This window comes from Eurosta solidaginis, chromosome 3 (assembly GCF_040869045.1).
Source record: "Eurosta solidaginis isolate ZX-2024a chromosome 3, ASM4086904v1, whole genome shotgun sequence".
NCBI classification, from domain to species: Eukaryota; Metazoa; Arthropoda; class Insecta; order Diptera; family Tephritidae; genus Eurosta; species Eurosta solidaginis.
The window spans coordinates 94,056,801-94,128,889 of record NC_090321.1 but is presented as its reverse complement, the minus strand read 5'-3'; positions in this window follow the sequence as shown (position 1 = coordinate 94,128,889).

Here is a 72,089-nt window from a genome sequence, read left to right as displayed (position 1 = left end):
AGATCCATAAAATAAAAAAATAAATAAGTCACTGATAGTAAAACTAAATACGGGCACAGGTCTGAAAATTATAACTTGCCACCATGTGCGAAACATGCTGTTCTACAACAAAATATCACAACGGGTTTGGCATACGTGGAAGCTTTACTTGGAGTAAACCAAAAAATGTACGGGACCATATTGAACATTATTGTGCCCGTTCTTTATAGTGGCGCCCAATCGGGCGAATGATCATTTAAGGTGAGCAAAAGTTTCAAAGGCGAAGTTCGAAAACCTATTAAGCCCTCCCATAAATATTCCAAAATGTATTATTAGAGTGCTCATTCAATACCTAATCTTTTTTATAGTCCAATGCTAGATTATGTAATTTCAAATCTAAATAACCTTGTGAACATAATTATTTATTAATGGATATAAATATTTAAATAGGGTTACACTGAAATGACAGTGTAAGTGAGTGGCCATGCCCATTGAACGGGCCGAATCACTGTTAATACAACAACAGCAACAATGGATATATTTTTTGTTACTTTTTATATGGCGTATCACTTCACAGTTGGTACGGTATCTTGTCTCCAATCCGAGTCTAAGCAAGGACTATCTATAGAGCTAATAGTTTACCCCAATGTTGTTATTTGGATGGTTGGAGAGGTCTTGCCTGTGATTTTCTGTTTTGACTATTTATTTACTTCTTTCTCGATAAAAAGGTCTGGTTCTGGTTGCTGCTTAGTCGCTTCTTCTGCGTTGCAGTCTTACTCTGGTTTGTAACCACCTCATCAGCCTGGAATGACATCGCAAGCGTTCGTCCATTATTTGATACATATGACTGAAGATTGTTTATTCTTCGCCAACTCTGAGGAACCCATCTATCGTTGGCTTCACGATAGATTCACTATTTTGAAATTAGCTGGCATGGGGCAACGGGTAAACCTACGCATTCTTTCTCGGCAAAAATCTGCTTTGCAGTCCCCTGACCAGCAAGTTTGTCTGCAATACAATTTACCTCATTGTCCTTACGTACCGGGACCCATGTGAATCATGAATTCCAACCCTATGTAAAATCACACCCTGATTCCGAAAATAAAGGTTATTTTTAATTCTATGGTAATGTTTTTGATATATTTACAAATAACCGTTTTTTTCAAAAAAAAAAAAAATAAAAAAAAAATTGAGTCCACTTAATCAGGTATATCTCAAGATCGAATTGAGCAATTCGAAAACGATTCGAAGCTTTTAAAAGGCAATAAAATTTGCTATAAACTGTGCATACAATACTTTTTACTAGGCCATGCAGATTCAAAGATAACGAACGATCATTACGGATTTTTTTTTTTTTTTTTTTTTGTTAAAATATAAAAAAAAGTTGTACTCTGCGAGGAAGGATCTCGAAAATTTTTATTTTGTTGCAGATTTTTCTCTCTCTAAGCTCTGTTTTATTACAAAAAAAAAAATTACTTTCCATTCAACAAAATCGATGAACTAGTACAAAAGTTATAAGCATTCAAATAAATATATCCATATAGTAAAACTTAAGTACCCTACAAATAATAGCACATGTATATATATGATTCTGTCTTAACTCTGTGATCTTATTTTATAATTGAAAAAGTTATGTGTCTTGTTTTGACGTTTATTTAGATTAGGATCGGTTTCTCTTATGAGAAACCAACAGTCCGACATCCTAGAATCCTTGATACCAACTTTCAATCATTTTCATTTGCTGGTGAATCCTTTCGCTATGCTCGTCACTTTCGTCGCCAAGATATTGCGGGAAAAAATTTAAATGGTAGTGTAGAAAATGAATTTTTAAAGACATATTTACTCCTGAAAGAAAATAAAAAAGTGAATTACATAAATACATAAGTGACACATTAGTATATAATTTTCTTATACTGTTTTCACACAGGCGGCTTATTGAATAATAAAGGCAGTTTTCTACATTAAGACGCTTATTGAGCTCAATCTTCCCTACAAAATTCGAATCTATAATTATTTTGTTAGGGACTAATCGAATGCCTAATGAAGTCAAAAGCACAATGCAACTCTGTTGGGAGTGTTAAGTTTCTTAGTTTATGGGGTGTTCAGTGCTTAAAAATGTCATTTATCAAAGTAAATGTCATTGTCTGTCATATAGCATTGTCATTTTATTCGCTTGACATTTCATCCTTCATACTAATCGAACAGGTACTTCTGTGTGAAAGCAAAAAATTTACGATTTCATTGGAAGGTGAAATGAGATCATTAAGTTTCTGTGTGAAAACAGTATTAGGCTGGATTTATCTTTCAATTCAGAACAAATTTTTTGTTTACATTTTTCTCGTTCTTGTTTGTTCGGAACTGGACGATGAATTCAGATTTAGGGCTATATATTCTCATGTAAATTAAAAAATTTCCATAAAAATGTTTTGAATATCGGGCAGATAGGTTTTAAAGTTAACTAAGGAAACGGTCTTAAATATGTTTTTTTATTTACCCATTTCCGCATAGTTTTTGATTAAGTCGTGCACTATCATCTCGTAGTTAGGACTTTTGTGTTTGCCTAAAAAAGAAGTAACGACCTTTTCAAAAGAATCTCCCAATGCTGCCTCCACTGGTGGGTGACAATAGTTCTTTGAAATGATCATTGGTCAACATTTTCCTTATGTGCGGTCCCACAAATATCCCTTCCTTTATTTTTGTTTCTGAAATTTCTGGAAAGATTGCCTTCAAATGATGATGTCCGAAGCCTTGAAACATTTTTTAATAAGGCCGAGCTTGATGTGGAGCGGAGGTAGAATTATTTTTTTCTTCTTTATAAGTGGGGAGTATTTTATGTTATCCACTCCAACTTGAAACTCGATTCGTTCTGGCGAATCCTTTATGATGTAGTGGTCTTGACGAGCTCGGCTATTCAATTTACATAGAAAGCAACAGTATTAGAAAGCGCTCGCGCATGTTTTCGAAACTAACAGCACTTTATCGCCGATTGCGATGGATATTTTGTCGTTGTGCTTAGTTGGGTTCAATGGGGACCTTACGGTAGACCAAAGCTCCTCCCATCTCGCCCGTTTGTGTTTATTCGCAAGCTGTCTGATGCCTTGGTGAATATCCCTTATTTATTTGACTTATCTTGTTTGGTTGATTTTCCGACAGGGTGGATAAATGATGTATATTGGAACGATTTTCCGTCATCCCTTGTCAAATTTGGTTTTGAGACAAACCGGTTTCGGCGTTGTGCCATCATCAGTGTCGATTTTCGTTCTGATCTGTTGTTGTCATTTGTCCTGTATTTATAGTTCGTAGGTATATGAGCAGGTATTGTCAAATTGATGCTTGTGTATATTTAGTTATGTGTATGTGCTGTGTGTTCGTTCAGAACCGAGGGTGGTTTACTAATCGATTTGTGTGGCTGACTGGGGTAGGTAGAAATCTGTGATTTTAGTCGTTTGACCTTCTTTGTCGGTTTTTTGTTTTGGTGTGTTAATTGTTTTGTGTTTATTTGTTGTTGTGCGTTTGTCTGTTGTACCTGTGTGATTAAGTTGTTTCCTGTAAACAAGTTTTAAAGGCTCGAATATTGTGTCAGAAATGGTGTTTATCTGTTCGTTTATTATTCTACCGTCGAATGTTTTCTGTTTGTAGATTTCCATGTTTTCGAGTACGTTGAGACGTCGGCCCTTTTCTTGTATGTGAAGAACCCTAACTGTTTTATTGATGTTTGCTGGGGAACATTCATTCTCGACCATGTGATTCGCGAAGTTAGACTCGGGTATAATGTTTGGATTCCGTATTTTTTTGTTGTAATCTCTAATATGTTCTCTGAACCTCGTTCTTATTTGCCGTCCTGTTTGTCCTATGTAACTATGCTGGCATCCGCAGGTAAGCTTGTATACGCCGTGGCTGCTAAACGGATCCTCTGAGTTAATGTTAGTTCTTAGTTTTCGCCCTAGATTGTTCGATGTTTTGAATGCTGTGTTAATGTTGTATTTTTTAAAGAAATTTGCCAATTTATATGTTGCTTTTCCAGTATATGTCATAGTCGTCCAGCTATTATTTTCTTTTTCATTATTTCTTTTTGGTTCTCCATTTGTCCTTCTGAGCTTATCTACTAGTGCTTTTTTATATCCGTTGTTTGCAGCGATATTATATATGACCTCAAGTTCTCTCTTATATGCCTCTTGTGTAAGAGGTGTTCTTTCAAGTCTATGTACCAAGTGCCTTAATGCTGCATTTTTATGATGTTGAGGGTGATTTGAGGTATTGTGTATTATTGTGTCGGTAGCCGTTGACTTTCTATATATGTCATAGTTAAATCTTTTGGCTTCTTTATCAATATTTATCGTGAGGTCTAGATAGTTGATTCCTCCGTCTTTTTCGGTTTCCATTGTAAATTTTATATTGCCGTGCTGTTTGTTGAGGTACTCCAGTACGAGCTGTTCGTTATTAGTAGTTAAAACGCATATTATGTCATCCACGTATCTAGCATAAAATGACACGCCTAATTTAGACTTCAGCTCCTGTATGTACTTTTCTTCCAGATTTTGCATGAACGCTTCCATAAGAATTGCTGATGTGGGGCTTCCCATTCCAAGACCGTTTGTTTGTCTATATATTTTATTGTTGAATTTAAAATAGTTTTGACGTAAAGTGGTTCTTAGCGTATTTGTGATTTGCATACTTTTTACTTTGTTTTTTGTGTTTTGAACTATTGTTGAGCTAACTATGTCCAAAGTCTCCGATAGTGGTATAGATGGGTATAGATCTTTTATGTCAAAAGATACCAATTTGCTGTTTCTTGTTAGCTCTACGGTCTCGAGTCTCTCTATTAGTTCTGTTGTGTTAGCTATTGCATATTCGTTCCTTAGCTCCAGAGTGTCTATCAATATCGTTTTTAAATACTTGGACAGTTTGTAACATGGTGCCGATTTAAAATTAATGATGGGCCTCATTGGCGTGTCCGGCTTGTGGATTTTTGGTAGCGCAACCAGTGGAGGAGCCGAAGGGTTCATTTGGACCAATCTATGTGCCATGTTAGAATCTACTATATTTGTTGCATTTTTTATAGCAACTTTGATTTGTTTTTGGTATTCATCTGTGGGATCCTCTCTCATTCTACGACATTTCATTTCCTCTATGAGATCCTCGGTTTTGGATATATATTTCTCTTTTTCGATTAGCACAGTGGTGTTTCCTTTGTCCGCTTTCGTTGTGACAATATTGTTTTTCCTTAGTTTATGCCGTAGATTCTTTATTGTTTTCTCCTCTGTATTCGGTTTTTGTCCTTCCTGTGCTTTCGCCTCCTTTCTTATGATTTCCCTGCACATGTGTCTTGCGTGCTCCTGTTCTTCCTGTGGTATCAATGATATTGCGATCTCCGCATCTACTATCGCTTGCTCCGTTTTTCTTACTGTATTCTGGTCCATGATATTGTGCTTCAGGCCCTTTTCGAGAAGTTGTGCCTCTTCCTTGGTAATGGCCACTGTTGTGAGGTTAACGAACTTGTCATGAAACTGGTGAGTGTTTTGGTTTTGGTTACCCTCTCGTCGTCCTGCCAGCTTATCCAATTTTCGGTTCAGCGACCTGTATTTTTGTTGTAGTTCCTGATCGACCTCTGTCTTAATGCGGTCGAAGCATTCCATTAATACAGTCGTAGGTAGTTGTTCTGCCAATCTTAAATGGATAGATAATAACTCGGCATTTATCTCATCCTTCTTCGAGTATAAGCTTTCCAACTCATATTTTAAAAAATCCTTTTCCGCTTTTCTAACTGTTTTCCTGCTAGATTTGGTATTTGCCTTTATTGTTATTTTTGCGAATTTCGGAGTAACATTCAATTCCAGGCATTGTTTGTTGAACCAAATGCTCGCCTTTGCTTTATATATTTTCAGTAGGCGTCGCTTGTAAATTGTTAGTAGTCCGTTCGCGTTCAAGTTAAAAGCCTGACAAGCAATAACTGACTTATCTTGTTTGGTTGATTTTCCGACAGGGTGGATAAATGATGTATATTGGAACGATTTTCCGTCATCCCTTGTCAAATTTGGTTTTGAGACAAACCGGTTTCGGCGTTGTGCCATCATCAGTGTCGATTTTCGTTCTGATCTGTTGTTGTCATTTGTCCTGTATTTATAGTTCGTAGGTATATGAGCAGGTATTGTCAAATTGATGCTTGTGTATATTTAGTTATGTGTATGTGCTGTGTGTTCGTTCAGAACCGAGGGTGGTTTACTAATCGATTTGTGTGGCTGACTGGGGTAGGTAGAAATCTGTGATTTTAGTCGTTTGACCTTCTTTGTCGGTTTTTTGTTTTGGTGTGTTAATTGTTTTGTGTTTATTTGTTGTTGTGCGTTTGTCTGTTGTACCTGTGTGATTAAGTTGTTTCCTGTAAACAAGTTTTAAAGGCTCGAATATTGTGTCAGAAATGGTGTTTATCTGTTCGTTTATTATTCTACCGTCGAATGTTTTCTGTTTGTAGATTTCCATGTTTTCGAGTACGTTGAGACGTCGGCCCTTTTCTTGTATGTGAAGAACCCTAACTGTTTTATTGATGTTTGCTGGGGAACATTCATTCTCGACCATGTGATTCGCGAAGTTAGACTCGGGTATAATGTTTGGATTCCGTATTTTTTTGTTGTAATCTCTAATATGTTCTCTGAACCTCGTTCTTATTTGCCGTCCTGTTTGTCCTATGTAACTATGCTGGCATCCGCAGGTAAGCTTGTATACGCCGTGGCTGCCAAAACCAAATTTGACAAGGGATGACGGAAAATCGTTCCAATATACACCTTATTTATTTATTTATTTATGGGGCCAACAGAGTCGTGCTATCTTATAAGCCCACTTTCTCTCACTAGAGTTGCGGCATCCGCTGGATTCTTCCGGCGGGAATAAAACGAGTCGACGCGGATTCGATGACCTTGCGGAATGCATGCTCACCTTGATGGGAAGCAGTTGGGATTGGGAGGGCAGTGAAGCGATTGTCTGTGAAAATTTTGTAATCTTCCCATTCACCCCTTTCCCTTTTTGAAGTTGATGAAAGCGTATAATTTATATATAATGATAATATATATGAAAGAAGTATAATTTTAACAAGTATGAAATTCATTATTTTGCCAAGAGAGGTAAAATGAAAAGAATAAGAAAGTTAGTTCAAAAACAAGTAAGGAAGGCTAAGTTCGAGTGTAACCGAACATTACATACTCAGTTGAGAGCTATGGAGACAAAATAAGGGAAAATCACCATGTAGGAAAATGAACCCAGGTTAACCCTGGAATGTGTTTGTACGACATGTGTATCAAATGGAAGGTGTTAAAGAGTATTTAAAGAGGGAGTGGGCCATAGTTCCATAGGTGGACGCCAATTAGGGATATCGCCATAAAGGTGGACCAGGGCTGACTCTAGAATTTTTTTGTACGATATGAGTATCAAATGAAAGGTGTTAATGAGTATTTTGAAAGGGAGTGGGGTTTAGTTCTATAGGTGGACGCCTTTTCAAGATATTGCCATAAAGGTGGATCAGGGGTGACTCTAGAATTTGTTTGTACGATATGGGTATCAAATGAAAGGTGTTAATGTGTATTTTAAAATAGAGTGGGCCTTATTTCTATAGGTGGACGCCTTTTCGAGATATCGCCATAAAGGTGGGCCAGGGGTGACTCTAGAATGCGTTTGTACAATATGGGTATCAAACGAAAGGTGTTAATGAGTATTTTAAAATGGAGTGGGCCTTAGTTCTATGGGTGGACGCCTTTTCGAGATATCGCCATTAAGGTGGACCAGGGGTGACCCTAGAATTTGTTTGTACGATATTGGTATCAAATGAAAGGTGTTAATGAGTATTTTAACAAGGAGTGGGCCTTAGTTCTATAGGTGGACGCCTTTTCGAGATATCTCCATAAAGGTGGACCAGGGGTGACTCTAGAATTTGTTTGTACGATATGGGTATCAAATGAAAGGTGTTAATGAGTATTTTAAAAAGGCGTGAGCCTTAGTTCTATAGGTGGACGCCTTTTCGAGATATCTACATAAAGGTGGACCAGGGGTGACTCTAGAATGCGTTTGTACAATATGGGTATCAAACGAAAGGTGTTAATGAGTATTTTAAAAGGGAGTGGGCCTTAGTTCTATAGGTGGACGCCTTTTCGAGATATCTCCATAAAGGTGGACCAGGGGTGACTCTAGAATTTGTTTGTACGATATGGGTATCAAATGAAAGGTGTTAATGAGTATTTTAAAAGGGCGTGGGCCTTAGTTCTATAGGTGGACGCCTTTTCGAGATATCTCCATAAAGGTGGACCAGGGGTGACTCTAGAATTTGTTTGTACGATAAGGGTATCAAATGAAAGGCGTTAATGAGTATTTTAAAAGGGCGTGGGCCTTAGTTCTATAGGTGAACGCCTTTTCGAGATATCTCCATAAAGGTGGACCAGGGGTGACTCTAGAATGCGTTTGTAAAATATGGGTATCAAACGAAAGGTGTTAATGAGTATGTTAAAAGGAAGTGGGCCTTAGTTCTATGGGTGGACGCCTTTTCGAGATATCTCCATAAAGGTGGACCAGGGGTGACTCTAGAATTTGTTTGTACGAAATGGGTATCAAAGAAAAGGTGTTAATGAGTATTTTAAAATGGAGTGGGCTTTATTTCTATAGGTGGACGCCTTTTCGAGATATCGCCATAAAGGTGACCCTTGAATTTGTTTGTATGATATGGGTGTCAAATGGAAGGTGTTAATGAGTATTTTAAAAGGGAGTGGGCCTTAGTTCTATAGGTGAACACCTTTTCGAGATATCGCCATAAAGGTGCACCAGGGGTGACTTTTTTTTTTTTTTTTTTTTGTGGGGAGGCTGAAAAAGGCCTAATGCACCATAATTGCTGCCGTCGCAGCAACCGTATGTCCGTAGACTAAAAAAAAACAGCCCCGCTCTGGAACCGTCGCCAACCCCGGCACCACTTTCGCATTACTTCAGGGTGGCGTTCCATATTTCTCATTTTTTAAGAGCCTACTGTTGTCCATGTGTCCAGGTTCCCGCTATTTGCTCTGAGTGTCCATTTAATCGCTACTGCTTCGCATGCGCATTTCTCTGCGCTCCCTCTCAGTATCCATCAGGCGTGTCATTACTATAAATGCCATTTTGCTCACTGCAGTCCAGCACTCTTTCCTGTTGCACATATGTGATACTAAATTTCTCGTGGTAGGTTCCCCCCCAAAGACTCCATGCAAGGTGAGTCTTTCTTCGGGGATACGGGGGCAGTGGAACTTGACGTGTTCTGCGTTTTCTAACTCCGTGGTACACATTGGGCAATGAGGATCTTCCTCTATCCTACGCTTCGATAAATACTCTTTGAAACCGCCATGTCCACTCATTATCTGCGTGAGATGGTAGTTCAGTTCGCCGTGCTTCCGCTCATTCCATTGAGCTACGTTCCAAACTAGTGTGAAAGTCCAACGCCCTTTACTCGAGGCCTCCCACCGTTCTTGCCACTTAGCTATTGTTTGTGTCCTTGCTCTTTTCTTGTCTTCTTCAGATGGTCGCTCGATATTAGTGTTATACAGATCGGCCATTTCGCTTGCCAGTAAGTCCACTGGGATTTTCCGGGTTAGAACCAAGATCGCGTCGTCGGACACCGTCCGATAAGCACTTGCTATTCTTAACGGTGACTCTAGAATTTGTTTTTATTATATGGGTATCAAATGGAAGGTGTTAATGAGCATTTTAAAAGGGAGTGGGCCTTAGTTGTATAGGTGGATGCCTTTTCGATATATCTCCATAAAGGTGGACCAGGGGTGACTCTAGAATTTGTTTGTACGATATGGTATCAAATGAAATGTATAAATGAGTATTTTAAAAAGGAGTGGGCCTTATTTATATAGGTGGACGCCTTTTCGAGAAATCGTCATTAAGGTGGACCAGGGGTGACTCTAGAATTTGTTTGTACGATATGGGTATCAAATGAAAGGTGTTAAAGGGTTTTTTAAAAGGGCGTGGGCCATAGTTCTATAGGTGGACACCTTTTCGAGATATCGCCATAAAGGTGGACCAGGGGTGACTCTAGAATTTGTTCGTATGATATGGGTATAAAATGGAAGGTGTTAATGAGTATTTTAAAAGGGAGTGGGCCTTAGTTCTATAGGTGGATGCCTTTTCGACATATATCCATAAAGGTGGACCAGGGGTGACTCCAGAATTTGTTTGTACGATATGGGTATCAAATGAAAAGTATAAATGAGTATTTTGAAAAGAAGTGGGCCTTATTTCTATAGGTGTGCGCTTTTTCGAGATATCGCCATAAAGGTGGAACAGGTGTGACTCTAGAATGCGTTTGTACAATGTGGGTATCAAACGAAAGGTGTTAATGGGTATTTTAAAAGGGAGTGGGCCTTATATCTATAAGTGGACGCCTTTTCGAGATATCGTTATAAAGGAAGACCAGGGTTGACTCTATAATGCGTTTGTACAATATGGGTATCAAAAGAAAGATGATAATGAGTATTTTAAAAGGGAGTGGGCCTTAATTCTATAGGTGGACGCCTTTTCGAGATATCGCCATAAAGGTGGACCAGGGGTGACTCTAGAATGTGTTTGTACGATATGGGTATCAAATTAAAGGAATAAAGGGTTTTAAAAGGGAGTTGTGGTAGTTGTATATGTGAAGGCGTTGTCGAGATATCTACCAAAATGTGGACCAGGGTGACCCAGAACATCATCTGTCGGGTACCGCTAATTTATTTATATATATAATACCACGGTTAGTATTCCTGCCAAGATTCCAAGGGCTTTTGATTTTGTCCCGCAGAAATTTTTCATTTTCTTCTATTTAATATGGTAACACCTACCACCACACCCATTTTACAAAGTTTTTTTTTAAAGTTATATTTTACGTCAATAAACCAATCCAATTACCATGTTTCATCCCTTTTTTCGTATTTCGTATAGAATTATGGCATTTTTTTTCATTTTTCGTAATTTTATATATCGAAAAAGTGGGTCATAGTCGAATTTCGGCCATTTTTTATACCAACACAAAGTGAGTTCAGATAAGTATGTGATCTGAGTTTAGTAAAGATATAAGGATTTTTGCTCAAGTATCGTGCTAACGGCCGAGCGGAAGGACAGACGGTTGACTGTGTATAAAAACTGGGCGTGGCTTCAACCGATTTCGCCCTTTTTCACAGAAAACGTCCTAGAATCTAAGCCCCTACCAAATTTCACAAGGATAGGTAAATTTTTGTTCGACTTATGGCACTAAAAGTATCCTATACAAATTAAATGAAAAAGGGCGGAGCCACGCCCTTTTGAAATTTTCTTTTATTTTTGTATGTTGTTGCACCATATCATTACTGGAATTGAATGTTGACATAATTTACTTATATACTGAAATATATAAAAAAATTTGTTAAAATTTGACTTAAAAAAGAAATTTTTTTTAAAGTGGGCGTGGTCGTTCTCCGATTTTACTAATTTTTATTAAGCATACATATAGTAATAGTAGTAACGTGCCTGTCAAATTCCATTATGATATCTTCAACGACGGCCAAATTACAGCTTTCAAAACTTTTAAATTACCTTCTTTTAACAGTGGGCGGTGCCACGCCCCTTGTCCAAAATTTTACTAAATTTCTATTCTGCGTCATAAGTTAAACTCACCTACCAAGTTTCATTGCTTTATCCGTCTTCGGTAATGAATTATCGCACTTTTTCGGTTTTTCGAAATTTTCGCTGTCGAAAAATTGGGCGTGGTATAGTCCGATATTGTTCATTTTACATAGCGATCTGAGATGAGCGCCCAGGAACCTACATAGTATTTCATCAAGATACCTCAAAACTTACTCAAGTTATCGTGTTAACGGACGGACGGACATGGCTCAATCAAATTTTTTTTCGATACTGATGATTTTGATATATGGAAGTCTATATCTATCTCGATTCCTTTATACCGGTACAAACAACCGTTATCCAATCACAGTTAATATACTCTGTGAGCTCTGTTCAACTGAGTATAATTACTCCAATGCCCGCAAGGGTTGTAAATATATTTTGTTCTATTCTAAAAACAGGTAAAGCCTTTACGGGGTATTTCGTCCTTTTGTGAAAACTGTTGCCTGCTCGCAACGCAAAAACGTTACATTTTTTGTAGATAAACAAATTTACACATTTTACAAACATCAGCTGACTTTTGTTTACAAATACGCCATCTTGCATCACTGGTTGTGGCGCTGTTACTGTCACGCATAAGCTTGTGTTAAACTACATATATGAAAAATGTCATTTTGTCACGGCCTTGAGTGGCAAGTTGATTTCCTCCACTTCATTGGTGTAATGAATTTCATATGTCGCCTAAATAGATAATTTCAGAAATTAGTCAGATATGCATTAAAAGGCAGCAAATTCCTAATTTTTACAACGCACCTTTTTTTCCGGTTTCCGAAAAAATCAATTCGACTCGACATATGGTGCACACAGTATTTGATGCCCATGGTTTTTCATTGTTTTTAGGATCAATTCCAAAATACTTATAGTATGTAACTTTCAAAGGATTTGAAAACACACGTCGCATCCTTTTATCGATAAATTGACCGCAGATGAAACAGAACATATCTGGATCATTTGTACACTCAAACTCTCGCGCCCTTTTATTCATATTATATTTGAAAGTAAATGACGGGTTATAAACTGCAATTATAAACTGAACGGTTGTAACGAAGCTTTTTCCGTCCCGGCGCTTCTTCAATAAGTGCTAGGGGTATACTCGCCGTGTCCAAGGTTCGCTTACAATAGATTTGCAAATTTGGGACACCGTGTAAATCGTTTTCATATAAATTCACTTTATTTCACTAATTCTATATATATATGTACACTATAATTAAAATGAAAAATTTTACGTAATCAAAATAAGAAATATTTGTTGTTTTCGTTTCACTCTATGCTTGCTCTATACTGCGTGGTGGGCCAACGGTACTCGTGTCCCGTTATGACGCCTCGATGGTCTTTGCTTGTGTGTGTGTAAATGTGTTTTGTGACGCCCTGCGTCGGCGTGCGTGTCCAGTTAGGAAGGTCCCGTTAGGACGCCCGGCTGGTCGTTGCCTGAGTGCGTGTAAAACGTGTTTCGGTGACGCCTTGCGTTGGCGTGTATGTACGCAACCCTAGCGTGTTGACGTCGTGTATTTGCGTGACTGCTGTGGTCAACGTAGTATGTGTGCGTAGTGCTGTTGTGGCCAGCGTGGTGCGGTAACCCACGTAATGTGCGTAGCGCTGTTGTGGCTCGCGTCGTATGTTGGCGCTTGCGGTCAGCGTAGTGGGTTGGCGCAATGCTGTGGCCAACGTCGTATGTTTGCGTAGTGATGTGGTCCACGTAATATGTTAGCGTGGTGCGGTCGCGGTCAGCGTAGTGGCTGGCGTAATGCTGTGGCGTACGTAGTGTGTGTGCGATTGTGGCCGGGGTAGTGGATTGGCGTAATGCTTTGGCCAACGTAGTATGTTTGCGATTGTGACCAGCGTGGTAGTTTGGCTGGCGAATGTCACCTGCTCGCGGGGCGCGTCACTGTGGTGGTGCCGTTGCTCACGAGGTCTCAAGCGGTGTTTGGTGGTATAACCGACACATTCACCACTTGAGGCCACGACTCACTCCTGTGAAGCGGCCTGTCCGCATGGTAGAACCGACAACTTCAAGGGACGCTCCACAAGTAGCTCTGGTCACGACCACAGCTCCGTGCTTCGGCACGAGGGTAACTCTGGTACAGTTGACGTAGAAGGTTTGCTTAACTTTGCTGTGTCAACGCAGTATATTATCGCGGCGCTGTCGTGGTCAGCGTAGTAGATCGGCGCAGTACTGAAGCCAACGTAGTGTATTAGCTATGGTGCTGTTGCGGCCAGCGTAGTAGATTGGCGTAATGGTATGGCCAGCGTATATATTAGCTATGATGCTGTTGCGGCTAGCGTTGTATGTTTGCGTAGTGTTGCTGCGGCCAACGTATATGCTTGCGTAGCGCTGTTTGTGGCGCTGTTACTGTCGGCGCAGGCGGGCGGACGCTGCCTGTTAGCGGGTGCGCGTTACTGTGGTAGTGCCGTTGCTGGCGAAGTCTCAAGCGGTGTTTGGTGGTATAACCGACACATTCACCACTTGAGGCCACGACTTACTCCTGTGAAACGGCCTGTCGGCATGGTAGAACCGACAACTTCAAGGGACGCTCCACAAGTAGCTCTGGTCACGGCCACAACTCCGTGCTAACTAACTTCTGTCCTGCTGTGTTGCTCCTTTTATTGCATTGTTTGGTATTGCTGGCTCAAATGGTTGCGTTGCCATGGTTGCTGTTCGATGTTGCGAACGCTCGTTGCGTTGCTGAGATTTGTTAGTTTGTTGTGTTGGCATTAAAGTGTTGTGCTTGCCCGTTGTGTTGCTGAGACTTGTTGGTTGGTCTGCTGCTATAGCCTTTTGTGACTGGCTGTTGTGTCAATGCTGTTTTGAACTTGTTGGTTGGTCTGTTGCTATAGCCTTTTGTGACTGGCTGTTGTGTTAGTGCTGTATCGAATATGATGTGGGGTCGCTTTGTGTGGGCCAAATTAATGGTGTTATATTTGAGTCTGCTACCTATATATATCGTTCCTGCCAGCATTCCGTGTCGGTGACGTGGTGGGTGACTGCTGCGTTTGCCAGACCGAGCAGGTACCAGTGGTTAGCTGTGTTGTGGGGTGCTAGGACCGCACTCTTGCCAAACAGGTCGACGTTCCCGACCCATCGGCGTATGCGTTGGTAGCCTTCCTCCGTGTTACTCTTCTGGGTCAGCTGCCAGATCACGAACGGGCTGAGAGTCTTATTTTGTTGCTCATGTTGCTCTTACAGTCCCTTTGTCCAAGCGTCAATGACGGTGTCGGTCAACCATTTCGATTCAGGGTTGTGAGTGGTTGGCTGATCGTGGCGAAGTCGAGTACGAAACGTCGGTACCAGGATGCTATACCGAGATATTGGCGTACCTCTTTCACGTTCGTTGGTGGCTTCAAGTCTTTGATGGCTGTGACTTTCTCGGGGTCGGTGTGAATTCCCTTGTCGCTTACTAGGTGTCCTAGGTATCGGATTTGCTTCTTGAAGAATTCGCATATCTCCGGATTTATTCTGAGGTTGGCGCGCTGTAGTCGTAGCATTACCTCTCTCAGATTGCGATTGTGCTCCTCCACAGTGGATCCTATGACGATTATGTCATCGAGGTATGCGAAGGCGTGGGGTTCCATTTCAGGCCCAATAACCTGATCTAGTGCTCTTTGAAACGTTGCCACTGGAATAATCCGCGTCCCGGTACTGTGAAAGCTGTGTAGGGCCGGCTCTTGGGCTCCAGTGGTATTTGCCAGTAGCCGTTCTTCAAGTCCAAGCTGCTGATGTACTTCGCTCGTCGTAGTTTGTCCAGGATGTGTTGTATTCTGGGTAAGGGGTATGCGTCGGGTACGGATCGGGCGTTGAGCTGCCGATAGTCCACGCATAACCTCCACTTCCCGTTTTTTCTTCTTGGCCAGTACGATCGGTGCGCTGTGTGGGCTACAGGATGGCTCGATGCATCCTTTCTGGAGCAATTCGTCAACTTCGCTGTTGATGATTGTCTGGATGGCTGGGTTGCGTGGGAAGTAACGTTGCTTGATGGGGCGTTCGTCCGTCAGGACAATCTTGTGCTCGGCTATTGTCGTCACTCCACTCATGCTCTCGAATTTTCGGAGTTCCTTTGCCAGAAAACCGCGCACTCGTTCCGCTTCTTCTTGTATGTCGTCGTCGTTGTTTTGCATAATGCCGTCGTGCTTGAAGTTACTACTGCTCGGTGCTGTTACACTCTGAATGGTTCCAGATGGGGCTCCAGGGGTGTCGTACCCGGCGTTATCCTTTCTCGCTCGTGTTATACTCTGATTAGTTCCCGGGCCCCGCTTTGTGTAGGCCAAATTAATGGTGTTATATTTGGTCCTCACACGGTATCCGGCGAGCCTTGCAGATATTATGAAGGAACAAGATGCATGTACTATTATTTATACTTAGATCAAGTAAATATTCAAGCCTACGTAGACAAAAAGGTTCCCTAGTTCTACAAAGAAAACACTTGCTGCTTTAAAAATATGCTCTTGCTTGAAATGTACCTGGGTTTGAGAAAACGACACTAACAGTTTTTTATCAGACCAATTCTAAATATTCTCGCGGAATTTTGTTCTCGCGGATTTTTTTATTCCCGCGGAAAAATTCCTCCAATTCTGTTCTCCTAGGGAGAACAATAATTGGGGAATAGGAATTTCGAAGTCAGCTGTTTTGTCAATTGAAATTTCGTTGCACATTTCTTATTTTGTTTAAAAAATTGAAAAGTTTAATTATTGTTGCAAATTTGTTGGAAATTAAGAAATAAAATATAAACATTGCACAGTATTTATTGCATTTCATGTGGTATTCACTGAAATGAGTAATGAATTGGTGCCACAGCAACATCAACAGCGGAACATAAGAAGAAGACGGCCGCATAACACAAATCTGCCGGAGTTGCCTGCTTTCATTCAGCAAAGCAATTTTCTAGCGGCCAAGTTGAGTTGAATTCGTCCTTCATCATATGCCAAAATCTATTTAAGCCTTATTAAAAAATCCTTGCGCAATTTCTGGATGGCTGCATCAAATTTGTATACCAAGAGCTCTACCGTTGCTTATGATATACTTTTCGACTTAAAATAAAGAATATTCTGGTTGTAGTTGTTGTTGTATTAACAGTGAGAATATTGTGGTAGAATATAAATACATCTTTTAGCACAAATATGTACAAATAAGTGTTCTTTCTTAAAATAACCAATTTCCTTTAACTATTTTGATGCATTCCCTTTAATTTAACAAGTGAAAAAACTCCTATGAAATGGCAGAGAAATCTCCCTCTCCCTCACATTCATAATACCTACTTTTCTCCCATAACCGGTTTCCGCCTTTTCGAATATTGTTCAGAATAGGAGGAAAGGGAGAAGTGAAAAAACTCACAAGGAATTTTTATTTAGAATACGAGGAATGGGAGAAGGGAGAAAACTCGCACGGAATTTTCGTTTAGAATTGGGCTGTATATCTAATAACCCTTCGAAAATCTACCTGCTAACTAACTGATATAATACGAATACTAACACATACATATGTACCAGTAGGGTATTTAAGTATTAAATGGATATATTTACTTGAATGCTTATAAATTTTGTATTAGCTCATCGATTTTGTTGAATGAAAGCTTATTTTTTTTGTAATAAAACAGAGCTTAGAGAGAAAAAAAAATCTGCAAAAAAACTGAAAAGTTTTCGAGATCCTTCCTCGCAAAGTACAAATTTTTTTATATCTTTACAAAAAAAATTTAGAATATCCGTAATGATTATTCGTTATCTGCAGGGCCTTACCTTTTAAAAGCTTCAAACCGTTTTGAAATTGCTCAATTCTCATTGCTCAATTTTTTTTTTTTTTTTTGTTTTGAAACAACGGTTATTCGTAAATATCTCAAAAACGTTACCATAGAATTAAAAATAACCTTTATTTTCGGAATCAGGGGGTGATTTTACGTAGGAATTTTATAATGGCGTCTCTGGTGCATTTTGGCTGTAAACGATTGAAATTAAATGAGTAAGAGCCAAGTGATTTGATAGCCGCCTGACTATCGCTTAACTTAAGGCTCCTTTTCCGATAAGTGGTTTCCCATAAAACCCGCTTTCCATTATTGCTGATACTACAGCCTGGAAGACCTTGAAATAGAGTTGGAGCCTGATCTGATTCCATCCAATCATCCCTGTTCATGCGTGGTTCCAGGGGGGAGGACTGAGGGAAATCTCTAATCTAAATCTAATTTTTAATTTTTCTTGCTTAGTCTACTATTTTACGTTATCACTATATATATTTAAAAAAAAAAACCTCTTACAATGCTACTTGCATATCTGTATCCTCTGTAAGCAATAGCTTGGTCATCAGCATATGCCACTATTTCCCCCCTCCCCAACATGTTTCACTTAATAGCGAGTTTACCATAACGTTCCAAAAAGCGGAAAAATAACACCACCCTGAGGTGTGCTCTTTATGTTGTATCATACTTACCCAATGATGAATATAGTTTCCTTCCCTTGAGTAATTTACCAATCAGTGGTACTAGAAAGTTAGCACAAGCCGTTGCTAACCGCGGCTCACCTCCTTCAGTGTCTAGAAATTCCACAGGACAATAATCCTATTCGGCCAAGGTATTAGCAACGATTCTGTAAACCTGTAAGCAGGGGCTGAAACTGTTATTCCTTTTATAATATAATTCCTTGCAAAACTATTAATTTTGGACTTTAAATATATTTGCATCAATATAAAAATTCTTTTCGGATTTTTATTTTTTGAGTCCGATAGAACTAGTTAAACTCGGACTTTTAAAAATAAAAGTCTCGAAATAAAAGTTCAATCAAGACTTTTATTTTTTAAGGCCGAAATAAAAGTCCCGCTTGATAACAAAGAAACGGCTTATCCGAAATAAATTTTTTTTTTTTTAATTCAGATAAGCCGTTTCTTTGGTATCAAGCGGGACTTTTATTTCGGCCTTAAAAAATAAAATTCTTGATTTAACTTTTATTTCGGGACTTTTATTTTTAAAAGTCCGAGTTTAACTGGCGGCCACCGTGGTGTGATGGTAGCGTGCTCCGCCTACCACACCGTATGCCCTGGGTTCGCACCCCGGAAAAAGCAATTGGCAAGCGCTCCGGGTGTATTTCTGCCATGAAAAGCTCTCAGTGAAAACTCATCTGCCTTGCAGATGCCGTTCGGAGTCGGCATAAAACATGTAGGTCCCGTCCGGCCAATTTGTAGGGAAAATCAAGAGGAGCACGACGCAAATGGAAGAGAAGCTCGGCCTTAGATCTCTTCGTAGGTTATCGCGCCTTACATTTATTTATTTAGTTTAACTAGTTCTATCGGACTCAAAAAAATTAAAAATACATATTTTACTTTTATATGTGGACTTTTATGGAAAAAGTTCGAAAAATAAAAAGGATGCATGATTCGACATGATATTCCTATAGGGATACCTGGAAACTCAAACATTTTCACCAGGACTTTTCCGACTCCGAAAAAAAAAATATTATTTTCCGTCCCTGCCTGTAAGCCTTTGGCTCGCAATGAGGGACTTTCTCAGCCGCAGGAATGAAAAAACCTTGGTACTTTTGCACGCGCACGGAATACAATAGGGAGCCAAACAAGCGGCATAAATTTGACGCAGCTAATTTATTTTTATCTCCGAAGAGTTAGTAAGCTGTGCATGGACAATCCCTTTTAGTCCAGCAGCCTAAAAAGGAAAAAATCTTTTAACAACTCTTTTACCTCCCCCTCCGTGATGGGTATGTTTATAGCCAGGTTTGCTACAGGTGTGTTGTGCAGGTTTCGCGAAAAATGTGTATCCAGGATAAGCTCACGAGTTTCTCCTTCGGTGGTGGTCCATGTACCGCAGGTCTTCGCAAATATGTAGCTCGTAGATGTTTGTGTCTTTGTAAGCAAGCAGCATACTCTGCTGTGTCATCGGCACTTTCGTCTTCAGTACAGAAGTTTCTCCGCGAAGTTTTTTCGCTTGCTTCAGGGGTTTTTTAGGCACTCAGTTTATTGTGATTCATTATCTGTGCAATTGGCTCGAATTGTTCTCTACAGGATTCACGAAATCAGTCCAAGCCATCTGACCACCAGTGAGGTTTACTCTTACTGCGTGGTTTCTGGCACTAAATAAGCCTGTTATAGGGCATGCTGCAGCTCTTCCGTTGATGGCGGGTTTTTTGAGGTTAGTTTCGGTAGCTCTATAGTGTATGACGTTAGTGCGATTTTTATACCCAGCGTGTACTTGTACACAATTTTATTATAACTTTGACTGGCTAACGGTTGTAATAGCATAAAGGAATCGAGATAAATATGAACTTTCTGCCCCCAAAATTATCTGGATCGTCCGTCCGTTAACACGATAAGTTGAGCAAAATTTGAGATAACTTATGAAATTTTATATATAGACTTATCTTAACCCAGAACTTCCGTCTTTCATCTTACTTGCTTTAGGATTTTAACCAAAAATATTTGATATTGTAGGCAAACATAATTCCCTCAGCCCACGGCGACCGTTTAGCCAGTTAGTGTGTGTACTTTTGCTGGCTCAAAAACTCCTAAGTCAAATGAAAATATTAAAATAAACCTTGGTACCTAACAAGTGCCTACTAATAATGAAAAGTTCACCTACATAGTTCAAGGGAAAACGCTGCAAAATTATTCGGTTACATTCTGCGTAAATTGGCAAAAAATTGGTTTGTAAATGACGTGAATATTTGAAAAAGGTAAGAAGTTCTTTCATAAATTCATAAAAATAAGGAGCAAGGGGTGCATCAGCTTTTCCGTTTGTATCCAACATCCTTCATGAATATTTCCTTTATGGGCTATTTGTGTTGGCTATGGAGAGGAAAGTGTGAAATGAAGTAGCAAATATTAAAAAACTTAGGAAACAGCAACGATGTCCGGATCGAAGGTGTGTACGAGTTGATAGAGTGTTTGCATTAACATTTGCTTTATCCATGTTGCGTTGACGGTCGTCACCTGTAATTGGCATTAAAATTGTAATTTCTAAGACCTGTTTAAAAAGTTCGCGTTAATTAAAATTATTTTACGAAAACTGTGCGAAGAACGAAAAAAATTTAAATTAATGCTGAAAATTGAGAAATTTAAATTAAAAATCTTATTCTTATGTAGTATGTACTAAAGCGAAATTAAACTTATTTCGAGGTATGTATGTTTGAATGCCAAATCTGAATAAAAAGTTTGTGAATTGATTTAAACAGATGCACAAGAAGTGTAATCTATTCAAGTACGCAACAAAAAGACACTGGAAGAATAAATTTTTATGATTTTTTTTACTTATAGTATCCAAATGACAAATATGCCTAATTCTGTTATCGAACTCAAATTGAATAAAAGTAAATTGAGAAACATTGCTTAAACCGATTATTGGTTTTAATTTTAGGTGCATATTACTAAACGTAATAAGTTCAACGAATTGTAGTAAGTATGCAATAAATGCTGTTTTGGAACAACGCTTGGCATGGATGGGCCTATTTTCTAAAAAAATTTACTTTTTAAGGAGCGTAAAATAAATATTAATCTACCTTTCCAGATGTTGTTCGTAGTCGGGATTAAATATGCGAGTCTCGCCAATATCTGGAAAAATTAAAAACTAGCACACCATAAATTGAAAAAAAAGATTGGCCCAAATTTCCTGAGAGGTATATCGTGCGAACTTATTTTTATTATTTTGGAGTAAAGAGAAGAAAATTTAATGTTGATTATTCGTTTAGTATATAACATATTTGTTTTCCTCCGTTATTTCATATTGGAGCTTAGGATTTCTCGAACTTGTTCGAGACGAGATTTCTCGCGAGTCTCGTCTTCTCGCGAGATTCTCAAATCTCGAAATACTCGTAAGGCTCGCGAGATTCTCGACATTCAGTTTATTTGCCGAATTGACAGTATTATATATTATAATTTTTTCTCGAACACACGAATCGAGAATTTCGGGACTCGAGAGCTCGAACCTTGCGAGAAACGAGAAGATGTTCGACACTCGAGAACTCGAGTTATCGTTTCAATCTCGGGTATCGTTATTCTCGCAAGCATTTCCGAGACAAGTTATAAGCAGAATTCATTTATTTATCAATTAAAAAATAAAATGCAACACATATGGGTTATAAATTTTAGATTATGAATATGTGTGTAATTTGTATTAAGTTTTAGTCAATATATTTTTTGTAGCTGGGCACCGCCAATTCAAATCCTGTGCTCGACCCAAATGAATTAGGCAGTTGGTTACGTACTATAAGCTTAGCCTCTGCACCGTGTATATGCTGCATTTTTTCACTGGGAATGTGTTCTTTTGCTATTTTTTTGTAAGGCACTGCTCGATTTGTGGCTAGTGATAATAAAAATATGTATGTTTGTACATATTATAATCAAGAGTTCCAACAACACCCTTTCTAGAAAACTTACCTATCTCGGCTAAAATCGCTTGAAATTTTGTGAATACTTTGAATATGCCGTATAATTCCTGTTGTGCTACTTCCTTTACAGGCAATGGCTGCATTGCATAGACAGCAATTGGCCACAGTATTCATTTTTGTTGCATACTGCCATAACCAGCTTCTTTCTGGAAGCATTGAAATATTATTAAATATTAATATTAAAACACTAAATATTGTACGCGCTTTTTAAAAAATGGCATGTATGAATTATGCCTCTGAGTTGGAAAATAAAAATGTTATAAAAAAATTTTACACGTACGAGTTGATTGAAATGTCATCGCCAACGCAATAAAGTGGAAAAAAATTCCAAGTAAAGAAAAAAAGAGTACATATAATACTATTACAGCGGCTAAATTCTATGTCGAGAAGCTCTCGAGCTTACGAGAATTTCGAGATTCCAGAATCTCGGAGACTCGAGAATCTCGTGATCTTTACGAGTATTTCGAGATTCGAGAATCTCGCGAGAAGCCGAGATATCGATTTCTCGAGTCTCGAAATTTTCGATTGTGTTCGAGAAGAAATCGTAAGCTCTATTTCATATGACCGATACAAGTAGCCGTAAAACTGAATTTTCTAGTAACGGAAGAAGCATACGTCCATTTTGTGAATACATTTTCCCCTCAAAGTGCATCATTTCGTCACCCGGTGCGCCAAAAAATCTTTCCCTCAGCAGTTTTTTTGCATTCATTAGTATATACTTCTTTCATTACTAATATTTATCCTAAGAACGATATTTTTATACCCAGCGTGTACACAAGGATGCTATAACTTTCATTGGATAAGAGTAGTACGTAATGGCATAAAGGAATCCTTATATCAAAATTATCAGGATCGAAAAAGATTTGGATTGAGTCATATCCGTCCGTCCGTTAGTTCAAGTTAGCAAGAGTTGAGATATTTGATATACGGCTTATTTCGACGCAGAAAAGATAGGTATAGAAAATGGAAGTGATCGAACGACAACTACTCTTTCGATATCGAAAGTTTTCAAAAATTCAAACAATGCGATAATTAATTACCAAAGACCGACAAGTGATAAAGCTTTGAACGAGGCTTGACCTTATGACTAAAAGTTTAAGTTTCTTAACATTTTGGAAAATGAGCGTGGATCCGTCCACATTTAGAAGAAGAAAATTTAAAAAGCTTTCAGCCGTAAATCAAAAGCTGTTGAAGATATCTTAATACTAAAATTTGGCATGTAAGTTGTCCTTATTAATGTATATAACCTTAGCGAACCCGGTCGCCGACCACGTTTACTTGAAACAAGAACGTGTGTGTCATTTAGTAAAGCTCTTCACAAAACTGCCAATAGCAAGATCCAACTAAAAGCGAAAAATTTAACGCAATTTAGTAATGGTCATACTAACTATTTATTTATTTATTTATTTATTATTATTATTACAGCTTTTATGCCTAGATTTACAACATATAAACTTATCACATGTAATATGGAATCTCTATCGTATCACAGTTGTGCGACAATATAAGTATAATTTATTTTTAAACATATTTAAGTCTTCACAGTTTCTAATTTCTACAGGAAGCTCATTAAATCTTTTTAGACCTTTATAGAACAAGTTAAACTGTCCTCTTTCCGTTGCAAAGAGCGGAAGTCTGAAGCTATTTTTATTTCTCGTATTAATATTGTGAACGTCTCTTTGATATACAATATTGTTGCTCAAATACTCTGGCAGATTACCTTTTTTAATATTAAAAATAAAAATCATCACAAAGAAAAGGATCCGCTGTTTTACACTAAACCATTGCAATTCGTTTAGCATTTCTCTTGTCGGAGTATCGTATTTTTTCTTTAGAATAAACCTCATCGCTTTATTTTGCATTTTTTGTAAACTGTCTATCACACTATCTGCCAATTCTTCTATGACGGTAATTGTTTTATACACAATTAAAAGTTTAAACCTATGTATGTTAATCTTAAACTTCTTTGTACTATGGCCAAACCAAATTTGGTTTAAAATTTAGATTATACCATTCTTCGTGAAAATAACTGCTCATAGTTGAATTTCAGGAGAAGTCTACACCTAAAAACCAAAAATATAGTGGACGGTGTACTGCTTTCGAACCGACGTGTTCTACCTACTGAGCTATCACATTTGTGTGAGAAAACATATCAAAACAGCTCATGCGTATGAACAAATGTTTTGGAAAAATATCTATGATTTGCAATTTCTTTTAAAAATAAAATTTTTTATTTTTTAGTTTTCAGTACCAATTTTAAACTCTTGGGGCTTGTTTTGAAACCAGATGTGTAAACAAGTTTCAATTTTTGGATTGCTGAAACTTTTCGGCTTAGGTTTTCCACTAAAATAAATAAATAGGCCGAGCTTCTCTTCCAATTCACGTCGTGCTCTTTTTAATTTTTCCTACAAATTGTTTTGAATTTAGGTAAAATTAGTTTGAAAAATAGCTTAAACCGATGAATGGTTTAAAATTTAGGTTCGAATTTCTAACCGTGTACCTTCGTACCGAAGACGATGTCTGCGATGTGTATAAGTAGTATATTTCAGCATTCATAACAATTAAAGTTCGTAATATTTATTTCTCTTTATATATATCCCTTACATATACATAGGAGGGCACACAGCTGTGTATACAATGTTCGGTTTCACCCGAACTTAGACTTCTTTGCTTGTTTTTTATTAAATTGATTTTAAATTATTGTTTGTTGAGGTGTGATCTTTCTCAAGGTCTTTAGACTACAATATTTGTTATGCTGAGCAAAAGTATACCCTTAAGAATTCTGTGGGTGGAAAGTTGAGAAATAGCGTACCCTAAGATCTGCAATGGCAGGATGTCAATATAATATACCATTTTGAAAGGGCGTTAAATTTGCATTGCTTGTGTTTAACAAAGGAACTAAATCCTGCCACCACGCGCCATGAGAGTTCTTATAACCGTTGTGGTAGGGGCTACCATCCGCCTATACACTTTCTTACTTATTTTAAAATTGGCTTGTCATTGAAAGGGTGGGTGCTGCCAACCGTAGAAAATTAAAGACTTTTAGAAATATCACACCATGCTTGCGTGCTTTGGGGTATACTGTTTTTAATACACCCAGCATTGCGGGCTAATGGCCTCAAGAAGTAGTCACTTAAAAGGCCTTATTATTGGAGTCGTAATAAGGCCAAGTGCTTGTCGAATTGAGTATCTTGCAATCTCGAGAACAACAGGGATATTTTCAATACGGCGGTCCTGTAAATTATAGGCCCATACGATTTTTGATGTAGCATCGTGCGCTGACAGATGAGTAGATTGCATGTATTTGCAGCGCACGGTGCATCAAAAAATGTATGCGTCGGGTCTATTAATCAGAATATTCGAAAATCGGCGAAACTTACAATTTTTCATGGTATGATTTTGTAGCTTTATATAGCAATGATAAGAATTGATACATATATCCGAGCTGCAGTTATTGCAGCAGTGTTACATTTTATTAAAGAGCGTTACGTTCTTCGGGAAAAAGTGGCATTGTTGCCAAGGGGCGCATGAGTTATATATGAACTCGCTCCTAATTAACCCCTCAACATGTTTCAATTATCTCAAAATAAGTATGCTTAATCTAGTTTTCTTCCATTAAAAAAAAAAAATACTAGCTTTATAGTAATATCGCTCTCAAAATTATAATTTTTCTTGATTTACGGTGAAACAAAATTTTGTAGCAACTATCTCTATATGACCCATCTATAGTACATGTTCAGCGTTCGAACCACCCTTCTAACACCACAATATTCTCAACAGTGGGCGATGGAGGGTTTTATGGGCAGTGGTATGCTAAATGTTTTATAGTGTTATGAGTGAACGTTTTTGGCACAATTGCCGTTTACTTGTTTGATGCGATTCGTTGTCGTTTGTGCGAACTGTTGCAGCTGTTCAAACTTGGAATTAGCAGAAAAATGACCCCCTCTTCCTCCTCAAATATATAATCACATGCCTTCAGCTAGTTAATGTTGTTGCTGTTGTCGTTTCTGTGAGTTTTTTACGAGTATGTGGCATGCGACCCAGACGGTTGCTACGACATTCTCTCAGTCAACGTTATCAAAACAACTGCAATGAAATCTTGTATGTAGCCAGTTGGTGGTGTGGTATGAAGTTCATCGTGGGCGCATATGTCAATGTTCTATTGGGTGGCATTTAGCAGGCGTGGGCCATCGTCAGCTGCAGAAAATTGTGTTTGGTTATCGTTTTTTTGGCATGGTGTGTCGCCAAAGTAAGCTAACAATGGAGAGTTTTAGTTTCACTCAAACTTACAAAAGGAAAGCACATGCATACCCAAATATATTAACAAAGACTGAAAACAAATTCGAAGGGGAGAATATTGCAATATATAAAAATAAACTTAAATTCATACATATTTGAGAACATTTTTACCAACTTATTATTAGTTCCTAATTTGGCGCCATCTAGTTGGACGCCGTTTTATATTACTTTAGTAGGCAAAGAAAACAATGTCCAAGAAAGAGCAGTTAAAAAACAGAGTTATGCTCGAATAGAACACATGTGAAATTTGAAAAATCGAAATACATGGTTAGGTTATGTAGCGTTGAATTGGCCGGTTCGTGAGGACCTAACATATACTGAATATGTCCATAGAGTTCAGAAGTTTGCACGAAGATCAAACATAAAATCTTATTGAAACCCAGTTCCCAAGTTGTAAAATAACTCCGTCCTTTTGACAAATACCAGAAGGTTTTAAAAGCCTATACTGCTGTCTTTAAATCTGATAGCTATGTTCCGTCTAATAGCTGGAGTCTTAGCCAGGCGTGCGCAGAACACGAGCAACGAACGTGCTTTGTCGTTGGCTCCTGCAACTCGCACATCAAAGGCAGCAATCGGTTAGAACACCCATCAGCCTACAGTCCTCTCTTTTAGAGAAAAAGTAACTTTGTTAGTCTAAGATCACATGATCTTCGACACTTTGCAGCCCCGTGCTTGATTTCATGCCTTTTCTACCTGGTCGATCATGTGCAATTCCTGCTTTTTTTATCTCGCCCAATCTGGTTGGGAAGTCGTTGGTATAAGTTACAAGTGATGATCCCTTATTAGCTAAGTTAGGTTACGTTGAGTGGAAGCAGTCCAGTTAACGAACAATTCACTTGGACATATTTGTGTTGGTCCCCTGTGGTACCACATACTCTAATGCTAAAACTGGCTTCAAGTTTTTCAGAGAATCGCTGCATGGCAACAATAAAGCGAAAAAGGCATATATTCAACTTGAAAGTTTCCTCCGGAGAGTCGTGTACGCAAAGGCCGGACAGTTGAGCATACATTGACTGGATGATTGGAAAGCGCCCTGTCAACGGTATAATAACCATGGATAGATATTCTTCTGTAAATTGCTCCGGCGAGCGCTTGGGGGCAACAACGGGCCACAGAGACTTCGACCACCGACAAGCCTAGTGTTCGCTTAGCTGGCTCGAGGTCCAATTGCTCAGAAGCAGAGGGAGAGTGGCCTGCAGAATTCTCCACTTGCAGACACGTCTAGCTCGCCAGTGCTTATACGGGTCAAGAGATCAACCTAAAAATTGCCCCACAGCCCTCTCACTCGCGGTGCCATACCTTATCGCTTTGATAGCCGCCTGACTATCTGAGTAGATATTAAATTCATCCGCAGATAGCATCACATCTACCGCACGCTTTCTAGCTGCGACCTCCGCTTGGAGGAAGCTTTAGTGATCGGGCGGCCGAAGGCAGGCTACCCCTCCTAACACCCCCTAACACCCCAGCGGGTTAGGGGGTCAGAATATACCCGCGGTAGGTATGCCTGTCGTAAGAGGCGACTAAAATACCAGATTCAAGGGGCTGTGTAGCGCAAACCTTCAGGTTGCCAGCGCAATATATAGCTTCTCCAAACCCAATTGTCAACCTCACCTATCCGCGGCGAATCCTGTTTCACTAACAGACGAAGCTCTGGCGACCCTAAGCTCCTCATGGATCTTGGTGGTGTGGAGGGAGGGGATGGCCTGAAGGTTTATTGTGGCCACATAAATCGTTCCCGAGATGGTCGGGCTAGCACCTTAATGGTGCTGTGGTACCGGAGCGTAACGGATCTGTATCCGGCAAAGGACCATCACAGCGATAACGCTCCACAACGCCTTCGGGGAGCAACCTTATCACTACAACAACAACAATACTTCCTAACGCTCCTCGATAACAGTACAAGGCAACCGATGTCTTTCTAGCATTTTACTCTATATTAAGCTTCCATGACAGCTTGCCGTCAAGAATAACCCGAAGCTGCATATTCTAATACAGACAGCATTAACGGTAATTCCCCAATATAGAGTGGACTGAATTCAGGAGGCTTGTACTTCCGTGTAAACAAATCGAGCTCAGTTTTGTTACGGTTGACATTAAATCCTCGTGTTTCCGACCGGCTCGTCATGGTACCGAGTTAACTCTGTAAAATGTACCTCAGTATATTCAGGACCGTCAAGGTCCTGAAACAGATTGTTCATTACTACGACACAAGGCAGGGGAGAAAGAAAAACGCTTGTGGGGTGCATTTTTTGATCTTTCTCTGAGCCGTCACACCCCCTACTCCGCCGATACATTTCTACCACTCAAAAATCTGCTGATGATATCAGGAACTTAAAAAGTCATCTCCGTAAGCACTTTGAAGAAAGTCGGCGCTCTAGAACTCTGCCGTATGAAGAAAAGATGCACTAAGAGGCCTTCAGAGACTTTTATAAAACCCCGTTCTCACAGACAAATACCCTAAACTCGCAGTTGACGAAAGCAACCTCCCAATGGAGACAAGCCTGACACTACCTCAACTTGAATCTGGATACTGTTATAGGTTAAAATATTACTTATCCATAATCAACCCCGACGTACCCAATGTATGTCCTACTTCTAACGAGTTCCCACTTGACACCAACCATCTTTTCAATTGCAATGTGGAACCAACGCCTCCTCGGATTCCTGTTAGAGGATGTTGATGGGAATTTGTGAGTGATCTCACCTATTAGATGGAGCGAATCACTGCCTTTTTGAAGCGAAATATGTGAGTATTTTACGTAAACCTTTTTTATTAGCACCCGTCAAGGCTCTTTGCTGCTGTTTGAGATAAGATATAGGATTTTGGGTAGTTGGTAGTGGAATTTAAATACCTTTTGAAACGATTCTCTCTTCATGCCAAAGAGGAAGATATACGTAAATATATGTACATATTTAGCTCTTTCTCCCCCAAGAAGACTCAAAGTGGTAAAACATAAGTTTTCCCTCTGCGAATTTTATTATTTTTAGTTCTGTACACAATTTTTATTCTTCATATTAATTCAGTTATTTAAAATGAAGCGGTTTATATAAAAACATTACATAGGACATTATACATAAGTGTATAGTGGCTTTTTGTGTAGTTTAAACATTTAGTTGTGTGATCATAGATTTTCACAACTATTTGTGATTAACTGCATATGTAACTTTTTTGATATCTACTATTCGCAAAAGTAATCGAAGAATGAAGATGTTGCATGCGCGAACTTCAGTGGAAAGCAGCGGAGCGTAACAAAATTCTAGTAGGTCACTTCCATCACACCAAAAACTATAACACAATTTTTAACATAATTTATGCACACAAAATACACTGATTGGAGTTTCACAGAGTAAAAATTAAAATTCTGAACAGATTAGCTGAATAAAAATTGTACAAATAATTGTTAAATAACAAATACAGACAGTGGTAGTTTAATAAATTCTGCTGTGGTAAGTGGTGAATGTGACCTACTAGAATTTTGTGAAGCTTGCCTGACACTATTTTTCGTCCCTGCAACATCTTTATTCTTCGATCACCCTTTGTTGTTCGTAAGTCATTGTGTGTCCTCTTTCCTTTCTGCTTTGTTCTCTGCTCGGTGTACGCTGTCTTGCTGTTGACATACTTACGGTGCTCCAAAATAACTCTCGATCATATATTCTAAAGAGCTGTTACCGAAAACGTCTGATAAGAGGTGTTGTTCTTATGGAAATTATTTATTATAACTATTTGTCCATTGCAGCTAAAGCCATTAGTGCTTATTGGTTATTTATCCTCCAACTTATGTTGTTGTTGTAGCAGTGCTTCGCCCCATCCAATTGGTGCGACCACTCACAAATTGTCAACAATAGCCGTGTTTTTTTTTACACGCGTATACCTTTCGTTTGCGCGTGAAAAAAACGCCTAATAAATAAAAAAAATGTTTAAGTTAAACGGTTTTATTGAAAGCAATACTTACATGAAGTAATAATAATACTAAAAGCTAGAAAATAATTAGGTAGGTCCTAGGTACTAGTCATCACACTCCTTAGAAATCTAGAGCGTTGCTCAGACAATTAAATAAAAGCGTTGGGCGCGTGAAATTTCTAAAAATTTGACGCGTAGCATAACGTAATTGAGGTTCAGTTGGTCTTATATATGACTATCAATAAAAATTTGATGCTTTTATTTAACTGTCCGATCAACGCTCTAGATTGCTAAGGAGTGTGATGACTAGTACCTAGGACCTACCTAAATATTTTCTAGCTTTTAGTATTATTATTACTTCATGTAAGTATTGTTTTCAATAAAACCGTTTAACTTAATTTTTTTTTTAATTATTTTATTTTCAAGTTTTTAGTCTTTACTTAATTACCTATTATTTCTCATTCTATTTAGTTCATCTAGTGACTCATTTTTACAAGGACTCTTTCCTGACAATTTGTTACAATCTAAGTCCTCAATACATAATCCTTCCAAAGACTTTACTCGACTCTGCGCCACGTATGCTTGTGTCTCCTCCAACTCCAAAATATTTTGATGTCACTTCTACCGGACTGTATGTCATATTTGTTCCAAATATGAGCCAAATCGGACATCATAGGTCGCTTTCTATTCATGTATGTATTGTGTTCCAAATATGGACCAAATCGGACCACAAATACGATATTTTTGAATATCTCGATCTTTGCTTCGCTTTCTATTCTTGTATGTATTATGTGTTCCAAATATGAGCCAAATCGGACCACAATTACGATTTTTGTGAATATCTCGATTCTTGCGCCACCTAGCGGCGATTTTTTCTTATTATTGCATTGAAATCGAGTTCTGAACTATATTCCAAGTTTCAAGCTTGTAGCTTATCGGAGAGTTACTTAAATTTCAATTACAAAATTCTCGCCAACCAGCCAACCTGTCAACTCAAGCTAAACAAAACCGTTTAAAAATGTATTTGACCTAGTTTAGCAATTTTGAATTATACTTTTTAAGTTTTTATATACATGTACGTATTTTTATTAAAATTTATTCCTAAGTATAATGTATTGATGTGATAAATTTTAAAGTTATATATGTATATATATATATATATATATATATATATATATATATATACATACTTTTTATGTATATGAAATATAATGAATAAAATGAATTTGAGCTAATTTATCGATTTTCAAGTAATTTTTCAACCCGACTAGGACTAGTATATTAACTAGTAGGACGCTGATGCATAGACTAAATAGTATGCCAGCTGGTATGTTCATGTTGAATTCACTAACTAGTATGTCAATTGGTATGATAGTGATGAAGATACTGGCAATTGATATTTCGTAGGACGTCGCAGTGTTAAAAATAACAGTTGCTAATATGGAAAAATTACAGAACTCGTACTAGTTGGGATTTTTGGCAAAGTAGTATCCTTCTAGTATACAACTAGTTGGTTTGACTGCAGGGTTATATGGTGCCCCTTTGGAGCGTATACCTGTTGCAAATGATTTAGGTGCCCTTCCTGATCCGAAACTAAGTTTTAACATGCATAATTCATCTAAATTTTTTGTTAAATGATATGAGCTCTGAAATCGGATCGGATTAATGATATACGTAATTATCGATTTGTAATCGGAGTGTCACCAGTTTGTTATCGATTTGGTAATATAAATTAAATTATAGCCAAGTTATCGATATACTTTCGCATTGCTGCCAATTTGTTATAAAAACCGTTGTTGGGATACCGATAAAACTTCAACATAAAATGGATGACAGATATGTAACTCGTCTATAACAAACCGGTTACTCGACGATAATAATTAGCTATCTATAATAAGCCGAGGAAGCTTTTCTCATTAAGCCCGAGATTACTTGTTTCTAATAAAGGTACCTCTGTGGTGGTTTAATTTCAATACCTGGACGAGCTCCAGTTCATCTAAAAACATTTATTCTCTAGACGTACACTTGTATTTTTACACATCGAACTTTACGCCGTTTCTTTGTATTTCATTTTCTTTTATTCACTTTTAAAATAAATCCATTTTATAAGGGGAAATCTCCAAAAAATATTTGTTTTATAACTCTGAATGGAATATTGGCTGTTAGTTGGTACGCAAAGGTTCCTTGGCAATATGGTAATTGTAAAGTTGTACGTCATATACTTGTGCAGAACTCTGGTGCTTACTCTAGTTATTGTAATTCCTCTACTCCTGTTTTGTGACGTTTATGTTGCTGGTTTTGGGGTTGGGTTCGTTCGTAAATTCGTTGCTCTTGTTGTACCACTAACTGTACCAAAAATAATGTTGGCTTCGCACACGTGTTGATGCGGTGAAGGTGGTCATTGAGGTGTACACGTGTTTTGTGCCGGCAGCAACTAATATGCATTTACGCTCATACACGGTTAAAAATGTTGCCTATATGATAAACCACTCATTGGACTAGGTAGCTTTCCACACTCTTTTGGACTAAATTGGAAACTTCTGTCTCCATTTACTATTGCGTTTTTTAAGTTTAAGATCTGAGCTTATTTGAACAATGCGACTAAAGTTTCAAAATTGTTTTAAAACTAAACTTAAACTCTTTAAAAATGTAATAATGGAAACTTGTGGAAACTTCTGGATACTGCTGAAAATTTAAAATAAAAAACTTCTGAAGAGTGTTACATGTATTCGTACATATATTCTTCTTCATAACATTTCTTATACTAAATATGACGTGTTATTATATCTTCTTATACATATGTGATAGCTCAGTGCAATTCTACTCGAAACCTGCTGAGCGACCGTACACTTTTTCATTGGGAACTCATATCATGAAAACTGGTATAATTTAAATTTTAAGCCAAATCTAATTTGGTTTAGTTTGTTTAATGGTATGTTCAATTTGTACTTATTATTAGGAATTCATGAGCTTAATACCGGCTTATAATAATTGAATATTCTATTATTATGTTATTCTAAGAGAAACTGAAAAGAAAGAAAGAAACATTTTCTGGCATATTGCGATGGTACCATTTCGAAAACCGCCAACGTAATCATCATCAGGCAATTTCGTAATGTTATCAAAGGTTTCGCCGATATCCGAACCGCGAATCACACGGCAAAACTGCAGTTGCCTTAACCACTAGGCTATCTTATTTCAGTTTTTCTCATTTCTACACTAACAACACAATTGAGCCATTCTGGCTCTATTAATTTGCGTGTTGTGTAGATTTGTTTTTGTGAAGTTTCTTTTTCGTTGAGAATGAGAAGCTTTGTAAACTCGTGCTCAGTTTTACATATTTACTAGCAGACCCGTAAAACGTTGTTCTGCCTTTGGTCTATCTGCATACATTTTAATAAGCTTTTTCCGTCTAGCTCTGCCCTCCCCCCCCCCCCCCCCCGCTCCTCTTAAATTTTTCTTAATCCTTTTATTATCTCCTCCCTCCGTTTTTTCGCTTCACCTATCACACTTTTCGTCTCACTCTATCTCTTTCTCAGTCTCCTTCTCCTTCCTTCTTTTCTCTTCTCTTAAGTTTTTCCCATTCTTTTTCATCCCTTATTGCCAGTCCCAGAGGGTGGTACGTATTTTTTCCAGTCCCACTCCAATCTCAGTCCTAGTCCTGGTCCTAATCCCAGTCCCAGCCCGACTCTGGTCTATTTCCCGGAAAAAAGGATCGTACATACTAATATAGGCAAATGTATATACCAAATTTCAGGCAAATCGAATAGGACGTGTGTAAATAGCTATGTGGGTATTATTAGTTCATGTCTTTATTTCCGCTTCGCATGCATATTTATCAGTTTTGCCAGGTTGATGCGACTAAATCGAATATCACAATGAAAATTACTTTAAAGCTCTCAGCAACAGCTTTCATTTGATATCCAAATTACATACACATCCTAGTGTTACCCTGGTCCACGTTTTGGCCTATATCTCGAGACCATAGTAACCAATAGGTATGAAAACTACCCTGTACTAAAGCATCAACAGCTTTCATTTTTTATCCATATTCTATAAACACGTTCTAGGGGTGACCGCGTCCACGTTTTGGCCTATATCTCGAGACCCTAGTCACCCACGGGTACGAAAAATACACCGTATCAAAGTATTCATAAACAGCTTCCATTTAATATCCATATTGGACAAACATATGCCAGGATTTCCCAAGTCCACGTTTTGATCTCAAGACCCTAGTCAGAACGCGATAAAAAGTATCCTATGTCTATCTCCTGGTTCCAAGCTATCCTTTCACCAATTTTCAGCCAAATCTGTTCATCCGTTCTTGAGTTATAAATAGTGTAACTAACACCACTTTCTTTTATATATATATACATCACATTGGAAACTTCAAAAATAACAGTATTTCTCCACTATTTAATGGATGTTATTATACATATTGTGACGAATATTAGTGACGCTAAGTGATACTCACATCGCTAGTTGATGCTAAGCAAATGAAGCCACAACAACAATGAAACAGGCAGTCACTTGTATCTACATAAACGAATCAATCATTATGTCTACAAATATGTACGTACGAGCAGCGGAGAAGAGACACACAAACACATGCATATATCTTATCTGAGATGCTCCCAAAAGTAGGCAATTATCTGTGGAAGTGTCATTCACATATACACGCGCATATGAGAAGCTATACACGTGCATCTATAGTTATAATTTTATAGCAGTAACTAAGTAAATTATGGAAACGCCTAGAAGTATGGAACGAGGAAATCGAAGAGTATAAAAAGCAGCAACGGTAGAGGTACGACAATCAGTTTGATGTAAGCAAGCTATCAGTTGCGAAGTATAAGTGTTATTGTGAAGTACTTTAATAAAGGCCATTTTGCATTATCGAATATTGGAGTTATTTATTCAACAGTTTAGTGATTCGAACGTTAGCAGAAGGTTGCAAATAAGTGGAATTGCAGTAAAATCGTTACAATATAAACCTTCCTCTTCAATCACTTTATCTACTAAAGAAAGCGCATCAAAATCCGTTGCGTAGTTTTAAAGTTTTAAGCATTCAAAGGTACAGAAAAAGCGACTTTGTTTTATACTATGTAGTGATAGTGATACATGCAAAAATACCAAAAAATAAAACTTTTGTTTAAGAATTTTAAGGAAATGTTCAATATTTTTAACTAAAGAGTATTTTTCCAGAGATGTATGCATTCTTAACCATTTTTTTTATTTGTGTATGTACATACATATGTTTGTCAAGCTGATATGAAAATACATACATACTTATAAACCTACGGCCGAAGTTAAATAACGCAGCGAATGCTATGTATATACGTATGTGTCGCATCATGCCTCACTCAAAAGTAATTTGCACGCACAGTTGACACCGAACAACCACACGCACGCATCTTTTGGTAAAAATGTTACTTTTGTTTAAACAATTTGGCTGATATAAGAGAGGAATCAAGTATTTTTTTTTGATGCAGAATGAAGGTAAATATTTCAAGGTTTTACTGGAAAGTAGAATTTTTCAAATCCATTCATCCGTTTAGGAGTTATAGCTGTGAAAACAAAAATCTTATGATTTTTTACTACATTTTGGCAATTTACCACGCCCCTATAATATATACCTTCCAATTATATTGACTGTACCATCTCAAGTAGCTTTCAAATGCAAAAAACCGTTTTAAAATCTGAGCATTCTGTGTGAATTTATGTGTGTACATGTCATTTAGCGACAGTGTTTTATAAGATTTATAGATATAGATGTTTGTTTGTTTAATGGTGTGTTCAATTTATACTTATTACTAACAGACCCGGGAGGCGTTGTCCTGCCCTAAGGTTGGCCTATCTGCATACATTTTAATAAACGTTTTCCGTCTGACTCTGCCCTCCCCCTCTTCACTTTTTCTAATCTTTTAATTCACTCCTGCCTCCGTCTTTTTCGCTTCATTCTATCTCTATCTCAATCTCCTTCTCTCTTTTCTCTTCTCCCAATTCCTTCTCATTCTTCTGCATCCCTTATAGCCTGCCCCAGAGGGTGGTATGTATTATATTCCAGTTCCAGTCCCAGTCCCACTCCGAGTCTCAGTCCCAGTCCTAGTCCTAATCCCAGTCTCAGTCCGTCTCTGGATAATAAATTACTCTGTACTAAAGCACTCATCAACAGCTTGCATTTGATATCCATATTGTATAAACACTGTCTAGGCATTCACTGGCCCACTTTTTGGTCTATATCTCGAGACCCTGGTCACCCAGAGGTATGAAAATTACCCTCTACACAACTAAAGACTCTTCTGAATTAAAAAAAAAGTCATAGTACCTCTAAATCGCGGGCCCCCTCAGAAACCCCCACCCTCTCGGCGGGCCCGGTGATGTGCTATACTTGATATCATTCGCTATATTTTTTATTGATAAGCAGGTTGTTTAATTAAACACCAAGCATTTACACGGAAGTATATCCGTGCCACCTGAAAATATGAGTGCCACTGCGTATATGTAATATTTTATTATTACGTATAAACAAATAAAAAAATTTGCAATAAAATAATATTGCGACTATAAACTGACATATAACCTACCCTATCTCTCAAGTTAGATCAAACTACACACGGGGTGCAAAACAAATTCAAAATCGGTTCAGTAGTTTAGGAGTCCATCGCGGCCTAAAATGTTGTGACACGTGTTTTTTATATATTAAGATTAAGAATTCATGAGCTTAACACCGGCTTATAGTAATTGAATATTCAATTATTATGTTTTTCTTTATTTCTTTTCAGTTTCTCTTAGAAAAACATAATAATTATTTATTCAATTATTATAAGCCGGTGTTAAGCTCATGATTTCTTAACAAACGGTTTAAATTTAAGCTCAAATTTTGAACCGTGTACGTATATACACACATAGGTGTATATACATATATTAAGTGTATATACACATACATACATTTGTGTGCTGTGCAAAGTGTTGGTGCGTGTGCGCAAAATTATCGCATTTTTGCATGTTTTTACATGTATTTGGTAAAGTTCCCCCCACACGGACATTTCGTTGTTTCAGGTAAATTGAGGTTTGTGTTGGTGTGTGATGTTGAAATTGCTTGTTTCGTTAATGCTTTTTCAACATGTTCGACAAATTGTGGATGCCACAGATGGGACGAACACTATTTATGGGTGCAACAACTGCCAAAACTACTTAAAATATGTAAATACTTGTGAAACTATACAAATATTGCGACAACTAAAAAAATTGTAGCCGAAATATTATTCAAATCCCAATTAAGTTCTATGAGGATGAAAACAGCTTGAATTTAAGAGGGTAACATTTATACGACATGCAGTTAGTAAATTTCGGAATGATTATTAATCCTACCACCCAATCAGGAACGCTTTCCATACCGTCAGAAAAAGTTGCGTCCCGAAATGACTTTAAAAAAATGTAAACATATTTTTTATAATAAATTTATAATCCTTTTACGTTAACTGGTAACCACGGCTTCTTCAATTATTTCGAAAAATCGAAAAAACACTAAAAAAAACAGAAATAATTTTGAATCAAAAAAAAAAAAAAAAAACACAATTAAAGAAATTTCTACAATTTTAAAAAATCTCTAAAGATTTTTTTAAAATAAATTTTAACAACATGCTTTCCTAAATATCAATATTTCACATTGAAATGTAAATCATATTAAAAACTCAACAATATACCTATTAACATGACTCAATTAATGATATATTCATATAACCCACGAACGAATAAAATATTCAACTTTTCATTCCTTATCAACAACTTGGACATACATTATGCAGAGTACAATTATATATTGAACACATATTCTGCATAATACAAGTTTTTAATTTTTGAGTAATATAATTGTGCACACCAAATTGCCATCTACTATTACTCAACCTAATTCTAGATTCTTCAATCACATCATGATAAATAACAATATTTCACAAACAATAGCAATAACACAAGCAAATATTAATATACATAAAATATTAATGCAATAAGTAAACAATAACAACAACTAAACATAAAATATAAAGTAAATCAAATAATCAAAAATTGTGTACTTACATCAAGACAACATAAACTTTTAACGAAATTAACACAAAATTCAAATAAAAAAATAAATTTTTCGTTTCACTGGAGGGGGAGTAAATGTAGGGTTATCTACTTAAATTAAATTTACTGTATTTTTGTAAATTATTTTTATTTTACTTTACTTTTAATGTTCTTTCAAAATGAAAATTTTTAAGTTAGTTATTTTAGAATTTTTAAAATGTGAAAATAAATAATTTTTGTGCGATTAATTTTCAACAAATAAAATAATAATATATGAGTTAACCGGGGATTGCTCGTATCGCTTTAAATGTATGAAAACATTTATTTCAAGGCGACAGCTGTTTCGATTATACCTTGTAAATCTCTTCAAAGCCTTTTCTCCAGGGATTGGGAGTCGAACCCTCACTCCTACGATAGTTGAAATGTTTATAAACGCATTCAGCTACGTCATGCCTTAGTTGTTGTAAAGTTTCTCCCAATTGCCTTCTTTCGCATATATTATCTTCTACACATCACATAATTCGTATGTAGTTATGCGTTGAAGTTATGCATGTTTGTAAGGCGGTTTTCACGGAAGCTTGGTATTTGTTGTTGTTTTTGTTCTATTTATAGAACTACAACGAATTAACCAAATGTTGTCTACTTATATGAGTTAACCGGGGATTGCCCGTATCGCTTTAAATGTATGAAAACATTTATTTCAAGCAATTTTTAATTTTATAATTTATTTAATAATTTGGGAAAATTTTAAACAACGTGACATCAGGACGGACAAGGCGACAGCTGTTTCGATTATACATTGTAAATCTCTTTTCTCCCGGGACTGGGAGTCGAACCCTCACTCCTACGATAATTGAAAAGGTTACAAACGCATTCAGTTGCGTCATGCCTTAGTTGTTGTAAAGTTTTTCCGAATTGCTTTCTTTCGCATATATTATCTTCTACACATCATATAATTCGTATGTAGTTATGTGTTGAAGTTATGCATGTTTGTAAGGCGATTTTCATAGAAACTTGGTATTTGTTGTTGTTTTTGTTCTATTTATAGAACTACAACGAATTAACCAAATGTTGTCTACTTATATGAGTTAACCGGGGATTGCCCGTATAGCTTTAAATGTATGAAAAATTTATTTCAAGCAATTTTTAATTTTATAATTTATTTAATAATTTGGGAAAAATTTAAACAACGTGACATCAGGACGGACAAGGCGACAGATGTTTCGATTATACCTTGTAAATCTCTTTTCTCCCGGGAGTGGGAGTCGAACCCGCACTCTTACGATAGTTGAAATGGTTAGAAACGCATTCAGATACGTCATGCCTTAGTTGTTGTAAAGTTTTTCCGAATTGCCTTCTTTCGCATATATTATCTTCTACACATCACATAATTCGTATGTAGTTATGTGTTGAAGTTATGCATGTTTGTAAGGCGGTTTTCAGAGAAACTTTGTATTTGTTGTTGTTTTTGTTCTATTTATAGAACTACAACGAATTAACCAAATGTTGTCTACTTATATGAGTTAACCGGGGATTGCCCGTATCGCTTTAAATGTATGAAAACATTTATTTCAAGCAATTTTTAATTTTATAATTTATTTAATAATTTGGGAAAAATTTAAACAACGTGACATCAGAACGGCCAAGGCGACAGCCGTTTCGATTATACCTTGTAAATCTCTTCAAAGCCTCTTCTCCTGGGAGTGGGAGTCAAACCCGCACTCCTGCGATAGTTGAAATGGTTACAAACGTATTCAGCTACGTCATGCCTTAGTTGTTGTAAAGTTTTTCCCAAATTGCCTTCTTTCGCATATATTATCTTCTACACATCACATAAGTCGTTTGTAGTTATATGTTGAAGTTATGCATGTTTGTAAGGCGGTTTTAAGAGAAACTTGGTATTTTTTGTTGTTTTTGTTCTATTTATAGAACTACAACAAATTAACCAAATGTTGTCTACTTATATGAGTTAACCGGGGATTGCCCGTATCGCTTTAAATGTATGAAAACATTTATTTCAAGCAATTTTTAATTTTATAATTTATTTAATAATTTGGGAAAAATTTAAACAACGCGACATCAGGACGGACAAGGCGACAGCCATTTCGATTATACCTTGTAAATCTCTTCAAAGCCTTTTCTCCTGGGAGTGGGAGTCAAACCCGCACTCCTGCGATAGTTGAAATGGTTACAAACGCATTCAGCTACGTCATGCCTTAGTTGTTGTAAAGTTTTTCCGAATTGCCTTCTTTCGCATATATTATCTTCTACACATCACATAATTCGTATGTAGTTATGTGTTGAAGTTATGCATGTTTGTAAGGCGGTTTTCAGAGAAACTTGGTATTTGTTGTTGTTTTTGTTCTATTTATAGAAGTACAACGAATTAACCAAATGTTGTCTACTTATATGAGTTAACCGGGGATTGCCCGTATCGCTTTAAATGTATGAAAACATTTATTTCAAGCAATTTTTAATTTTATAATTTATTTAATAATTTGGGAAAAATTTAAACAACGTGACATCAGAACGGCCAAGGCGACAGCCGTTTCGATTATACCTTGTAAATCTCTTCAAAGCCTCTTCTCCTGGGAGTGGGAGTCAAACCCGCACTCCTGCGATAGTTGAAATGGTTACAAACGTATTCAGCTACGTCATGCCTTAGTTGTTGTAAAGTTTTTCCCAAATTGCCTTCTTTCGCATATATTATCTTCTACACATCACATAAGTCGTATGTAGTTATATGTTGAAGTTATGCATGTTTGTAAGGCGGTTTTAAGAGAAACTTGGTATTTTTTGTTGTTTTTGTTCTATTTATAGAACTACAACAAATTAACCAAATGTTGTCTACTTATATGAGTTAACCGGGGATTGCCCGTATCGCTTTAAATGTATGAAAACATTTATTTCAAGCAATTTTTAATTTTATAATTTATTTAATAATTTGGGAAAATTTAAACAACGCAACATCAGGACGGACAAGGCGACAGCCATTTCGATTATACCTTGTAAATCTCTTCAAAGCCTTTTCTCCTGGGAGTGGGAGTCAAACCCGCACTCCTGCGATAGTTGAAATGGTTACAAACGCATTCAGCTACGTCATGCCTTAGTTGTTGTAAAGTTTTTCCCAATTCCCTTCTCTCGCATATATTATCTTCTACACATCACATAATTCGTATGTAGTTATGTGTTGAAGTTATGCATGTTTGTAAGGCGGTTTTCAGAGAAACTTGGTATTTGTTATTGTTTTTTTCTATTTATAGAACTACAACGAATTAACCAAATGTTGTCTACTTATATGAACTGTGTATGTAAAAACATGCAAGCGTAATCCGTAGCGTAGTGTGAAGCTGAATAGTTCTACGCGTACATGTTTTAACATACGAAGGTGCAAATTTTCAGCAAGTTATGCAAAAAAGGCGAGATTCTATTTAACTCTATAGAGTTTTTGTTGTTGTATAGAAATTTAAGATATGTATATAAAATTATTAATTCTCATGGATGTAAAATACGGACTGTCTATCTACTGAGTGTTGTTATGTAAATGCGCCCAATATAAGGCTGTGTAACTCTGTGCGGTATTCAGTTATTGAGTTGACACCGAGGGTGGAGTTACTGGTGCCGACACACTATTTCGTGACATCGTGGCGTAATATGTCGCCAGTTAGAACAGACTAGTAAAAGCTCTTTATGAGCTTTCAACACTTCAACTCACTTCCCCCATGACAGCTAAAAGCTTAAGGCGCGGCATACCTAGAAAGCTGTTGTATAAACAGCCATTTAATCTGTTAACAGCTCTATTCGGTTATCATTCATAATTAACTCTACCTTTTATGAATTTATCTGATTCAAAACATAAGTTAACAGTAAGTCTGGTAACAAGATAAACAAGTAAGAAAGGTTAAGTTCGGGTGTAACCGAACATTACATACTCAGTTGAGAGCTATGGTGACAACATAAGGGAAAATAACCATGTAGGAAAATGAACCGAGGGAAAACCTGGAATTTGTTTGTATGACATGTGTATCAAATGAAATTAAAGAGTATTTTATGAGGGAGTGGGCCATAGTTCTATAGGTGGACGCCATTTAGGGATATAGCCATAAAGGTGGATCAGGGTTGACTCTAGAATACGTTTGTACGATATGGGTATCAAATGAAAGGTGTTAATGAGTATTTTAAAAGGGAGTAATCCTTAGTTCCATAGGTGGACGCCGTTTCGAGATATCGCCACAAAGGTGGACCAGGGGTGACTCTAGAATGTGTTTGTACGATATGGGTATCAAATTATAGGTATTAATGAGGGTTTTAAAAGGGAGTGCTGGTTGTTGTATAGGTGGTCGCCTTTTCGAGATATCGCCATAAAGGTGGACCAGGGGTGACTCTAGAATGCGTTTGTACGATATGGGTATCAAATTAAAGGTGTTAATGAGTATTTTAAAAGGGAGTGGGCCTTAGTTCTATAGGTGGATGCCGTTTCGAGATATCGCCATAAAGGTGGACCAGGGGTGACCCTAGAATTTGTTTGTTCAATATGGGCATCAAACGAATGGTGTTAATGAGTATTTTTAAAAGGGAGTGGGCCTTCGTTCTATAGGTGTTCGCCTTTTCGAGATATCGCCATAAAGGTGGACCAGGGGTGACTTTAGAATATGTTTGTACGATATGGGTATCAAATGAAAGGTTTTAATGAGTATTTTAAAAGGGCGTGGGACTTAGTTCTATAGGTGGACGCCTTTTCGAGATATCGCCATAAAGGTGGACCAGGGGTGACTCTAGAATAAGTTTGTATGATATGGGTATCAAATTAATGGTATTAATGAGAGTTTTAAAAGTGAGTGGTGGTAGTTGTATATGTTAAGGCATTTTCCAGATATCGACCAAAATGTGGACCAGGGTGATCATTTGTTGGATACCGCTAATTTATTTATATATGTAGTACCTGCCAAGATTTTAAGGGTTTTTTATTTCGCCCTGCAGAACTTTTTTAATTTTCTTCTACTTAATATGGTAGGTGTCACAACCATTTTATAAAGTTTTTTCTAAAGTTATATTTCGCGTCAATAAAACAATCCAATTACCTTACCATGTTTCATCCCTTTTTTCGTATTTGGTATAAAATTATGGCATTTTTTTCATTTTTCGTAATTTTCGATATCGAAAAAGTGGGCGTGGTCATAGTCGGATTACGTTCATTTTTCATACCAAGATAAAGTGAGTTCAAGTAAGCACGTGAACTAAGTTCATTAAAGATATGCCGATTTTTGCTCAAGTTATCGTGTTAACGGCCATGCGGAAGGACAGACGGACGACTGTGTATAAAAACTGGGCGTGGCATCAACCGATTTCGCCCATTTTCACAGAAAACAGTTAACGTTATAAAATCTATGCCCATACCAAATTTCAAAAGGATTGGTTAGTTTTTGTTCGAATTATGGCGTTAAAAGTATCCTAGACAAATTAAATGAAAAATGGCGGAGCCACACCCATTTTGAAATTTTCTTATATTTTTGTATTTTGTTGCACCATATCATTACTGGAGTTGAATGTTGGCATAATTTACTTATATACTGTAAAGATATTAAATTTTTTGTTAAAATTTTACTTTAAAAAAATTTTTTTTTTTTAAGTAGGCGTGGTCCTTCTCCGATTTTGCTAATTTTTATTGAGCGTATATATAGTAATAGCAGTAACGTTCCTGCCAAAGTTCATCATGATATCTTCAACGACTGCCAAATTACAGCTTGCAAAACTTCTAAATTACCTTCTTTTAAAAGTGGGCGGTGCCACGCCCATTGTCCAAAATTTTACTAATTTTCTATTCTGCGTCATAAGTTCAACTCATCTACCAAGTTTCGTCGCTTTATCTGTCTTTTGTAATGAATTATCGCACTTTTTCGGTTTTTCGAAATTTTCGATATCGAAAAAGTAGGCGTGGTTATAGTCCGATATCGTTCATTTTAAATAGCGATCTGAGATGAGTGCTCAGGAATCTACATACCAAATTTCATCAAGATACCTCAAAATTTACTCAAGTTATCGTGTTAACGGACGGACGGACGGACATGGCTCAATTAAATTTTTTTTCGATCCTGATTATTTTGATATATGGAAGTCTATATCTATCTCGATTCCTTTATATATGTACAACCAACCGTTATCCAATCAAACTTAATATACTCTGTGAGCTCTGCTCAACTGAGTATAAAAAGCGCTAGACAAAAGTTAAAATCACAACCAATAACATAGAACCTAGGAGATTATTGCTCTCTCATGTTCACATGATGAATTACCAGCACTGCCGTCATCAACTCAGTGTCGCCAGTAGCGCCAATAACACCAAATTCATGCTAAATACACAAACATCATTTGACTCAATATCGCATGTAACATCACCAACTCACTGCTAAGCAGCGTTGAAAATTCGCTTGGTGTTATAGTGCTTACTCACTGAGTTTATGGTGCCAACACCACAAAAACTGCGCCAATATCTAGGCTTAACCCAACAGTTTCAGTTCTTATATTTATTTAAGCTGATCTAATTTAGAACTACATAAGAATATGCCCATATGGGTTCAATACTCTGCAGAATGACAGCTAAAAGCTAGTCATAAGTGGTGCTATCACTTTGGGTGATTGCTCCACACTACAGGTTACATCACCACCTCTGAACTGATGCTAATCGGTTATTCAAAGAGGCAGTTTAATTTGTACGAGCAGACCTAAAGTCTGAGCTGTATGTATTTAAAGCAGAGATCGCAAATAACAGCCCCCGAAACGAATATTTTCAATTAAAACTTTTACTTAGTTAGCTCTTTTGTAAAATAAAAATTTATTCATATATACAATATTGTTAAAATCAAGTAAAAGAATAATATCGTTCACTTGTTGTTTCAAAATTAACTGAAAAATTCTTCATATTATGAAGAAATCATTTGTTGGATTATGAATAGATATTTCGATGTGGTGCCTTCTCCAGTGCGACAACTATTTTCAATACACGGCCGTGTTGAAAGGCAAATAATACCTTTTGTTTTCTGTATTATGAGCAAAAATCATTTTTCAGCTTTGAGATAGGATATAATTCAATTACATCCAAAATGCATTGCTAATGATTATAAGCTGGGTATTATAACGGCAGAAAAAAATGCTTCACCAATGTGAGGTTGTAAGGATGTTTCTTTTTTTTCAACCAAATAATTTGAAAAAAAACAATACAAAAAGGAAGGCACCGCAGGAACCCAAAAGTTTTTTTTTCAATTCTAGTTCATCTTTCACACAACGATTCAGAAGCCGAACTGCTCTATGGGAAAGCCCAGCTTGCTAAAATTCAAAATGGACAAAAATTATGAAAACGACTAAAAGAAAAAAACATGTAAGTATAAATTAAAAGAATAGTGAAAGAATATGTGACTTAAATACTCTTTTTATATTTGTTGGGCCAATAGGTTTTCACTTTTGTGTATTTTGGAGCTTTTCGGCCGATGGTTTTAAGCAAAAAACAAGTTTTTTTCTTTTTTCTCTACATCTTTCGGTGCTATTTTGAAACCTCCTCAGGAAGTCTGTTTATTGGACAAAAAACATAAAATAATTTATAAACATAGACAAAAGTATATGGCATTTTCTACTAAACACTTACATTAATCGCGATTAATAAAAATAAATAATAATAATAAATGTTGCCAAATATTTCAGTAAATTAATATGTTTTAAGTGAAAATTTGTAATATACACTTAATGTAAGTGTTTAGTAGAAAATTCCATATATTTTTGTCGATGTTTATAAATTATTTTACGTTTTTTATCCAATAAACAGACTTCCTGAGGAAGGTGCAAAATAGCACCGAAACATGTGGAAGAAAAAAGAAAAACCCTTGTTTTTTTCTTAAAACCATCGGCCGAAAAGCTCTAAAATACACATTAAGTACTCTTTGTTATCTAGAAAAACATTGCCGACAATTTAACTGTGTATGAACTTTTCAACATGATTTCTTTATTTTCTACAATAAAAAAGCATTTTGGAATATATATTTTAGTAACGCTCCCTGTTCTAAGACTTCAAAAGCCTAAAATGCGAATATGAATTGCGAATTTCAGAACAGTGCTCCTTTTGAGTAAGATTCTCCGTTAAAATAAATCTTTTCTCGATCGTCACTCAAATATAATTGTTCTGTAAATTATTGAAATCTTAACAGATTTTCGAAATTACTAAACATACAAACAATCTTTCATATGGACATCGGTATCTTCTGCTCGTTGCCTTGAGAATTATCGATGAATGTTTTATAACACATTTCAGATAAAAGATTAAAGTGTACGCTTATTCTCCATGAATGTTTTATAACACATTTCAGATAAAAGATTAAAGTGTACGCTTATTCTCCATTTACATTGGCAAATTATTTGTCGCTTGCTAAGGAGAAAAACAGCAACAAAAACACAAATAACAACATCATTCATCTCGTATTTGCTTTCACCAACTGCTGCACTTGGCAGCATTTGTTCTCTACAGTTTTTGTGCTGCGTTGTTAAGTTGTGTTATTATTGTTGTCATGCTGTTCTTGTTGTTGTTGAAGCTGTTGCTCCTGCTTTTGCTGTCATTCTTGTGCTTGAGTAATTAAATAACTTCATTCCATCTCATCGAAAATGTGAAAATGCTGAACATCGAAAATAATCCATTGTTGTTGTGTTACCAATGTTGGTTATGTTGTTATTTTTATTCTTGTTACGGACTGTTGGGGTGCTGCTCGGTGTCAGCTACATTGACAGGTTGGTTTTACTATTGCTGCATGTTGCCAAACGGAGAAAGCAACAAAAGCAAGTACAAAGTCGGATAATACAAACAAAAATTTCCAACAACCATTGGTTTAACCACGCAACAAAGTGAACCACTAGCAAAAGCAACGGTTTTAGCACCTCGAGTGGCGTCACCATTTCTAGCTGTCAAATGGAAAATGACAGCAATTGATGTAGTAGCAAACGCGATTATTGATACTCAATGTTGTTGCTTTTGTTATATGTGAAAGTTCAATTAAAAAATTTCAAATCGATAATGTTGTTCGTATCATATTTCCAAATAACACTTGAACAGTTTTCGATATCGCCGCTGTTGTTACATTAAGGTTATAGGATTTACGCTCTACATACATACAAAAGTTGCAAAATTCAGTGATTAATCACAATTCGTTTGATCACGTGGTCACGTGGAAAAATCGACAATGCGCGTTTCTCCAACCATCAATTTCAACGCAAAAAATTAATAAAAGCTCATTTACATTTGTAAATATTAATTATGTATAAATATGCATGTATTTGTATGTATATAGTAAATTTATGTAGGTACATGTACATAGACTCATATTTATTAATGAGCAATAAGGAAATTGTCTTTACAAAGTCGATCGGCTTTCTTCATACAGTCAACAGTCTAAAAACGTTTAAAATTTCATGAAATTCTTATAAAACTTATGCTTTAAGACAGGGCTGGGCAGCGTCGCCCATGCTTGCGCTTTCGTGTATACATGGAGCATTCCGCGGTTGGACCGGGGCAACACAATCACACAAAGTATTTAGTGCAGTCGCGTCAATATGTATGTTTTGATAGTCGGACGACGATAAAGGCAATCATCTCACACATACTGCTGTCCATAGCAAGAAGTCAGTGAATGTTCAAATATTGCTTTTTAGGAATTTTGATGTCAATAAATTTCTACTACCTCAATTTACTCATTGACTAAAAAATTAATCTATTTAATAATTTGGGAGAATTTTTCACAACGTGACATCAGGACGGACAAGGCGACAGCTGTTTCTATTATATCTTGTAAATCTCTTCAAAGCCTTTTCTCCCCGGAGTGGGATTTTAACCCGCACTCCTGCTATGTTTGAAGTGTTACAAACGCATTCAGCCACGTCAAGCCTTAGTTGTTGTAAACTTTATCCCAATTGCCTTCTTTGCATATGTTATTCTTTTGCACAGTACACACTTTGTATGTAATCGTGTATTAAATTTATACTTGGTGTTGTGGCGGTTTCAAAGAAAATGGTATTTTGTGTTCTATTTATAGAATTACAAAGAGTTAACCAATGTTGTTTATTTGTATGAATTAAGCGGGGGTTGTCCTTATTGCTATTATTAATCCTTACAAATTCAAATTTAAACATAAAACAAGATTTAAAATTTGTATTATGTTTCGAGTATCTTGAATTTCCAAACCAAAAAACAGCAAATTTTTTCGGGAAGAAACCAGTATAAAATAAATATTACTGCTTCTTTGCTCTGAAATATGGTTAAACATAGAAATGTTATACTCTAACATAAAAATAACATTGTAAAACAATTGTACTATAAGGTAGATTTCAAAGCAAAAAATCAGTACATGCCAAATTATTCTATGAAAAAACATAAAATAGCAGTAAATCTCATTTTACTGCTTTAAGGTTTACAAGACAAGAAGGCAGTAAGCGTCTTATTTCAAGCTCCCAAAGGATTTATTCAATATTTATTTATTTTTGTTGTGTGGTAAATGCAATTATTTATTTAGTTAAAACACACAAAAGACTCGTACTTCGTATTTCTTTGATTTAACCTTTTACACTTTACCGCCTTTTTGCTATGAACGGCAGTATTGTGAATTACCTTTCATAAAGGGAAAGAAGGTATCGAAAAGGTTGGCAAAGGAGGGTGCAGCACTGAATGTGTCCGCGGTGGACGTCCCAATCCGCTCGGGAGAAATCAAAAGCAGACAGGAGTTGCATATGATCCACAAAGGGCGTGGAGAGAAGATTTTAGGTGCATGATGGTCAGACTAACGCTTTTTGGCATCACTTGCTCATAGTTTAGGCCTCGTCAGTAACAGCAGATCCAGACCAAACCTGGTGTGTTCAAGTAAGCTATGCCCATATGACAAATATCTTATCTGTTAAATCAGTCCCTCTCACTACAACTAGTTTATGGTCCAAGATTGGTAAAACTTGCTAGTTTCCTTGAACTATGGTGAGAGGATGTGCCTATTGGAAAGACGAAGTACTTCTTCGACCATATGATCTGAATTTCGTCTCTCTTGAATTTTTTTATTTGAATTTTAGAAGGTTTTTTTTCAGTTTTATCGTGTCAAGTAGACTCCATTTATTTCAATATACATTTTTTTTTGAAATATGTCTTACATATATTATAGGTTGGTTGATTAAGCAATATTTAACTTTAATAACGACACTATCACTATTAAAAATTATGGGAACCGTTGTAATTTTTTATAATAATTGGCAGTCGCTCATAGCCGGTATGTGGGTATAAGATTTTTCGTTCCATTGTAAAATTGTGTTGGATGGAGTTAGTTTGGTTTAAACGTTTTTTGATTTGAGATAAATAAATAAAAAACAACGGTGTTTTTCGAAGTTATAGCACTTTTGGTTTTCTTTAACAAAGCAAAATATTGGTAAGCCCCTGTAGAAATTAGACTTATTTTTATATACTCACTAGCAGACCCGTCAGACGTTGTTCTGCCCGAAATTTGGTCTATCTGCATACATTTTAATAAGCTTTTTCTCTCTAACTCTGCCCTCCCCTTTTCACTTCTTCCTAATCATTTTATTCACTCCTCCTTCCGTCGTTTTCGCTTCATCTATATCTTTTTTCGTCTCACTATATCTCTTTCTCAGTCTCCTTATACTTCCCTCTTTTCTCTTCTCTCAAGTTTTTCCCATTCTTCTTCATCCCATATTGCCAGTTCCACAGGGTGGTATGTATTTTGTTCCAGTCCCATTCCGAGTTACAGTCCCACTCCGCGTCTAAGTCCCAATCCTAGTCCTAATCTCATTCCCAGCCCGTCTCTGGTCTACTTCCCCGAAAAAAGGATCTTAAATACTAATATAGGCAAATTTATATACCAAATTTCAGGCAATTCGAATAGGACGTATGTAAATAGGTATGTGGGTATTATCAATTCATTTTTTTTTTTGGCTTAGCATACATATTTATCAGTTTTGCCAGGTTGATGCGACTAAATCGAATATCACAATGAAAATTACTTTAAAGCTCTGATCAACAACTTTCATTTGATATCCATATTACACACATATTCTAGGGGTATCTGGGTTCACGTTTGGCCTATATCTCGAGACCCTAGTCACCCAGCGGTATAAATTACTATGTACTAAATCACACATCAACAGCTTCAATTTGATACCCATAATGTAAAAACACATCCTAGTGTTACCCTGGTCCACGTTTTAGCCTATATCTCGAGACCGTAGTCACCTATAGGTATGAAAACTATCCTGTACTAAAGCACTCATCTACAGCTTCAATTTGATACCCATAATGTAAAAACACATCCTAGTGTTACCCTGATCCACGTTTTGGCCTATATCTCAAGACCCTAGTCACAAACAGATATGAAAATTACCCTGTACTAAACCAATCATCAACAGCTTTCTTTTGTTATCCATATTCTATAAACACATTCTAGGGGTACTCGGGTCCACATTTTGGCCTATATCTCGAGACCCTAGTCACCCACGGGTACGAAAAATACCCCGTATCAAAGTACTCATAAACAGCTTCATTCGATGCTCACATTGTACAAACATATCCCAGGATTACCCAGGTCCACGTTGTGATCTCAAGACCCTATCCATAACGGGATAAAAAGTATCCTATGTCTGTCTCCTAGTTCTGGGTTACCCCTCTACCAATTTTCAGCCAAATCTGTTCATCCGTTCTTGAGTTATAAATAGTGTAACTAACACCACTTTCTCTTATATATGTATGTACATATATACATCACATTAGAAACTTCAAAATAACAGTATTTCTCCACTATTTAATGGATGTTATTATACAATCTACAAACTTCAATCACTCTATTAAAAAAAAAAGCGTATGAAAATCCGTTGCGTAGTTTTAAAGGTTTAAGCATTCAAAGGGAGATGGGACAGAAAAAGCGACTTTTTTTATAATATGTAGTGATAGTAATACATGCAAAAATACCAAAAAATAAAACTTTTTTGAAGAATTTTAAGGAAATGTTTAATATTGTCAACGAAAGATTATTTTTCAATAGATGTATATATTCTTAACCATTTATGTTACATAAATATGTATGTATATACCTATGGCAAGCTGATATGATGAGAAAATACATACATATGTACATTCATACATGCCTATAAACCTGCGCCCGAAGTTAAATAACGCAGCGAATGCTATGTACATATATACGTATGTGTCGCATCATGCCTCACTCTAAAGCAATTTGCTCGCACAGTTGACACCGGACAATCACACACACGAATTTTTTGGTAAAAATGTTACTTTTGTTTAAACAATTTGGATGATATAAGAAAGGAATCAAGTTTTTTTTTTGATGCAGATCGAAGGTAAATATTTCAAAATTTTACTGAAAAATAGAATTTTTCAAATCCATTCATCCGTTTAGGAGTTATAGCTGTGAAAACAAAAATTTTATGATTTTTTGCTACATTTTGGCAATTTGCCACGCCCCTATAACATATATCTTCAAATTGTATTAACTGTACCATCTCACGTAACTAAGCTTTGAAATGCAAAAAACCGTTTTAAAATCGGAGCGTTTTGTGTGAAGTTATGTGCATACATGGCGACTTTATTTTATAAGATTTATAGAAGATAGATAGATAGAAGATAACTTGTACAAACAAATTATATTAGAAAATTTCAGAGGAGAAAGAAAACGGGATCCATAACAAGCATTCCTAATATGAGCAAAAACGGCCGACGCCATACTAAGTTATGACAAAAAGTTTAACTTGGAGTTCCCAGAAAATATGAATACAGTATTTTTTTATTTATTTATCTCAACGAAAAATGTTGCGAGTGTCAGTTCGAAGTGGAAACATACAGGTTTACGCCCAGAGAAGTACTGTTTTTAAATTAACTGCAGCTCGCCCATGTATACATAGTTGTTAAACTATAACATTACGTCACAGTGTAGTGACTACACTTACGCTTATTTTCTGTACTACTCCATACATAATATTAATACCACTCACTACGGCCAGCTTACACATTCGGTAGGACCCTATACTATATACCAATACCCAATACTACGACGGCATTTACATCAGTAGTCCACAACCCAGGCAGAGCTTCGAAAACAAACTTTTTTGTAGTTGTATGAGTTTACATGGTGAATTTTGTGCATAGAGCTCACTGCTTGAAGTACAAGCTTAAACTGATTGATTGCTTGCTTTGCTGAATCTCTGTTGCTGCGCTCTCAGGTGAACGCCGAATAGTTTTCAGATTGTCTACGAAGCTCTCGTTTACGCTTACGCTTACACTTTACACCTTACGATTATATTAAAAACCCTCCACAGTGAGCAAAGATATTTAATCATCAAAAATTTAAAACAATATATTAAACGCATTTCAGGTTTCAATTTTCAACCCAACAACGAGAAACTGGAACGTATAATGGTTGACTGCGTGATAAAATATATCGAAATTTCAAAAATATTGATGTTATACATATGTAACAAATAAGCAAGCATGTTTTCGATGGACTTATTGTGGGAATTCAGCAAGATTCCAACCAGTATGTCGTCGAAATGCCGCCTGACCAAAAAAATTATACTGCAGGAAAAATTATACTGAGAAAGCATATTACTAAGATTTTTGGAATGCACTAGATTCAACACGGTAAAGGAATCGAGATAGATATAGACTTCCATATATCAAAATCATCAGCATCGAAAAAAAATTTGATTGAGCCATGTCCGTCCGTCCGTTAACTCGACAGCTTGAGTAAATACTGAGCTATCTTCACCAAATTTGGTACACGGCTTATCTGGATCCATAATAGATAGGTATTTAAAATGAGCGAAATCGGATGATAACCACGCCCACTTTTTATATAAATAAAATTTTGGAAAAAAACCCTGATTATTTAGTAAATAATACACCTAGAATGTTGAAATTTTACGTGTGGACTGATATTGACTCTTGATAAAAATTTTAAAATTTTTTTTAAATGGGCGTGGCACCGCCCACTTGTGATAAAATCAATTTTACAAATATTGTTAATCAAAAATCGGTAAACCTATGGTAACAAAATTCGGCAGAGAGGTTGCCTTCACTATAAAGAATGCTTTGAAGAAAAATTAACGAAATTTGTTAAGGGCCACGCCCACTTTTATGTAAAAGATTTTTAAAAGGGCCGTGGACGAATAAAATAAGCCATGCCTTTGCAAAAAAGAGCTTTATATCAATGGTACTATATTTCCCAAGTATAAAAATAAATAGGAAAAACTTCAGATTTTTAAAAATTGGCGTGGCACCACCCCTTTTATGACTAAGCAATTTTATATGTTTCCGGAACCATAACTCAAAGAAAAATTAACATATCGTTATGAAATTCTGTACACATATTTTCCTTATAACAGAAAATATTTCTAGTAAAAATGAACGGGATAGGTTAAAGACAACCCCCACTTTTATATACAATAAGTTTAAAAGGGTCAAAGACTAGAATAATACGCTATATATTAGCAAAAAATAGTTTTGAATCAATGATATTTCACTTATCAAGTTTTATTGTAAGAGGAAATGGGGGGACATTTATTTTTTAAGCGGGCGGTGCCACGTGTTATGTAGAAGAGTAATTTATCTGAAATGAAATGTACAATTGAAGCTCACGCTGAGTATATAATGTTCGGTTACACCCGATCTTAGCCTTCCTTACTTGCTTTAAGCTAAGTTTCGACGGCAAAGGGGTAAAAGGTACATTGTGACTGGATACACTAGGAGTGTCAGAAGAATCGGCTGAGAAGGTTAGCGGAGTCAATTTCTCCAATAATTAGCTTATGAATAAAGAATACCCCTAATAGTATTCTCCGATATTGAAGAAACCTTCATCTGTATGGTAGAAGGTGAAGATTTGAGTGCCAATTAAGGCAAATCAATACAAATATTATTCTTTTAGTGGAACCAATTGGCTCTAGTTAACCCAGCGAAAAAGCGGTTTAAGCACCTTGTTGGACGGTCATAATCGTTTAGACGGTTAAGCGCCAATTAAGTATGTAATGCAAATATCAAAAATTGCCTTTGTTCTGACTTAATATGCTTTGTATGATTTTAAGATACAGGACACCAAACCTATGAGCAATACACAATTATTGAACGGGCTAGCGATGTGTAAGAATCTTAGTGTGATACGGGTCCTCGATTTCTTTACCCCACCTTTTAATAAATCAAAGTACACCCAACGCTTTGTTGTCAATTGATGAAATATGCTTGTTAACTCAGTTTCGGATCGAAAAGGACACCCAATATGAAAATGAGATATATGTATATGTAAAAAGATTAGTGTTTATTTATCGTTAAGTGATTACAAATTAAGTATTAATGATAACACTGCGCATGTGAAATCGGTTAATGGCCACGCCCAGTTTTATGTAAACGATTTTTAAAAGAGCCGTGGACGAATAAAATAAGTCATATCTTTGCAAAAAAGAGCTTTATATCAATGGTATTACATTTCCCAAGTATAACAATAAATAGGAAAAACTTCAAATTTAAAAAAATGGGCGTGGCACCACCCTTTTATGACTGAGCAATTTTCTATGTTTCGGGGGCCATAACTCGAAGAAAGATTTACGGATCGTAATAAAATTGGGTGCACAAATTTTCCCTATAGCAGGAAATATATCTAGAAAAATGGACGAGGTCGGTTGAAGACCACGCCCACTTTTATATAAAAGATTTTGAAAATGGTCGTAGACTAAAATAATAAGCTATAACTTAGCAAAAAATAGTTTTGAATCAATGATATTTCACTTATCAAGTTTTATTGTAAGAGGAAATGTGGAGACATTTTTTTTGTTCAAATGGGCGGTGCCACGTGTTATGTAGAAAAGTAATTTATCTGAAATGAAATGTACATTTGAGCCTCACGCTGAGTATATAATGTTCGGTTACACCCGAACTTAGCCTTCCTTACTTGCTTTAAGCTAAGTTTCGACGGCAAAGGGTAAAAGGTACACTGTGACTGGATACAATAGGATGGTCAGGAGCAGGGCTGCTCAAAAATTTTTGTATTGAAGTGCAAATACTAACACAACTACAAAAATTATAAGCGCACTGAGAAAAACTAAAATATTTTTTTTAAATGGAATTATTTTTTTGTAAATAATATTGTAATACAGTTCAAGTAATTTTATGTATGTATAGAACTACATATAATAATACAACAAACATAGAATAGGTATTAAGTTAAATGGAATAAACACAGCAACAAGTTCATAATGTGTATACTTAATATAATTATGTTGCCTGTCACAACTTTATTTGAATGTTTTGATATTTGATGATTTAATATCTATTGCTGCACTATATGTGGATAATTGTATAAGGGCTTCTAAATGGTCTTGGGTCAAGTAGTTTCTTAGATTCGTTTTGATTAATTTGAGGCTAGAAAATATTTCATTTCATAAAATCGGATATTTGACTTTGCTCGTACTTTTCTAAATATCAATGCCATGTAATTTTGTTTCCTTAAGGAATGAATCAGTTGGTAAATTGCACAATTCCATCTGAAACTGTGGACTTTGCGATAATATATCACAAGTCATGGGACTGTAAAAAATTGGTAAAATTTTTTTAGTTACGTCGAAATCTATGAATCGGTTTTGAAAACTTATTTTCAAGCTTTCTAAGCTGGTTTTCATGTAACTAAAATCAAAGTCTATATTTTCATACTCATTCAAAATTGTCCTTAAGCAAGGGGAGTGGAACAATTTTTCTTTTTGTAGGTTGGCCAAAAATATGTAAATTTTATATATGAATCCACTTATATAATCGGCCATCTCAAATATAGTTTTATTTTTTCCTTGAAACGATAAGTTAAAAATGTTTAAGTAGTTTGTAGTATCTCTTAAAATCCTAAATCAAACTTTACATTTTCTGAAGATATAGCTTCTATTAAGTCTGTGTCTTTTAAATTTAATATAGCGAAATCTAGTATTTTATTTCTTATTTCAAAAAATCGTTTTAAGCATTTTATTCTGCTCAGCCACCTTACTTGTGTAAACATTACCAAATCACCATAGTGACATTCGCATTCGTCTAGAAATTTCTTAAATTTTCTATGTGTAAGTGCGTTATGACTTCCTCTTATATTTTTTTAAATGTGTACTACTAGGTACATCTATAGTTTTAGTGGCATGCTTCCATTGAGCGCATAAGTTTTATTGGTGGATTATGAAGTGATATGCAGGTACTCCTTCCTATTCCCCTTTTGATTAGCTGACTAACAACACCATTATTCTTACCAACCATGGCTGGTTCTCCGCCCGTACATATAGCAGATAGTTTTGTCAAAGCAAGATTCTCATTGAACTTTTTATAAATAGCGTTGAATATATATATTCATCTAGTATTTTCCAAAAGTGGCATGATACCAAATATCTCCTAGCTAATTTCAAAATCATCATCAAAAATGAGTATTCCTAAGCATTGATAAGTGAGGTGTTTGTAAAAATATACTAGCTGGGTGAAATTTTCTGAAGTATATCAAAGTTTTTCGATGGTGATGTTTTTTTGTTGTTTAAAATATACATTTTTGCCAAACTTTTACTGAAAAGTAATAGCATTATATTATGCTTTAAAACTACGCACCTATCAAGAGCTGGCTACTATCTACTATGTCACAAGACTGATCAACTGCAATTGAAAAATATCTGCATGCATCCACTTTCCCTCTCAATTTATAATTTAAATGTTGGTCTCAATTTTCAATTCGACGTATTACTGTTCGTCGGGATAGTTTTACCCTGCTCATTTCGCTTCCCATTGCCCTTCCATTTACTTCAAAACATGAAAGCATCACTGGCATAATTCTTTTATTAAAGGTCCATTGGAAAAGGTCTTCAAACTTATTGTTATACGTAAGCTTGTTGTGTACGATGCTTTCAATTCTCTTTGGTGTATAAAATTCTGACATGATTTGGAGGACCTTGGTTTTCAATCACATCGAGTATACTTCTCGCATCATACTCAAGAAACTCTTCTTTTAAGGCTTTTACCTTTTCTAGCCTTTCTTCATCCCCTTTGACCATTTCAAAAAAGTTTTGGTCACACATGAAGAAATGTCGTTTCAACTGGTATTTCGAAATTTTTTTCATACATACAACATACATTGTGCTTTGCACTCAAAATTTTCGCAAAAAAGGAACTCATGCTCCCATTCTTTATTAAAGGACATTTCTATTATTTGCTATTAATTTCAAAATTGTCACACACCAAATATATGAAAACTTTTTGTTATACAATTTTTTTCCAGTGCTATCACATTTTTTTTATATATTTGTGAAAGTATGTCTGTATGTATGTTTGGACTTGCAGCCTAAACCGCAGAATGGAATCGAACGAAATTTTGCCATGACATACCCTGAGTGCGTCAATCTATGGTAGGCTATATAAAAAAGTTTTCGACAAGGGGGCGTGGCACCTCCCATACAACTGGAATTTTTCGTAGTCAATATATCTGAAAGTATTAAGGCTAGACGACTGAAATTGGGTGAGTGTTTATATGAGATCAATCCCTACCCCCTCAAGAAAAACTGGGTATAACGAAAAAGGGAGAGGAGGTATATAAGACTAATCCCTACCCCCTCGGGAAAAATTGGGGATAGCGAAAAAGGGGCGTGGCATCTCCCATATAAAGGGGGGTTGGGATTAGTCTAATATATTAGTCTATATAGTACTGCTTTTATTTATACCCGAACGACGTCGGGTACTCTGCTAGTTTTTTATATTTTTTTCATAGTAAATTTGTTTTTGTAAATTTGTATATCATATCCAAGTGCTCGTTCATCATATGAAATTGTTTTTGCTTTGCCCTTACATATGAAAATCAAAGACTTCAAAATGAATTTTATTTATATGCGAGGGCATACGGAAGTGCTTTCAAAATTTTTTTATATTCAAAGTGTGAATTTGTATCTGTGCCTATGATTCAGGGCACACCTTCAGGGTGGAAGGTGAAGATTTGAGTGCCAATTAAGTCAAATCAATACAAATATTAATCTTTTAGTGGGACCAATTGGCTCTAGTTAACCCAGCGAAAAAGCGGTTGGAGCGCCTTGGTGGACGGTCATAATCGTTTAGACGGTTAAGCGCTAATTAAGTATGTAATGCAAATATCAAAAATTGCTTTTGTTCTGACTCAATGATTTTAAGACACAGGGCACCAAACGTGTGAGCAATACACAATTATTGAACGGGCTAGCGATGTGTAAGAATTTTAGTGTGATACGGATCCTCTATTTCTTTACCCCATCTTTTAATAAATCAAAGTACACCCAACGCTTTGTTGTTAATTGATTAAATATGCTTGTTAAAACTCAGTTTCGGATCAAAAAGGACATCCAATATGAAAATGAAATATGTATATGTATATGTAAAAAGATTAGTGTTTATTTATCGTTAAGTGATTACAAATTAAGTATTAATGATAACAATGCGCATGTTTTTAACGAAAATTATTTGAAGAGTTAAAGATTTAGGTATGTGGATACGTAAATTAATGATTAATAAAAATTCAGACTTGCGAAATAATACAGAACCGGCGGCTTTCAACGTATTTGTAACAACTTCGCTTCAACAACGGCACCTAAAAGACTGACGACTGATAACTTCTGATTGCCGCTCCCACCTGTGTCAATCTGCTTATGATAGCATTCTCACATTACTATTCGGCTCATACGATCTCCGGACAACCCACCTCCATTGACTTCCAATGCCCAACGTGTGTGCTCACTGTACATAGTTCTCCAAAGGGGTTCCATCTCGTATATAAGATTGGGCGAATTATGTATAACACAACGAGTCATTTTTTCTCGTGTTAACCAAAATTCCTATCATGTAAGACCATTCATTCACTTCAGTGAGGGACAGTGAACCTGAACGCCCTTATGAAATTTTTGATATTATATAGTGAATGTTAGTGACCGCGACGCTGAGCATCACGACATCATACATAATCTGGCCCTTAATCTACCCTTTCTTATTATTAAGTATTTTACGGATTCTCAATACTGAGTTTGTTATTTTACCTCATTATGTTTTATGTTCTCAATATAAATTTATGTTTATTATAATTTAAGTTTTCTCATTACTGCTTTGAAAAGGTGTAGAAACAAAACAAAATTGATGCATCAGTATGAGTTTCACCATAATTTGTTATTACTGTTTGCTTAAATTTTTGACACATTAGTCCCTTACATGAAAGTCAAACAGCTATCAATCACAGCTTATTGATTACATCGCTATGTTCATTTTGTTGATATTATTTTCCCTTTGTAAACATTTTTTCTGCTTTTTTTTATCCAATATATCCGTCTTGTTTGGGTATTCCTCACTTTAGGTCACAACTAATACTTAAACACGTCCAAAATTATGGAGAGAGGAGTTAAAGGTCGAGTTTTGGACCCAGGATCACGAAAGCGGAAACTAAAAATGTCAATCTTGTAATAAAAAACAGTGCGGATGTGTTTTAGCAATGGTGGGCTAAAGTAAATAATTACCTGATTTTAAAACGCCCTAATAATAAGTCTACATATATACATATGTATGCATATAAACATTAATGAGTGTTTTTGACATTGGGCTTTTCATTGCTTCGATGGCTTTGTACGATATACACAAAGGTCCTACAGGTATGTTTCCCTACTAAAATGTTTGCATTTGACACGAAGCTGAATTTGTGAATATTTCCATTGGGCTCAATGACAAAAATTGAAAACTGCACTGCACAACATCAAAGGCAATCAATGTCAGTTGCAGGAATTGACTGAATTGTCAGACCGCATAAACTCATTTACGCAAAACACTCGCACTAAAATAACAACTTAGCCTATGCATACATAAGAAGTCCTGCAGTAAATATAAGATCAGTTTTTTTTTCTAATACTAGTTCTCATCTTCTTAATAAAAAAAAATTTATGTGCTTCTGTTATAGACGTCCAAGGTAATCAACCGATCTTTCGATTTTCGGTTATGTAGAGGTTCGAGGTTCGGAAAACTATTCGGAGTCCACCTAAACGTCGTGTGAGCGCAGCGGCGGAGATTAAGCAAAGCAAGCCGTCAGTATCGAAGCTCTGTTGGCGTTGTGTATTTCTGTACTACTTTACCAATTTAAGACCCGGGTTTTCCGTACAAAGTCAAATACGTTTGTCAGTTCAACTACGCTTAAACTTATTCTGCAGTTCTTCCGTCTACTTTAACTGAAGTTTAAGCTGAGCTTAAGCGGGCGATCTGGCAGGGTAAAACTCTAATTAACCGATCAGTTATTTGCGTTCGTTCGCAAAGGCGTGAAATATTTCCAACAAGCATTTGGGCTTGAGTACCATCAGAGCTCATGTTGATAACTAGCACACCAGGAGTTGTTTCGAAATAGCGACTCAACTTGAGAATCAAAGCGTTCTTTGCAAAAAGGGAATTTTATATAAAGCAAAAAATGCTGTTACTTAATTTGAAAAAAAGTTCCCAACATGTACTCAAGTATGGGTCTCTAATTAGACCTCAAATGTAAGAGTCCAATGCTACAGTATTTTAACGAAAATAAAATAAAACGCGTATTATTTATTTTTAGTATATAACGCTACGTTACAGCTAGCAGCCAGGTATTTATTTCTGACAATAAACAGCTGTTGGCTTTGGGTGCACCACTTGGATATCGCCTGGAGAAATGTGCTGGATTTTCATCTGAGAACAATAAATTCTTCAAAAACTCTCAAAATTTGGAGAATAATTTAAGAATGACGTTGGAGACCAACTCGAGAACTAAAAAAATTTTACAAAAGTTCTCAAATGTTTGATAGTGATTGGAGAATGATGTTAAATATCAACTTGAGAACTATCAGGTTTAAGAATAATTAGAGAATGAACTAGACATATATTTCTATAAGGGTGGAAACAAAACCCAGCTGTTGCCATATCTACAAATTATCTAAATAATAACAAACTATTAAGCCGTACAAAGTTCTCTACCCCAAGGGCGGCCTTAAACTGTGACTGAAAAACTGCTCTGTAGTTTAACGGGAATTTAAATTTGACTGGAGTTTTTGCAATCTTAGTTTAAGCTTAGTAATAAAATTTATTTTTTACACCTTTTTAGCCGGCCTCCAGAGATAAATCTAAATTAATGATACGGTCTTATTAATGAAGTGTCTAAGGTACGGTATTGTTAACAAAACTTCAAAGTTACAACTTAAGACAGGTCCATATGTTAGGAACATTTTGAAAAACTAAGCGTGCGTTTCAAATGAAAACTGGTACTTTTCAAATTCATATGGAATACCAATTTTTGCGTGGAAAATTAGCATAGTCCCTTTTATGCGTAGAAAACTAACACCATTTGTGTTGAAGACAAACATGTTCATATTTGATTGAATTTAGGAACACATTGACACACACATATCCTTAACAAACGATCAGTTGCTAAAAAAAGCCAACGAAAACTGACAACGCCACTTCTTTTAAGATTTTTTCCTAGTTATGAATGTATTGCACTGAGGGCGAATTGAAAAATCTATGTTCTTATTATTGTAATAACAGTGCTTCGACCCATCCAATAGCTGCACTCATTCACAAATTGTTAGCAATATCCTCTAAAGGGAGTCCAAGATATGTTGCAGTTTCAACAGGGAGGGTCTGTTAGGGGCGTTCGTTCCACATTGCAATTAGAAGATGGTTGGTGTCATACATTTTGTATGTCGGGGTTGATTCTGGATAGGTGAGACTTTACCTTGCTACGGTATCTAGATCCAAGAGTGACGCGCATCTTCTTAGGAAGATTGATTTCCTCTTCTGCTAGTTCACGATATTTATCTTTAAGAACGGGGTTGGCAGAGCAATTCTCGGCAGAGAGGTCCAACTCCTCACGTTAAAAATTGAAGAGGCTCTAGAATCAAAAATTATAGCCCTCTGCGCTTTTATTGTCATATCAGCAGCTTCCGATAACACAAAACATCAAGCTATCGAACAAGCTATAATTGAAAAGGGCATAAGCCACATGATTATTCGATGGGTGCTGTGCATGTTAAAGAGTAGAAAAATCAATTACATTCCAAATCCAAGAAGATGACTACAAGGAGGTATGCTCTCCCCTCTCTTGTGGACCCTGGCCATAGATGACCTCCTTCAGTTAATGAAAACCAAGGGATTTGATACACAAGGGTATGCAGATAACCTAGATATCTATATCAGAGGGATGTACGAGGAAACTCTATCAGATCGTATGAAAGAAGCCCTTCGCTTTATAGAGAGGTGGTGCGATACCAAAGACTGTCTATCAATCCTAACAAAACTGTCCTAGTGCCTTTCACCCGGAGAAGGAAATCATTCATCCCAGAAAAAATCCTTGGTGGAACTAAAATACAATTCTCAATGGAGGCAAAATACCTAGGGGACCCCCTGGATAGAATCCTCACGTGGAATGCTCATTTGGATGCTATCCTAAACAAAGCAACAAGAGCTTTCTTCGTCTGTACTCGACTCTACGGCAAAACATAGGGGATATCTCCAAAAATGGTATACTGGATATTAAATACTGTTGTAAAGACAATAGTCACTTATGCTTCCTTAGTTTGGTGGCAGAAGCCACGCAAAAAACGACAACAGCAAAACTAAGCAAACTGCATCGACTAGTTTGCATTGGAATAACGGGTGCATGACAACGTCCCCTGGTGATGCACTTAGTGCCTTAGTGGGAATACCTCCCTTCCATATTCTGATAGAGAGAGAGAGACAAAACTAGGAGCAATAAGACTTCAAAATATTTCGGAGTTGAAGCTAGGAAACATAATAGGGCATATAAAAGTATTAAAAAACTCATAGGAAATCCCACATTACAACTGCGTGACGTAATGTCCACTAAGCTCAGAATTCATGGATCTTTAAAGTCTCCATTGTGGACAGAACCCACTGGGAAATAGGACATCCTAAAATGACCCTGTCTCAGAGGTCTGGTTCACCGATGGATCGAAATTCGATGACGGAAGGATAGGAGCTGGAATCCATGGACCGAACTTCAAGAAGAAATTCATGCAATAGAAGCTTGCGGTAGATATTGTCTACGGATAGGCTCATTCTCGAAGAGAGAGAGGCGGCCCTGCGTGCCTTGCAATCCTACACAGTTACATCTAAGCTAGTGGATGACTCAATTGAAATCTTTAATGACCTGGGAATCAAAGACAAGTTTTTGTTAGAATGGGATCCCGCACATCAAGGACATGAAGGTAATGAACATGCAGGTTACCTAGCAAGGCAGCATTCTATGGTCCAGAGCCCTTTTGTGGACTCACGAATGCACACACCAAAACCACAATTAACTGGGAAAATAAAAATTCAGACGTCACTGGTTTGCCCAGGACAAAGACAGGCCAAATTGTTTATACTTCCGGCAACGAACGTATCAGCCAAAGTCATTAATATAAGAAGGGAGGACATACGAACTCTCATTGGGCACTATACGGGACACTGTGGTCTAGGATATTACCTAAGTATGTTAAATATATCCAATACTCAAATTTGTCGTTTTTGTGAGCTGGAGGATGAAACGCCGGTTCGCATTCTCTGCGACGCTCCCATCTGAGTGGTGTGACTCTTAATCCCTATGTGATATGGAGTAAAAAGCCTAAAGAGTACTTAGATACATTAAAAGCCTCTACATACAAAATTAGGCTGAAAGGTGATGCACAATAGATTTACACAAAGGTCGCAGTGCTTCCAGACCTAATAATAATAATACTACTAACTTACTTAAGGCTTTCACTACCGTATGCACCTTGTTGATGGTGTGATAGCTTAGCGGAACTCCATAGCGCCCTACTTTGCGCCCTACTTTGTGCCCGTTCTGCCTATTAGGAGAGCGAAGAGTATTTTGTGACCAAGAACTGTGGATATTAGATGATTTGCAGCCAGAGTGTATATCCGGGTACATGAAGTTTAAAGGATATTTCTTCATTTGTAAAGCTACAAAGCTAAAACTTTACTGATTTAAATTTCGTATTTAATTATTGGCGGCTGCCGTGGTGCGATGGTAGCGTGGTCCGCCTATTAAACCAAGGATCCTGGGTTCACGCGGGTGAAGCAACATCAAAATTTAAGAAACAAGTTTTTTTCAATTAGAAGAAAGTTTTTCTAATCGGTGTCACCCCTCGGCAGTGATTTGGCAAGCACTCCGAGTGTATTTCTGCCATGAAAATTTTTTCAGTGATAACTCATCTGCCTTGCAGTTGCCATTCGGAGTTGGCATAAAACTCGTAGGTCCCGTTCCGCCAATTTGTACGAAAAATTAAAAGGATCACGACGCAAATTGGAAGAAAATCTCGGCCTAAAATCTCTTCGGAGTTTATCGCGCTTACATTTATTTAATTTAATTATTTAAAGAAAACGGGCGTGGCAGCGCCTTCAACGACCTCGAGGACGCTGAAGATATAGTGATGTAATTTATCATCCATATTTTCTGTTCAAAAAAGAATACAAATGAAAACACACATATTTTGTCCATGTATTTTTCTATGAAAAAGTCGTTATTTTCAAGTTTGGCAATAACAGATCCATAAAGCTACATCGCGGTCACCCTAGAAACTAGATCGAGCTTATTCCTACAAAGCATTGGCAACATTGAACATGTTACCCAAAATTCGCCGAAAGATGCAAAGTTTCAAGCCCCGGTAAAATTTCTCTCAGAACGAAGAACGCGAATTGGCAACCAATGTCCTCTTAAACGGAGGCAGCGATGAAGCACCCAGTGAAGATAATAACATTTCACTCACTCTTCACGCCAAATGCTACTATTTGCTTTGTCATTGTACTTCGTGGCTGTCAATGTGCAAAATATGAAATAAACACTCAAAAAATAAGAATTTGAGGAATTTTTCGCAAAATGCAGTAGTAATTTTTCGTCAATTTATTAAAAGATTTTTAGAATGGTGAAAAAATGTCCAGGCATATTAGAGAAATTTGTTCTGAGAAAGAAATTCCAATGGCGTAACTCATTCCCATTTTGGAAAAACAAAAAAAAAAAAAAAAAACAATTATTTTGGTAGCAGAATTGATATCTGGTCACAGATTTTCAGACATACAATGGTATATGGATACGATAAGTCGATTTATTTTCTCAAAAGGATCGAAAAATCGACGTTCATATTGTAACGAATTTACTGAAATTCCTTCCTCTAACGTTCGTATTGCTAAACTGTTGCATAAAATAACTCCAATATTCAATATTACAAAATGGTCTTTATTGCACTACTTTGAAAATACTTCACAATAATACTTATACTTCGCAACCAATAGCGTGCTTAAATCAACTGATTGCTCATTCCTCAGTTTGTGCTGCTTTTATACTCTTCGGTTTCCTCGTTGGCATAATTCTAGGCGTTTCTTCTTCTAGAATTTACTACTTAGTTACCAGATATACACTTACCAGCTATAAACTACAGATGCACGTTTATAGCTTCTCGCATAGCAATATGCGCGTGTATATGTGAGTAATACTTCCACCGATGATTGCATACTTTTTTGAGTATCTCAGATATATGCGTGTGTTTGTGCGTATCTCTCCGCTGCTTCTCCGCTGTTTGTATGTGCATATGTGTAGACATAATGATTGATTTGTTTATGTACATACCAGTGACTGCTTAATATTAGCTTAAAGATGGTAGTATCCCTTAGTGTTGCTAATATTAGTCACACTGCCCTCCACCTAAGTCTGATCGTCCCGATCAGACAAATTTCCTGATCGATTTTTTAAACGCCACTAGCATCTCCAAATGAAGTACCCTTCTATTTCGTGGTTTCCCAATAGTTTGTATGCGGTAGATGGTATCACTGATTCCCTTCACAACTTTGTACGGGCCTTCCCAACTGCACCAAAATTTGGTCGGAAAACCTTTCCGCGGAGGAGAGTTGTATAACATTACCAAATCTCCCTCCAAAGAAACCTTCCGAATTGTTCTTCTTGTCGTACCTGTGGTTCACCTTACTGCTAATTATCCTAGTTCGTTCCCTCACACTCTGTTGTTTGACCAATTAACTACTTCGTAGAGCTTGCACTTAACGGATTGGCTTCGCTTAATCAGTATCGTTCCCACGTTTCACAACTGTAGTGCGCCCTGGCTTGAAACTACCATCACATTCTTTCTGGGAAATTCTTTCTTCGTTTTTGTGCGTCCATTTGGTATTGTCAATGCCAGTGTTTCTCTCGCAGGTACTTTTGATTTCACCTTATTTGGCCCATTCAATCCATCAACCTTTGCCAGATCTACTGTCTTTGACTTTGGTGGTTTTTGTCCAATCGCCTCCACCAGCACTCGCTTACTGCTGAACCCTTTCTCAAAACTGAAGTTAAGTGGTACATCCTGGTTCTTATAACGCATAATCCTTCTCTGCATATCGATCCTGATCTCATGGTCAACTAAGAAGTCCACACCCAATATGAGTTCATCAACAATCTCCGCCACAACGAATTTTCCTTCCCAATTAAGACTTAGCAGATCACTTCTCCCCGGATTTGGTTATACTCGCCAGTAACCGTACGCAACCTTGCTCCAGGTAATGGCTTTACCCTCCTGTTGAACAAATCAGATCGGATCAAGGAATGAGATGCGCCCGTATCTACAGTCAGTACACGTTCTTTGCCATCCACATTTCCTTTGACGGTAAGACTACTCGATTTTTTTCCAATTTGCGAGATAGATATCACAGGACATTCAACAGCTGGAGCTAGCTCTCGATCTTTGCATCTGACACGCTCTTGCGCATCTCATCCAGCTTTGTTCTTAAGACCATTCATACTGTTGAAACCACTTTCAATGTTAACCTTATAATTTACGAGTTATAATACTTTTGTACTAATTTTATACTTTACCAGTCGACCGTTTTCGTTTTATGTCCACTTTAAATAAATAAATAAATAAACAAAAAAGATCAAGATCGCAATGACGTGCAATGTGACCTAGCTTCCCGCATTTGAAGCATTTGATAACTCCGGCATTTTTCTGTTGTGATCCCTTCAGTGCTTCCAATATTGTGTTCACCCAGTCTGGCCTTTTTACCTCCACACGACGTGCTTTGAAAGCTGGCTTACACAGAATTGAGGCAGTTTCCTGAGTCAGTGCTTGGGATACCGTTTCTGTGAATGTAAGTTTTGGGTTTGCGTATGCCGTATTCCATTAATAAAGCTCTGGATTTTTACCCGTGTACTCCACGGGTGCGTCCGCATTCGCTAAATGTGCCAGCCTTTCATCATCCGACGCAAATTCTTACAATGTTTCACCAGGCCTCTGGAAGGAGTTCAGCAACTCCATTTGGTATATCTGTATCCTATGCCCGGTTCCGTATCGCCTCTCTAGAGCGCCCATCAATGCTTCGTAACTGTTACGTTCGTACTCTGGGGTCGTATGTAATATCTCAGCAGCTGGTCCTTTTAAAGCCACGAACAATGCAGCAACTTTATCTTTGGCATTCCAGTTGTTCACTGCTGCGGTCTTCTCAAACTGTAGCTTAAAGACCTGGAAAGGAACAGAACCGTCAAATGATGTGTTTTTACCTTTGGATTACTCGCTGAAAATGCTGGGCGATTTAGTTGCAACTCCTGTATAAAACCTCTCAATGTTTCAATCTCGGCATCAATTTTGTCTGCAAGTTGTAAAATTTTTGTATTTTGCGCCTCCAACTTCGAGGAAGTACGTCCTTCTTGCTCTTCCAGTTGAGCAGAGATCTGTGATGACATTTGTGCTGAAATTTGCGCCGACATTTCGGATATTCGTGCCTCTTGTGCTTCAATCTTCGTATAATCTCATGCGATTTCAGCTGAGATGACATTTGCGACGACATTTCTGAATTGCGTGCCTCCTGTGCTTCCATCTTGGATGTTATACGGTTCTCCTGGAATTCTAGTTTTGTTTCCATCTTGGATGTTATACGTGTCTCCTTTGATTCCAGTTGAGATGTCATTGTCGATGTTTGAGCAGATATTGCAGCCAAAATCGTGTTCAAGTCTGTGCTCGTAACTGTCTGCGATGTTTCGTTTTTCTCTTCAATTTTTATTGTTATGTCGTCCTCATCAGGATGGAAGACGTCATCGTCCACATTAATTCCTTCCGACTCCATAGCGTCTCGTAGCCGTGCTTGAAGTTCGATCTTATTGCCGGTTGTATTAAATCCACGGTTCTCCAACTCCTTTTTCAGTTGCTGGATCTTTAATTCACTTAACTCTGCCATGCCCAAGTTGTATTCGCAATCTTCGGAATTTATTCCACAATTCCTCTTCTGATACCAATTGTAACGAATCTACTGAAATTCCTCTTATTTGCGACCTTCTGCTAACGTTCGTATCGCTAAGCTGTTGCATAAAATAACTCCAATATTCAATATTACAAAATGGTCTTTATTGCACTACTTTGAAAATACTTCACAATAATACTTATACTTCGCAACCAATAGCGTGCTTAAATCAACTGATTGCTCATTCCTCAGTTTGTGCTGCTTTTATACTCTTCGGTTTCCTCGTTGGCATAATTCTAGGCGTTTCTTCTTCTAGAATTTACTACTTAGTTACCAGATATACACTTACCAGCTATAAACTACAGATGCACGTTTATAGCTTCTCGCATAGCAATATGCTCGTGTATATGTGAGTAATACTTCCACCGATGATTGCATACTTTTTTGAGTATCTCAGATATATGCGTGTGTTTGTGCGTATCTCTCCACTGCTTCTCCACTGCTTGTTTGTGCATATGTGTAGACGTAATGATTAATTTGTTTATGTACATAGCAGTGACTGCTTAGTATCGGCTTAGAGATGATAGTATCCCTTAGTGTTGCTAATATTCGTCACAATATATATCGAGGTTCTGCCATCACTTCTTTGAATAGATACTAGTTCCTAATTGATTTATAAAATGTACTTTTGACTGCCGGGCATTTGTATGAATACCCTGCAGCGGGTCACACTAGTTCGGAACTAGCGCAGAACTATCTCATTAAGAGGCGGTACTTGTTCTAACTCTCTCACCTTCGCAGACTTTTTAAATGCTTTCTTAACTGTTCCAGTCGTAGTTATAACTGAAGTAGTCACTGCCTTCGAGTGATTAATTTAAATTAATACAGCTCGGTCGTAATTGTGGCTACCAACTGCTCGGTTCGCATCAGATTAGCACCAGTTCAGAGTAGTCATTAAAAATGCAGTGCGAAACTGGTGCCTTGCGTGACTGTCTCCCATTTTCGCTGCAGTGTAGATAGATGCAGCTAAAAGTATCAAGTATATAATCGCATATATACATATGTATGTCCACACATATAGGTACATAAAAAGGTGTGTTAGATCGAACTTGTCATGCAATTTACTATGTGCATAGACTTATATATATATGTACATGAATTCGTCCATATTCATAAAATGTAATCGAATATTAATTTGTGATACAAAGGAAAAGCAAAAAGAAATTCAGTTGCCTCTAGCAGTAGCAAAAATAAAGAAAACACGAAATTGTTTTGCTGTCAGGTGAGTGCGTAGTTGCAACATAAAACAAAAGAGAAGCTAAGTGGTTGTACAGCTGCATTGAAATATGCATTTGTTTATCTAAAAAGTTTGGTTTGGAGTATAACGGCAATAACATCTGCAACATATGTTTTTAATATAAAAATATACATACATATGTATATAAAAATGTTGACAAAACAATGGCTGGGGTCAATAGAAATTTTGGCTTTTCCATACATTGACATTTAGTGCTAGACTCACAAAAAGCGGACCCTGACTCTCTAGATACATATGTCTTTATTCCGACTTAAGAGAATATATCTGCAAAATCTGGGGAACCCATTCACAGTAATTAGTAGGTTATATTATACATGGTTACAGATTCGAGCATAAATTTTAAGCCATTCATCGGTTTAAGGCAGTTTTCAAAATTTTTTCACTTACATTTACATAAATCTTCTTAATGATTTCTTATTTTATTCGGTTTAAATTTTAATCTAAACTGAACAGTAAGTCTTAAATCTGAAAATTGTTTTAAAACCAAACCAAAAAATTTAAAAACCAAAACTTGAATAGATTTCTGGGTTTGAGGCAAACTCCCAAAGGTTTCAATTTTATGATGAAAAGCTGAAAATACAAAATTTCATTTGTGAAAAGTGAAGCCACAGATTCTGTTCTCAAAACACTTGGTTGTACACATGAAGTTTTGTGATATGTTTTTTTATCCAGATTTCATAGCACTAGGAACTCATTCAGTCTATGTGAGGTCCTCACGTTGAATCTTCATAGCGCAGTAGGTAGAGTACACGATCCTGATTTGGACAACGTCGACTCAAAACCTTACGATGGACCATACAAGTTTCTACACGTACAAGGGAAAACTGCTGTGGTTTAAAATAGAAAACAAGTGCTTAGACCTAATTTGGTTTGGTCATATAATAGGAGTGTTTCCAATAAAACACGAACTTTTATGGGCAAAATAAATTGTTTACCTGTACATTGACATTTAAAGGAAGTCTGCAAATTGAGTTCATCTCGATTTTTTTTAAAACGACGAGTGCGACCTCTAAAATCATTAAAAATGTCCCTCCTTTTTTCACAAGGAACAATATTGGGAAGTAACGTTTTACACGTGACCCAACTAAATTATTAATTTTGCCACATTTGAACTATATACATACCCTGCAGCCAAAACAACCAGTTTTATTTTATGATAAATTCAAATAATTTATATGGCCCCAAGAACAGCGGAAAAGTTCTCAGTTCCACCTGAGTGTTAATGCGTTCGAGACACGGCGCCAGAAACAACAAAATTTAAATTTTATTGTCAAGATCCACAGTATTTCAGGAAAGCTCAAATGTATTTCAGCAAAGCACAAATATGTATATTTCAGAAAAACACAAACAAAATTGAGAAAAACGCAAATGCATGTGCGAAAAATTTAAATAAAATTCGGAAAAAAACAAATAAAAACGATGCTCTCTTGAATCCTTCCTTCGTCGTCGTTTTAATGATTTGTGTTATTAAACAATTAAAATGAATAGTGCATTTTTACATGCCAACAGGTAATGCCAAAACATCTGAAAAACAAGTAAGGAAGGCTAAGTACGGCTGTAACCGAACATTACATACTCAGTTGAGAGCTATGGTGGCAACATAAGGGAAAATAACCATGTAGGAAAATGAACCTAGGGTAAACCTGGAATGTGTTTGTATGACATGTGTATCAAATGGAAGGTATTAAAGAGTATTTTATGAGGGAGTGGGCCATAGTCATATGGATGGACGCCATTTAGGGATATTGCCATAAAGGTGGACCAGGGCTGAATCTAGAATTTGTTTGTACGATATGGGTATCAAATTAAAGGTGTTACTGAGCATTTTAAGAGGGAGTGGGCATTAGGTCTATAGGGGGACGCCTTTTCGAGATATCGTCATTAGGGAGGGACAGGGGTGACTCTAGAATGTTTGTACGATATGGGTATCAAACGAAAGGTGTTACTGAGCATTTAAAGAGGGAGTGGGCATTAGGTCTATAGATGGGCGCCTTTTCGAGATATCGCCATTAGGGTGGGCCAGGGGTGACTCTAGAATGTTTGTACGATATGGGTATCAAACGAAAGGTGTTACTGAGCATTTTAAGAGGGAGTGGGCATTAGGTCTATAGGTGGACGCCTTTTCGAGATATCGCCATTAGGGTTGGCCAGGGGTGACTCTAGAATGTGTGTGTACGATATGGGTATCAAATGAAAGGTGGTAATGAGTATTTTAAAAGGGAGTAATCCTTAGT